Raw genomic sequence first — 65139 nt, 5'->3', positions numbered from 1 at the left:
CGCCCCTGGGTATGTCTGTGGGGGAGAGTTGGGACCCTCCGGTGTAGAAACCATAAACCCTGAGGTGCGGTGGAGCTGGGGTGAGGCAGGAGTGCCGCGGGGCAGAGGCGGGGGGGGTGTGGGGGGGGTTTTGGGGGAGGCTGGGTGTGTGCACCGGGGCGATGCTGCTGTCTTCAGTGGGGCCTGGGCTTCGTGGGTTTGTAATTTGTAGGTCGATGCCGCTGGAGCAGTCTGAGCCCAGTTACAGCTATGGAAATGTGGCACTGGCCAGCCTGCTGTGTCTGCCCCCCCCCCTTTTTTCCCTCCTTCTGCCTTCTAAGATGCCAGTGAGGAGAAGAGTTCAGGGATGCTTGCCTTTCAACAGCTGGGTCGGTGCTGGCTGTGAATTGTCTTGCAGAGGGACAGTTAACCAGTCTGTTGATGTGGGGGTAAGGGCTTGGTACAAGCCAGGTGTGCCATTTCTGCCTCAAAGTGTGCAAGCTCTGCTGTGTACGCTTTCACGTAAAATGGAGCACTCAGTACAACAAAAAGAAAAAGGCAGGGGAAACCAACATCCTGGAATCTAAATGTTGGCTTCAGTAAACTGTAAAGTTAGTTCAGGATGAAGCGTTCCCTTGTCTTGGACCAACTCTAGTGTTTCCATCTTGTGTATGAGACGAGAGCTTGAAACTTTACTAGCTGTGCGAGGGAGGGACAGGGTGTCCCGCTGCAGTGCTCTCGGAGGCGGTGGCTTGGGAGAAGAAGAGCAGCTCTTGGAGATGTTTGTGCTGCTGGTAGAGGTGTGCAGGGATGTAAGCCATCCCAGCGCTGGTGAGGTCTGTCTGTGCGTAGCGTCTGAAACACCCCTGTGCTTCCGTGCAAGGAAACGCCTACAGCTGGAGACTGCTATCTTGAAAATTTTTTTGTTGTTGTTTTTTCCTCTCCCCTTTCTCAGGCACCACGGGCTTGAGAAAAATCCTTTTCAGAGCCCGAGGTGTGGGCCTGGTGCTGTGCAGCTTGCTTGCATGAGAACCGTCGAGCAGAAGCATGTGGCTAGGATACTTTTGGTGGACAACAAGGTCCAAGTGTAGAAACACTGCTCTGAAAATCTAGAGGGAGGTGTCTCGTGAGAGGAGCGGTCTCGGTAGTGTGCTGCTGTATGCTGATGTCAAGATAAGCATATGATGAACAAGCTGTGAAAATGACGACTTACTCAGGTCTTACTAAAGGGCACTGGGGTGTGCAGTCGGCGACCTGTTCTGCAGTGTCATTGCACGAGTGGTGGCAGTCCTGCCGGTGTCCCATTGCAGGACCTCTTTGTGGTTGGTACAGTGGAGTGGTTTTTAACATTCACACTTGTTTCTGGTCCTTTGGCTGGAGCAAGAACTCCTACACCTACAATTGTGCTGCTTTAAAAAAAGAAAAAAAAAAATCCATGGGCCAATTGCTTATGTTGGGCTGCCACATGGGTGAAAAGGAGTGTTACCAGCTGCTCTGCAAGCCAATGTGTGTATTTGGCGTGGCTGGGGAAGTGAATAGCCTCTCTTTGCTCCTGACATCGTTTCATTTAACACCCCTTTCATAGAAAGATCTTGCTTCCAAAATAGCTTCACTCCATGGAGCTCCTCTGGGCCTGAACCCCTCTTGGCCTGGGCTTCTCTGTCCTTGCTGAGGACTCTGGGGACCGTTGGGACGACATCCTTGTCCCTGTGCTGCAGGGCCGGAGTGGCTGGGTGAAGTCCTGCAGTGTTTGCTCAGCTTCTTACCTGCGTGCGACAGAAATAGAGCAAGACGCAAGCTTGGTGCCTGGAGAAAGCTCTCCCCGCGGGCGATCTCTGTCCTGCTGCATGGAAGCTTCTCCCTTAAGAGGATTTAGCAGCTTTAATGATGCGGCTCATCTGGACTCTCTTCATTCCTGTTACTGTCTCTATTTTAGTTCTCGGGGGACAGACAGGTGTAGTGTGAGCTACAACTGTAAGCTGGTGCAGGAGATGCTCTAACAAGGCCTTTCCACGGCTCCACGGAGGTTTCCTGCCCCTGCTACCCAAGCCACTCTCTGCTTCAAACTCCGTGAAGTGCCAGGGGGGAGGGGTGTTAATATGAAATTCCTCATCTGACTGTAGCTGAGGAAAGGTTCTTATCCATCCCCTATATCTCCAGGTCCTTGTGTCACAGCTGTAAGGCAGCAGGGGACCATCCAGGACCGCAGGCATTCATCCAGAAGATGTTTAAATCTGAAAGGTGCAGGTGGGGGTTTTGCAGGCCTCTGGTAACCGCAGGCCCCCCGAGGCTCTTTCCAGCTCAAACCACGGCTGTGGTTCTTGGTTCCCCAGGGGTACTGTTATGGTGGGAAGCACGCAGCAGAGGCAAAGGGTGTTGTCCTAAGGACCTCAGGCACCGATGGCACAGGATCTGTTACAGGAAAGCCTGGGTGATGCTGAGAGGTGGACCACGCTCCACGCTATCCCAAGTGGTAGTTATTGTTCCACTTGTGTGGTGCCTGTGGTGTGGCAGACACTTTGTTCCTGGTCACCTTTCTGTTTCTGCCTGCTGGTGAGTGGGAGGTGCTGGCATGGGTCTAGCAGGGATTGGTCAAAGGTTTCCTCTTTGGAAAAACTTGTCTGCATCAAAGTTGACTTCTTACTGCCAGGAACTCTTGTCTATCACTCTAGAGTGCCTTGATTTCACCTCCCTAAAAAGGGGAGCACCACATCTGTATCCCCTTTATCCTCCTCCTCCCCTGCCTTAATTTGTCTCTGAACATGGATCATGACATCCTGGGATCTGGAGTCGTTACGTCCAGCAAAGGGTGAGCTAGGCCCTCTAGCCTTGCCCCTGCTGTGGTTGTCAGCTCTGTTAGGCTAAGAAATAAACCGTGCTCCTGCACTGACGCTTCTGTTGGAGGAATGTGGGATCAGAGCTTTCCACGGGCAAATGATGAATGATGTGCGCATGAAGCGATGGCTGCACGAGCCACCTTCCCTCTAGGAGCTGTGTAATAAGCTGCAGTTGTTACCTAACCGCCTCTTGTCTCTTCCTAGCTCATCTGTATTCTTCAAGAGAGAATGAAATGGAGGAAAGGCAAAAAATCACAGGCTCTCTCTTGGCATGGTGAAAGGAATAATGAGAGGCACAGCCAGCGCCAGCAGTTCCTTGACAGCTGGTGGCAGAGCCTGTTTGCTGAAAGCTCTCTGGGCTATCAGGGCTCGGAAACACTGAAGCAGTTAATGGCTGACCTGAAGCTAGATGGGGTGATAGTGAAGCACAAAGAACTGCATCCTGGAGATTGCTTAAAACGTTGCTTGCGTGTGCTGACAGATTCAGAGCGGGCTGATTTTCTGGAAGAAAGATGAGGCGTTACTGTGGGCAGCTCTGCAAAAGGGACTGCCTGGTAGATGACAGCAGAAAAAAGGAATAAAACAGTAGCCTGTTGGGATGGGATTGGAGGCCGCCAGCTCAGAAGCATGTGTCCTCTTGGACACAGCAGGGTCAGGGAAGCTATGTAGTTCAGGGCTCATCCAAAGGAAATCCAGGGAAGGAAACTAAGCTGAAGGCAGGCTTTCTCCTGTGGGAAGAGGCACACACACGGGCTGTCCGGCTGACTGCTCTAGTTCTTTTCTCTCCTTGATGGAGCTTCAGAACTGGGACAACACCATTTAAAAGCAAGTCAAATCAAAGTGTGGTGCATGTACTTAATTTCTGAAACTCGCTGCTGAGGTGAGTGGCCTGTCTGTCTTTAAGGAGCTCAAGTGCTGGGAAGGGCCAGGTCTCTTGTGAGCCTTGCACATGGGCAGAAGACTGGTGGCATTTGTTAAGGGTGCTGCTGGGCTGCTGTTTTCATTTCTTTGCAGCACAGCCTTGAGCAAACAGGTGTGTCACAGAAGTGCTTTACCCTTTGCTGCAGAATTGTTACTGGGCTGTAAGGAGATCGCTCGTCTCTTCCAGTATGATGATAATCCCATGGCCACGTGTACTGGAGAAATGCTGATCTGGGACAAGCTGTATACATTAGGATATCCAGCAGCCCGGAGATTTGAAGTTATATAATGGAGAGTTCCCCTTGTAGGCAAAAAATAATCCTGCTTCAGTCAGAGAGAAGTCTCTTGTACCCAAGCAAAGGAAGGGATGAGCTGTCAGAACTGCAGCCACGTACCTTGAGCCGAGCGGACCTTCCCACATCTGGAGTCAGGGACTGCCCTTGGTACTTTCTGCTGCTGCTCCCTGTCCATGCCCATGGAGGCAGTTTGGGAAAGGGGAGAGAAAGGAACTAGCTTACAGGGATCTGCATAGCGGGCCCGAACTTGCTGTAAAGTAGTTTTACCTGTTGGGAATGAAGGAGGCTGTTTCCCAGAGTTGCCCTGGGGAAAAGGGTTACAGTCACTGGATGTGGCAGTGTCCTCCACCAGCACCTTCCTTTGGCCACTGGCTCCGTGATCTGTGAGGTTTCTGTGCTCTGCTCTCACCAGGATGGGGTCGAGGGGCCACACGGGGTCACGATGCCCTCAGCTCCTGCGTTTGGCTTCATGCAGCAAATTGCCTGTCTAGTTTTAAAAGCGACCTGCTCCAGGACCCTGAATTTGCTTGGGCCAGCATACCAGCCTGGCACAGGTTTGTGTGAGCTGCATCGAGGTGTTTTCTAGGTCGGGGGGGCTGTGGGTTCACAATCTGCACTGTGTTGGTGTGGGGCTTCAGGAGCGGCATGCGAGGTGTGAAAGTGGCATCTTGGCACTTGGCTAGGGCTGCCAGGGCTGCTGCCATCATCCCATAATATAAGAACATGCAGATCCTAAACTCCTGGAACCGGGGTGTCTCCTGTGAGAGGTGATTAGCAGTTTGGTTGGGAATCAGTTGTGAAGTGTAAATTAGCTAGAGGAGATCTACTCAGTGCTCTAGTTAGAGCTTTCCGGGGAAGATTCTGTACCTTTCATGGCATTTTAGTTTCTAGGTGCTCTAGTCTTAGAGGCAAAAATGTCTGTGCTGGGAAGGTCTTATTCCCTTCCTACCTGATTTTTTTTTAAATTTCTGCTTGGTTTTGCAGATGGCTTACTCAGCATTACTTGGAATACATGTGGACAGAAATTGAAGAGAGGCTCTGTATTCAGTGGTGTCAGGATCAAGTGGTTTTTTTAAGGCTTTAGTCCCTAAACTAACATATAGCCGCTTTCAAGCGGTGCCTTGCAGACTGCTCTACTCCTCTCCTTTGGGCTTGCAATCAAATCATCTGTAGAGCGCTCTTTGCAGAAAAGAGTGCTGCTGTTCGGGTTGGTGCGGTGACAGGACACCATCTCCAGTACTGCAGTTATTGTTCTGTGTTGGTTCTGGGGCTCATTTCATGCTGGTGGCGTGGCGCAATCCAAGCCCTTTCTTGACCGCTGTGGAGCCAGTCATGTGTCTGCTGTGTGTGTGGACTGGAGCTGCTGGTGATGAGTCAGTCTTGAGTGGCTTTGCTGGAACGTCCTCAACTTCCCAGTGTGCTTTACTATGTAAACTGTCTCCTCTCCCCTTGCTCCCCTTCTTCCGTGTCTTGTGATCATGGAGTGAGGCTCCCTTTTCGTACAGAAGTGTGGATCCAGAATGCTGTGCTGGACTTGGATTGAGGAGACTCTTGACCTGCAGGTTTGCAAGGCTGTTTCCCCCCTGCTGTTCCCTTGAATTTTGCATTGACCAAGCAGAGATGGGAACTATTTTGCAGCATCTATGCTGGGTGCTTGAAGAAACTGCAGCTTGAAGGGCAGGCAGCAGTTCTAATTCTGCTCACCTCCAAAGTCTCTTCTGTGGGGGGAAAAAAAACCCCAAAAAACAACCATACAAAACCCAGCTGTCTGGATGTACTTTCCCAACAGTCTAAGAAGCTGCTGGGCTCTTCTTTACATTCAGCTCCCTTCCTAGTGCAGGTTTGCAGAGACACTGCACATGAAATAACTAAAGAGCCCTCTGAGATGTGCAGTAAATCTGCCTATTCTTGAAGGAAGCTATTTCGATTAGAGAAGGCTTCTGCTCAACAGCTGCTGTGCGGGACAGTGCTAGACCACAGCTGTGCGGAGAAGCCCTGCTGAGCTGTGTGAAACTAGATAAAGGCACAGCCTTTCTCTTTCTGCTCCCAGGGGGTCTGCTGCATCTCCCTGGGGATGCTGCACAGGAGTTGGGGGGAGGCTGCGGGTATCATGGAGGTCCCCAGAGGCTGCTGGTCAGCATCGCAAGCGAGCCCCAGCCCCTCTGTGGGACTTTCTGTGGCTGCCCCCCACCCCTGCACAGGGCTCAGCAGGTCCCTCCCACCGCATCCTCCAAGGGTGATAACACCTTGTCTGAGTGCAGCTAAAACGGGGGTGGTTGTGCCTGTTCCCCAGGGGTGGGAGGCGATGCTCAGAAAGGTACCTTTCCTGCATGACGTGAGGTGACCTGACAGGTCGGAGTTTCCTCTCACCCACGCTCCCGGGGGAGGTGTTGTGACTTGTAGCTTTCTGGAACAAAACTGGGGTGACTAAAATGCTGTTGCTGAAACTGCACGGGAATTTCTTAATGTCAAAAGTGGTATCAAACTGGCTGGTACTTTGGCAGAAGAGGCTATTTCAAGGGAGGGCTATTTCAAGGAACAGCAAGCTGCTTTAATGCCTGAGTCCAAGACCTCAAAGGCCCCTTTAATTTGATGCTGCAGTGCTGCTGGTCGCCTCGGAGCCTGTGTGTTTCTGCAGTCATTCCCAGTCTGTTGTGTTGCAGCTTTGGAGGCTGTTGTGGCAGTAGTTTAGACTTGATCCTCTAGTAAAACAGTAAGTTCCTGCTTTGCATAGCTTCAGGCAGATGGGAAACCTCTTCCTAGCTCAGCTGTCAGCTGCGAGCAAGACCTACCAGAGTGTATACAAGTAGATGGCCATGCACCCGCTGTCGTCCCATGGGAACCTAAACAGTTGCTCCTTGTTTGCCCAGAAGAGAGACAGCCTTCACCACGGGGCGTTTGCTGTCAGGAGGAACAGGCTTTGCTGGGCTGGGATTCAAGCTGCTGCACCAGTGAGGGGTGGACACGTATCCTGGGGGCAGAGAGAGCCTTGTGTCACAGCCCTCACGTGCCTAGGTAGCGTGCATGAGACCCCTTGCTATAATTTGATGCCATTAGCATGTTTGGCTTGATTAAAAATTGTAGAACTGGTGGAAAGTAGAAATGGTCTCTGGGGAGCGGGCTGTGGGGGAAAGAGACCAATGTGGTGGGACAGAGGCAAGTAAGAAAAAGTGTCTGCAGCCCTATGAAGAAGTAATCTTAGCCTCAATCATGATTTCCTAATTAAAGATGAAACAGCCCTGCTTCCCCCCCTGCCTCAAATGGCAACATTTATCTCTGCATTGAGGCTTATCTGATATTTGTAAATCGGTTAGTTAATAAACTGGATAAAAGTTCCTTCTTTTTGAAATAAATACTTCTGAAGTACTCTTTTTTTCCATCTCATTCATCTAGCATTGCTCCATCAAATAGTCTCCTGAAATATTTGTGCTCTAAATTTAGAAAAGGAGACCCTTTCAAGAAAGTAGAAAAGGCCACCCAGCCTCCCTTGGTTCAGGTTCAGCTGAACCCGTTTTCCAGACTGCCGTGCGTAGATGTGCAGACTCCAAGCAGGCCCCTCCTTTTCCCAAAACAGACCCAGCTTTTCGAAGTCTCGCTGTCTATTTTAACTGCCAAATTCCTGAGGAACTTATCCCATATGTCTGTTCCTCTTGGCTTGAAGCAGCCCTGTCCATAACCTACTCATGTGGTGCTTGGAAGGATGGGTTGATTATTTTCCTTTTTTTGGATGGTGTTTGGTGGAGGGCTGATCTTAACTGCAGGCAGCAGGTCTATAATTGAGTCATGTTCTCACATTGCTCCAATTAAGCTTCTCCAATTAAGCCTGCTGGGATTACCTGCCTGGTGATGCGCAGCCAGCAGGGTAGCGAAACCCCTGCATGTATTACCGTCTCCCTTGGCATCCAGGACCATCTTCACAGAAGGGAACCCAAAAGCTTTTGAGCATCTCTTCCAGCTGTCTACATGTTTTCTAGAGCCACCCCCCCCACTTTGTTTTGCACCTTTGTCGGCTGAGATTTCTTATTGTGGCATTTCACTTCCTAAAATGCTTAGGCTGGGAACGAGGCAGCTTTACTGCAGCTTCTGTAACGACTTGTTATCGCTGCCCTTTGCTGCTGTACAGTGCAGCTTTCTTTTCCTCTTTCTTCCTCCTGTAGGAAGAGCTGGGAGTGAAGAGAATGCCCTGCGAAGTTGGAAGGAAGAAGTGCTAGACAACGCTGCCGTGCATCTTGGAGACCGTGTAGCAGCCCCTGCTATGACCGGCTCTTCCAGAGCAAAGCAAGAAATTGCTTCTGAGCTGCATTGAGAGTGATCAGACCAGTGAGGGGTTTGGCTGTTGTGGCCAGGTGCTGCTGGTTACAAATGTGAAACTAATTGTGTTATTCACATTGATATTGGAGGGGGAAAATGTGGTTGCAGGTGAATATTTTTGAGTAGAAGGAAAGGACTCAGAATGTCTGTGGTCTAACCTCTTGTACTTTAGGGCTTTTCTTGCCTTCTTGCCCTCTCTAAATCATCATAATTTTGGAAAAAGGGGCTGCTTGAGACAGAGTCCCTTCCTCTGAAGCTTTTTATAGCTCTGGCTTTCTTTTTTCATTCATGCTGGTGGTGTCAGGTGGTATCCATGGTGTGAAACTCAGGATGTTGTGAAATGTCCATCCTCAGACTGTCTGTGATGGTGTTCGTCTCGCCAGCAGGCAGCCCAGGCTCCGGTGGGGTGTGGGGTCTCGTGTGACCCTGGGATGGTCTGACGGGAAGTAAAGCTTCTCCTAGGGCAGAGGGCAACGAGGGCAGGAGCTGGGTCCAGCAGTAGCCTTCCATGGCTGCAGCACCACTTTTGGGTGAATAGCTCTGTACCATTGAGTCCATTGAGTCTGGAGACCTCTGGCTTTGCCATCCCTGTAGGAAATGGGTTTGTTGAGTTGCTTTCCTGGTCCTCCCTGATACGTGAGTCTGGGAGAGACCGTGAGATGCTTTGTGTGAGGATCTTGCAGGAATCCTGTGCTTCTGACTCTGGGTACTGGTAGCCCTGCAGTGGGGTTCTTTAGATCGTAGAGTGGAGGGGCCATGGTTCTAGCAGGACAGACCTTGTTGAAATGGGATGATATTACAGCTGCTGATCTGTGGTCTTCTGTTCTAGAATCGCATGTAACAGTGCTAACATATTAGCAGGGGAGCAGGAGTGGTTCAGGAGCCACAGGCATACAGACAGCTGGTAAGTGATGAGGGTGCTGCAATTAGCAAATGGTCTATTTGGCAAAAACAAGATTCCTGAGATCACAAATAGTAAGGGAGTGTTTCTGTGAACAGGCCAAAAGATGCATCCCTTTGTGGGCTGAGGCACTCTTCTGTGCCAGTAAGACTTCTGTGACTTCCCCGTCATGCTGGATCTGCAGCAGTCTTCCAGCTCTGCTTGATCTGTGGGGCTAAAGGGTTAAAACCCCCTGCTTCTTGAGATCAGTGCCTTGCTATCAGCAAAGGATCTGATACAAAGCACGTGATGTGATTAAAGTAGATAATAGCCTGTCTCTTCTGTTGTTGTTGTTGAGAAAGCTGACTTAATCCTAAAGCTTCACAATCATTCAGAATAACAAGCCAGAGGTCTCTGTTAGCTTTGTGGTAGGGGATTTTTTTTGTTGTTTTTCTTCCTTTCTGCCCCTTAAGATCATGCAGATGGACCCCGGGGGGGAGGTGTTGGCGAGAATCCTGGTACCAGAAGACAGTTAGACTCTCCAGGGAGCTGGTCAGGCCCAGCGGTGTGGGACTCCAGTGCTCTGGCAAGTGCTCAGCTAGCTTGGCAGGGTGCTGAGATCCTCTGGAGCTCCAGTCCAAGGAGCACGAAGGAGTGCTTGTCGTCCTACCCTCTTTTCGGTAGGCAATCTCTAGGGCTTGGCTTCTAGCAGCTTCTGGCTTCAGCCATGGTGTGAACTACTAAGGCATGCTCTTGCTGGGAACAGCAGTGGATGAGCCCAGTTGGGCTTATCTTCCTTCCCATGCTGGTGCCTGGGATCTGCTCAGCCCCATCCACCTTGTCCACGGAGAGGAGAGGGGTGGTCCCACGGCTCAGCGGCACAGAGGAAAGGGTGTTTGTTTAATCGCTGTTCAAGTTGCTATGCTGGGGGAAACTTCCTGTCTCTGAAATAAAACTGCTCCTTCTGCACCTTTACTACATCCTTGTTAATTCCTGGAAAGAACCAAAGAGAACAGGAAACCTAGTTTCCCAGTTCAGGCAGATGCTGTAATTTCTCAGAAACATGTTTGGCATGGCTGTGCACAATCTAAACACCCACCAGTTATCTGCCCTAGCATCTGAGAAAACAGAAGTAACTTAAACCTGGTTTGTTTTGAAAGGGAACTTGACAGTAGAAAGTTCTCAACCTTGACCTCTTGCATCTTATGAGAGGCGGAAAAGATAAAAATCAGTCCCACCTCAGTCTGGTAATCTCTGGTGCGGTCTCATAAGATGGGAAACAAAGCTTGCATTAAAACCTTCTTCCTGCCTGGACTGCGGTAGCCTGTGGGTGCTTTGGGCAGGGAGGGAAGGCTGCTGGGTCTCGGGAAGGTGTCTCCAAACCAAGTGGTGTTGGGAGGGATATTGTGCAACTCCTCCGAGGCGATTAGTTGACCTCCAAGGCGTTGCTTGCATGAGAGAGGAGGCTCAAGAGCTCATCCTGTGCCTGTACTTGCACTGGGGATTTCCAGACTGATGAGTCTGATGGCAGCGGCAAATGCTTGAGTAGCATCCTCTGCCCGCTGTAGAGCCACCCTGCTGCAGTTGGGGGTGCAGGGGCTCGGGGGCTTTGCTTCTCCATGGGGAGGTGTGGGGCAAGCCAGCGTGGGGGACTGCCTTTGACACACAGGCGCTGCTTGCAGGCGGGGGATCTGGCAGGGCCATCCGTTGCAGAGGTTAGGTTTACAGCATAACAGCTCCAAGTGGAGTAAACAAAGCTGAGCTGCTCTCATTTTTGGAGCCATTAGAGACCCAATGTAGTCAAGTGACAGAGTTGCCCAACCAGTTTTGTGAAAACTAGGCATTTTTACTGCACTGTGTGCTGGTTTTAGTCAGTGTGGAGACCTCTTTCTGGACCTTACCTGCAGTGTTTCCTGCACAAATAACATTTTGTACGTGGTAATCAAAAAGAGAAGAAAGTCCACTAAACTGTACTTCTGGCTTGCTCTTCTGTCTGCTATTTCTGGTAAGTTAGTTTTTTTGGTGGGTGGTTTTTTTTTTTTTTTGTTAAGGAGGAGAGGAGAACCAAATTACTTCTGGGACACATTGTGGCTTTTTGGGTTGGAGGGGTGTTTTTTCCAGTTTTTTTGGCAGTCTTCTGTCTCTGGTCTTGCTGAATGGAAAGGTTTGCTTAAATGGGAGAAATACTGTCCTGCAAATACTGTCATGCTGTGCAAGCACGAGTCTGTAGACTGAAAATAGCAAAGAACTTTCTCAATTTGCCAGTTGTACGGACTGAAGACCTACTTAAATGTTGGCTTTCAAACTGAAGTGTGAAGTCCAGATCTTGTTAAAATCTGCTTTCACCCCTTGCAAATACAGAGAGATGGAAATGAGTGCTTCTAAAACCTGTGCTCCTCTTCGATACCGAACTGTGAGTCGGTTTCTTTTTAACAGTATGATAGTGGTTTATAAATATCTAATCACTTCCCCTTGAGAATCAGAAGTACATTTCTAAAATACACATTTCCTTTTTACAAAATGCACAGGGTGTGCTTGCTGCGGTAAAACGTGCTGAAAAACCTCTGCTGCCCTAGACAGTCCTACGGGTGCTTTCTAATCTAGGATCTTGCTGGATGACACTGTTGCTTATCAGATTATTCACACAGCAGTATAATAACTACAGAGGTCAAACGGAAAAGCCTAATGTTTTATCAGGTGCACCAGGAACAAATCTACCTTTGCAGGGTGAGTTGATGAGTTTCCTCAAAGTCATCTAGTTTCCTGAGAAATCTCCTCTTTCCAGTGGCATTTCTGCAGTACTTGCAGCCAACTGTTGCGTCGTTTTAGTCTGTTGCCTTTAGGGATAGCAAATATTCAGGGATTGCATGCACACTCAAGCCCCTGGCTTGGAAATGTCTTGCAGATGCTCACGTTAGGGTGTCACGGTATGTGTCTGCACTCCTGAGTGGTAGGTCAAGGTTTGTTGACAATGAAGTATCCTGCTGCAGTTTGCAGGCTGGTGTAGCTATGCTGCTGTCTCTCTTGACTTTGGACTTTGCCCTCAAACAATTTCCTCTAGCTCGGAGGCAGTTACATCTACTTAAGAAGCAACTGTTTCTAGAGTAGATGGAATAAGAGATAGTTTGTTCTGCATGCCTTCTTTTCTTCCCTTCTGTTTCCAAAGTTTGTATTATACAGAAATACAGCTTTCTACCTTGCCCTGGCACTTTCCTTCAAAAAGAAACGGTAGCTGAATCAGTGACAGACACACACACACACACACACATATATATATATATATATAAAAAATTAATCTCCACATCCACAAGTGTGGCCTGTTTGAGAGGGTAACCCTACGTAGCAACTTTAATTTTTAGGATCCAGCTTCTCCCTCAAATCTTTCCACTGTAACTTTAGAAGAGATGGCTGTTTGGAAAATCTCCACGACAAACATCATCTTGTTTATGTTTTCGAGGTCATTACACAGCTGGTATTATCTCAGTGGAGCTTAAAGAAAAGTTCAGTGAATTCAGCCCTGGGTCTTTCATTGGCTCTGCAGTTATTTGCTTGCCAGACACAAGCTGTACTTCCCAGGTGTACTGAAAGTCCAAGGCCTTTGAATATTAACATCAACAAGGTGAACTCCCTTGGGTATTCTTTGTATGCAGCCGTGGCTGTAACTCACAGCCTGCCCCCAGGGCAGTGCTGTACCTAGTTAATGGGAGACTTATAACTCTGTCATTGTTGGTTAACTTGGCACTGGTGGGTGAAGCTGTCCTGTCTCATCACTGATGATCCCAGACCTGATTGTCAAGTGCTTGTTCTTCATGTGCCTGGATAGGGAAGCATTCCTGGCAGCTGGGCTTTGTGGTGGAAGGGCTCAAAATCCTGCAAAAGATGAGCCTCTCCCTTGCTGTTAAAAAAAATTGTGGCTTTCTGGGCTCTCCGTTCCCCAGCCGATCCTGCCTGGGGGTGTCTGGTTTGGAGCTGGAGGGGGGAGTGACCATTTAGTGAGTGACTTCTGATCCTCAGCTGGCTTCTGTGGGTCTCTAGCCTGTGGTTCTCATTTCTGGATTGGGGTAAAACTGCAAAAAAATAACTGTACTGGCCTTCAAAATGGCCTTAACCTCATGCAAATTAGTGTGCAGATAAACGTCTTTATGGTACCAGTGGCTTGCTGGTCTCCTTCTAGGGACAGTTAGTTGCTTTGGTCAGAGGGAGCCAGTTCTGTGACCTGTGCCCATCAGCGGGAGCTCCTCCTTCTCCAAGGCTTCTTGGGCCATCTGTCTACAAGTGACCCCGGCTAACCTTGGTCGCTGTTGTGGTGTGAAAAGAAGGCAGGGAGGTGACATCAGATCATGGAGAGCTTTACAGATTTTCAAAGTCCAGCCTGGTAATAGTATCTTGGGGGAAGCAACCTGTTGCACAACGTATGAGCCTCCTGGGGAAGGTGCTGTTGTCGGGAGGCACTTGCAGTGCTTGTGATCAGCTGCGGCTGCTTTGGTGAACGAGCTGGAAGTTCATCCAAAGATCCCACCTGCCGCATCAGATGCAAGGTGTGAAGGATCAGGAGCCTCAGGGTATGCTGCAGAACCTTCGTTCACAGCGCTGAGTGCTGCATCTCTCATGTTGGAAGTATCTCCTTCAGCAGGTAGGAGAGAGAGCAGAAATGAGCCAGCATGCCAGCCGTACAGGGTATTCCAGGTGTTGGTAGGGGCAAGGGGAGTAGCAACTGAAAAACCAGTTCTGGTGCTGGTTTGACCTCATCCTAGCCTGGTGAAAGCTAGTAGCAGCAGATCCTAAAGGGTCTGCTTTTGTTTTACACTCCCTGGTTAGAGCCTGAGGGGTGGTAGGAGGGAGCAACTGGCCAAAGTACATAGTAATCGACCATTTCATCACCTTAAGGAAGAGGGTCTGGGGGAGAGAGAACAGCATCTTCTGGGTGATGTAGGTACATTCGAATGTGAACACTCTTCTGCTTGACTTGCAGTATTGACACTGACCTTCAGAGCTCCTTGCTCTCAGGAGCACGTGTGCTCTCCTTGAGCGTTTATGGGAACTTTACGCTTGCCTGTAAATGTCCTAAGACGGTGATTTCCACAGCTGATCTACTCGTTTGTGATGAGGTTGTTCCTACTTGTCTCCTTCGCTTTCAGCACGCTGGTAAATGAGCCCCTTATTTGCATTGTACAGTAACTTGGCAGCTGAGGTGCTTCAGCTGGCAGAGCTCATCAGGAAGAAACCTGCGCTGCCAGAGCAAGGGCGGTCCTGCGGAGGAAGGCTCTGAGCTCTTAGGGCAGAGCTGCACGGCACAGACACGTACAGCGCCAGCCTGAGCCAAGTCCTGTAAACTTCAGTGAGCACCGAGCCTGCAGCCCTGGCTAGGTGGAGGCAGTACAGGATCTAATTGGAGAGAGCAGAACTGCAATTGGAAATTAACTTGGCCTCTCTGCTCCTTGACTGATGTGGTTATAACATCCGGGCATGAGTGTTCCCCCTCCCTCCTGGCCAGCCGGCGATGGGGCCGGGAGGCAGAGGTGTTCGGCTCTCCCCGTGCCGCCTGTCCTTCGCTGCGGTCACCTTTTGCAGGAGGGGAGCTGGGAGTATCACAGGCTCCTGCAACAAAAACAAGTTTATCTCTGAGACGTGATGGGACTTCTCTGCTGCCGCTAACAAAGCAGGCAGGCCTCTGTCTGCCCCTCCTCAGACACACGTGTCCTGGATTTTGTGCTCCACATACCGGTCTTGCTGTCATCGCTGTTGCTGGGACAGTAACAGGCCTGAGAGCTGGAGGTGGTGGAGGGGGCAGGAAGCCATCCCATGATGTTGGTTTAGCCTACGTGGACTCATCCCGTTCCTCCTCCATGGCGAACCCCAGGGTCTTGGATCAATTGATGCCTTCCTGGAGTTAGTTCCCCCTTCAGGTACTGGGGCTGACGCTAAGAAAGACCCAGGATCAACTACACAGAATCTGGCCAGGCTGTGTTGGCAAACAAGTTTTTATGGCCTCAAAGCACCAAACTGATAGATGTACATAAATAATCCTGCATATCTTTACAGGATAGGAGGTGGGAGGCTGGGAGAAATGCAACTCTGCAGGTTGACACTTCTGTCTCTTATGAAATCATCTGCAGAGCTGGCATCAGTCTGGAGAATGACAGGGGAAATTGGAAGGCATATGGGCAGGATTGTTGAAAAGACTGGGTGCGGCTGCTTGGGGAAGAAAATTCAAATAGTCAAAGCAGGGTGGAGAGGAAGAGGAGGAAACAGACAATTGTGGACAATCGGTGGAATTTAAAAGTTGCAAGCTTCATGTATTAAACCTTTGCATGCCTTGCTGCAGGATGTTCAGGCTCAAAAGTTGACCGACTTCAAAAGGGAGACGGTCAGCTCTGACTATCACAGGCAGCACTGACTGGCAAGAGCTGGTGTTTAAGCCAGCCCTTCACTGCCCAGTGGCCCATCGATGTGCCCGGTTGTGATGACTCCAAGCTTGTCTGCTCCCAAACCTGACCCATCTGAAATTTTGTTGAGCTGCTGCTTCTACTGTATGGCCGTGTTGCTAGTTTTGTGACTGTTGGTGCAATTCCAGAAGGTTGGGTTTTGAGGAGTTTCATTACTGTAGTGAACAAAAGTAAGTTGAATTTCTTAAGAATAGCAGAAGAATTGGAAAAATCTGTCATGTTTCAATATGTGAAGCCCTAAAGTATCTCAAAAGCTCAAAGCAAAGCCCTAAAAACCTTATTCAGTTTTGGCTTGGATCTGTGCTTTGAATGACTTTATGGCTAGGAGCTACGAAAGAGGTGTATCTCCCTGTGGCAAGAGGAGAACGGTGCATAATACTGTAATGCACAGTTGGGTTTTGGGGTGGTTTTTTTTCAATAAACGTTGAAGATGGTATGCCTTTAACAAACAGCTGGTAGTAGAAGAGCCCTGAAAGCAATCTTTACTCTTGTCACCTCTTCTTCCACCCCAGCTCTTCTCAACTTGTTTGCCTACTTAATTATCTTAGATAACTATAGTAAAGATCTTAACAGCTCTGCAAATCTCTGTTTTCCTGACTAATCAAAGCTGTGTGGACAGAGTTGGAAATAAGCAGCTCGCGGCTACTTAGTGCTGGAAAGGAAATCAGCAAGTACTGGGAGTTGTCCCTCCAGCTTGAAAATAAGGAGGATTGTACCTTAAGGTAAGAAGTCCCGTGCCTTGTGCAGGAGGCTATTACCTAGCTTAGTTCTTGGCTGGGTTGAAGAGTAGGAGAACACTTGTAGCCCCCACAGCAGACATTCATCATCGCCTAGGGACCTGGCTGCCTCCATGTTCTGGTTAGTCTGCCAGGCTCCAGTTTGCGATGCTATTAAGAGGAGGTGCGCTCATGGTGAAGCGAGTAAGCAGTCCAGCTGGATGTGAAAACTTATGTCTTAGTTATCCTCTCCAAGTGTAGTCTGAAGTGTTGGTGCCTGCCAGGATTAACGGCCCGAGAGAACGGATCTCCTGCAGAGGAAAGGAGAGGAGCACGCAGGATGAAGGAATTGACGTTTATGCCGTCCCTGCTCAAATACTCGCCCTGTTTCTGAGATGCCATTAAAGGGCACGGTAGTCTCTGGGTTACAGCTGTTCTGTGACTGCAAGCTGCATATGGTTTGTGGTAGAGCTGCTCTAACATGAGCAAGGCTTCTTGAATAAACTTGCTGTCATTAACCAAGGGTAAAAATCTGCCAACAGAGAGCCTTCGCTAACTTTTCATGGGTCAGTAGTGATGCAGCTGTTGGATAGTGTGTCTGTGCTGGGGCAGAACCAGGTCATAGCCGACGGCTGCACCTGGGGGACTGGCAATGGACTGTTACAGGAGCTTTCCCCAGCTGATTTGAAGGACCTCCTTTTGGGTGCTGCTGGCTTCATGGACTCTGAAAAGTCTAAAAAGTGACTGAGCTGATGCTTACCTGGCTGTGCAGCAAGAGCTCCCAAGGTGCAGTGACTGCTGTATAGGTGGGATTTTTAAGACCAGCCTGTAGCACAGCTGGCTGTGGTTGCATTTCTGTGCTGCTTTCCCATCTCAATAGCATCTTGCTGTGTGCTGTGCAGCGAGAGGCTTAGCACAGCCTCTAAGCTATGGCATCCCTTGAAGTTAGAGCACTAGTGTTGTCTTCAGCCACAGGGTTCAGACTTGTGCTCTCTCCTGGTTGTTGGAGGGTGACCATTGCTTGGTGGGAAGACTAGCCAGTTATAACAAGGCCCACATACCAGTTTAGCTCCAGAGTTAACCTAAATATTTAATAGGATTAAGCAAAAGCCTTTGATTGAAACAAAGGAACGTACTGGGCTCCGGTGACCCTTGGTAAACCCAGGCTGGCAGCAGGGAACACTGCTGACCTTGCTATCTGTTGGGGCTGGCCCTTCCCAGACCAGACTGGTGACCCCAGCCTAGCATTGCTCTTCCGCTGGCTGTTGCTTGTTAAAGCAGCATGGTCTGTTTTGAGCAATGAGTGTGCTAGAGCGAATTTTGAGGAACTTAAAAATCCTCTGTTACCTATGCAGGAAAAACATAACTGAGCATGGGGAAGGAAGGAGAAGCAGGAGAGCGGACCTGAGACGTTCTCCCACCAGTCCTCATGTGTTACTCAGCTGTGCTGCTTTCCCAGGAGGAGGCTTACTCCAGTAGCGGGGATGGGTCTGTGGGACTTTTGTCTAACTTCCGAGCTCTTTGCTGCCAGACAAGTGAGAATTGGAGTAGCTTGCAGTAATACAGATCTGTTTACTCCCCAGGTCCTGTAGTGCAAAGACCAGAGGAGGATCCCTTGTTGAGCTGTCTAATTTGCACTGTTGAGAACAACCTTGTCATCTCTTCTCATGCAGGTTTGCATAGGCTTCAGCCGTGATAATTGGGATGGTAAAGTACCTTCTCTCTCTGGTGGAGACCTGCCCTGGAGTTTGTCTCTTGCCCTCTCTGTATTGCTTGCTAGCTACCTCATGTATGTGTGTAGTTGGTGTGGCTGGTACCAACAAACTAAACCCAGCATCTTGTCTTATCAGTGCTCCCATGCTGCCTTGAGCTTGTGAGGTTGGCTTTGGAAACTGGGAATTGTTGAAATCTTGCCTGTCTTGATCTTTGCAGCAGAATTGGCGGTATGTAGCTGTGGAGCAGACTTGCTGGTCCTCATGTGTTGTCAAAGCATCAGGTGCTGAGTTGCACACAGGAAGCTTGATCTAATGTTGCCTTTTAAATTGACCCCTTGGCCTTGCTGTTCAGTGTTCCTTCAGCTGCTTAGGGGTCACAAGGAGATGAGATTTTCTCGGGGAGGGAGCTGGCCTTGTGAGCTCCTTCTTCAGATAAGTGCATCTCTTTTCTCTGCCAGGAGTGGTGGCTAAAGTTCGTGTTTTGGTTGATGCTATTAATGCAAAGTCCATATAAATAGTGATGGAATTAGCAGTGTATTTGTGGTTAAATCCCTCTGTAATTGCTGGTAGCCCTCTGTCACTCTCTAGGAGATCTTGGCAGTAGTGGCTGTTTGTATTTGTAGTGATGGTGGTGTCCTGTTTTGCTGCTCTGAAAAGGCAACTTGGGTAGTCTATGGTGCGCGTGCTTTCTGTGTGTCTGCCCTGAGACCCGCCAGGTGATCCGGCTGCACAGGGTGAGGGTGTTGCTCTGAAACTGCCTGGAGGACCTGTCACTAACATAACTGGTTGTTTGTCTGCTTTCTCCTTAGGTATCCCATAAGTGAAAGAAGATGGGGTCTGGCTGCCTAAAAGTCACCAAGTACTTCCTCTTCCTCTTCAATCTCCTGTTCCTGGTAAGTATTGTGGGCATCTGCAGAGCAGAAAGGAAAGCCTGGACTAAAATTAGCTGGAAAGGTGTTTTTTCTGGATGTTGGCCTAGTGTGTTCGTTAAATAAAATGGCCAGAGTTTTGGAAGGAGGGAGGGAATCCCCGAAGCTGAGGGATGTCAGAGCTGCTGTGCAGCTCCCAGGTATGTTGAGCAGCTCCACTCCCAGTACCCATCTACTGTCTCCAATGCACACAGCTCCCTTCCTGCAGTGGGAAGGGAAAAGGGGAGTTACGAGGTTCTTCTGGAAAGTTGTAACTACTTTCTTGGCCACAGCTGGAGCAGCGGCTGAGCTGCCCCTGAGCAGCAAAACTACAAAACTTCGCTGAGTGATGGCACTGCCCTCCTAAGTAGGCCAGGCAGGCTTCAAAGAACAACTCTAATTTTGTTCAAGTCCCAGCGGCTGGTTTTGATTTTTTAACAAGATGAAGTAGACCGAGTCGCCTTTTTGAAATGGAGTTGGGAGGTAGGGGAGACTGGGGCAGGTTTTCTTGGGGAAATGAGGCAGCCTGCTCGATTGTCAAGTGTGAGGCTCAGCAAAAGATGAGCTCCTTTTCAGATCAGAGCAGGTCTGGGAGCGCCACACGCATCCTTGCACACATCCTTATGTGAAGCTTAGATATCGTGTGTCATGTGGGCCATGATGATACTGTTGGTGCTGCCCTCCTGCAGCGGGACGGTGCGGTGGGGAAGTACACGGTTTCAGCTTTCCACATCTCGGCAAGAAAACAGCCTGTCAGATATCGTTACCCTTTATGCAGTGTGTAAGGGGAAGGAAGGGACAGGCTGGGAGAGCAGGGAGGGAAACAGAGCGCCATAAGGTGAGTGCTGCTTTCTGGTCTCTGTCCCTGCACACAGCTTCACTCTTGCTTCCTGTATGGCTGCACTGTGCTGCTGGCACACGGGCTTGAACTTGAGGCACATCTGGGTCTGGTTTCCCTTGGCTTACTATTCTGGCTCTTTGCATTTTTCTTCCATCCTAAGAGCAGTTAGCTCTTGTCTAAGGGCTGAAAGTCAGGGGTGCTCAAAGCATCCATGGGGTGAACTCTTGGACGGGAGGGAGGGGAGAGGTTTTCTGAGTGCCACTAGATCTTTCAGAGTATGATTTGGTCCACTTTAAGGATAGGAAAAATCCAGATGAGTCCAGGCCTGTCCTCCTACTAGCCCTCTGAAGACATACTAGCATCCGGCCTATCTCCTCTCTTGAAGAGGTGGTACTTTTTAAGCAGCATATAACTTAACCAGTCCACCCTGGGAAGCAGAGGTGCATTTATTAAGGCAGTGTTTGAGTCTTGCTGAAGCCCAGTACCATGGCACTGTCCAGTCTTCCTTTATCCCTGAGCCTGGGTCCAGGTTCATGAGCTAACCTCTGTATAGAGAAATGTCTCTGAGAAAGCCAGCCTAGCGTGGGAGGAAGGGGGAAAGACAACAGCCTGAAGTCTTACAAGTGCCTTACAACACTGCCGCTGGTTTTGCTGGATGCTATCAATGGTCATTGTGGCATCTCTATTCCACATCGCTCTCCTGAACCAGGCATGGTCGCAGGCAGCCTGCAGGGACAGCGGTGCTGTCAGGAGGCAGAGTTGAACTGCTTCGTCAGGCTGACCCATGTCCGGTGCTGAAAAAAAAACATTTTTCCTGTATTTTGCAAGCCTCTAGCAGGATGGCATGTACTGGATCCCTCTGAGGGTCTTGGGGAGTCTTGAGCCCTCTCATCTGGGTTGCAAGTGATGGGAAGCAGCTTTCATTTGTCTTGAGCACACCCTGCTCCAAACCAACTCCTTTCGTGTAGCAGCCAGCACCTCTCTCTCGGGGAAAGCTGAGCTGGTGCACTGAGCTGGGCCTGGAGAGGAAGAGTTTTAAGGGGGAATGTGAAGAGGTCTGTGCTGACCAAAGAGAGGAGCAGCTTTAATGGGCTCTCCGCTAAGCCTGCCATGCAGCACGCTGTCTTCTCCTCAGGCTGTTCTGTGGAAGTGAGGTCTCTGAAGCTGCTGTGTTCTGGTGGGGAGCTTGATGCTTCTCTAGAGTGAAGATTTTGAATGTGCTTCTGGCATGCTTTTTGCACGTGCCAGCTGTTGAGGAAGGTGGTATCCATTACTCTCTCACTGTCACAGGAAGTAATTTACGTGAGAAGCTTTTTCCGTTATGGTTGTTCAAGGTCTAAATGGGGATTCTTGAGCTTATACGATGTGGTTGATCAGCATTAATCTAGCAGAGAAGCTGCTTCTGTTGAGTTGCTGTGAGCTCCCAGCACGGACAGGTTTTGCAGACCTCATGCTGGTTTCTCGGAGATGCTGAGTTTTGTTTGGCAGAGCGCTTGCACAAATGGGAACGTTAATGCTGGCAGTGGAGCTCTGTGTCTGCTCTGGACCCTGAGCTGAGCCTCTGAGACTGCACCCTGTGCAGCCCAGCCCTCGCTGGCTGAAGTGTGTTCTGCAGCCTTGCTGGAGAATGATGAATTAGGTGTTTAGAGACACCAGCAACTCTTTTCGAAGTTAGTCACTGAAATAGCACTTCTCTGCAGCTCGAGGTCTGTGAGGAGGTCCCTTGCTATAGCTGAAGAAGTTCAGGGACTTGGTGGTATTTTGCAGCCTTGGAGCGTTACTTCAGGGAAGGGTTTGACCTGCTTTGATTAAAGGGGTGAAGGTTATTTGGGCTGCTTGCCTAGTTGCCACAAAAGATACCAAAACCATAAGCTTGGAGTATAAGCTTAGTTTCTCTAGTCAAAACTTAACACATCTCTAGCTTCCTGGGTAGCAGACACAGGCCCCAGCAGATGCTTCTCCTTAAAGGAAAAACAGTTCTCTTGGTCAAATTCGGCAGTCTCTGGAAACTATTTGTTTAGAATATATAACTGTCTGTCCTACTTCTAACCCTTCTGTAAATGGAGTTGAAGGCTACTGCCTGAAACAAAGCCTGGAGTTCAAGAGCCCTTCTGTTGGCCTCTGTGCCAGGCTCAACACTACTGTGTGAAGGAAGGTAGTGCTGGGGAGGACAGCCGGGGACCCCCAGCTTTCAGCTCCATCACAGCTTAGTTCTTCACTGGGCTGTGCTGTGGGAAACTGCTGGCCTTGCCTGCAGGGAGCTGCATCCTTCTGGTTTGGATGTGGAAGGGGATCTTGCTGAAATCAGGGGTGAAATCTCCACCGTGGGGTGGAGGGGAGGTGTCTGTCTCTCACTTCAGGAGTTTAAAGCAGTGGAGCAGAGGAATTGAATTCTGTGGAAGGCAGATGTGATTTCTTCCTATGGAGGGTCTGAAGCCAAGCCAGTGGCAGAAGCAGCCTTGCTGTGCAAACTCCTGAAGATGCTGAGCAGAGATAGCATCCTTCCAGGAGGTAAATGCACTGCTGTTAACAGGACAGTGTTTTGTCCTTGTGGTTTCTTTTCTCGCTGCGTTCCCCTTTTAGTGTTTTCCACAGCAGCTCTTGGCAAACACGTGAGTTGTGGACTAGAGCAAAGATAGGAGTGAAAACAGGCCTTGGATAGTCTGGGCACCTCATAACAAATAGCTTCCCAGGAACTCGGCTCAGCAGCCGTTCTGTGTTTTGTCAGCAACAGGAAAACTTAGGTGACATTTCAGGGTCAGTGAGCCAAGAGAGATGTCACACACAGCCCAGTTTGCATCTTAGTTAAGACTATAGTTTAGATGTGAGACTGCCTCAAACTGTAAATTCAGCAGTTCTTGGCACTAGCAAGTTTGAGAGGAATTTTTTAGGCGCCACAGCTGTTGCATGTTCAAGGGGCCTTTCTATTCTGATCAGCAGACTCAGTGCAGCGGTGCAGCATGTTGGGACATAATGCAGGGGGGAATTCTTGTTACTGCTGTCTTGTCTCCTTTTTCTTTTTTCCCGCTGGGAGACAATAGCTACGTGCTTTCTGTAAGCTGAGTCAGTCATCTTCATCTATCCTCATGTATTGGGAACTTGTTTGGTGACTTTCTAACCCTGTCCCAGAGCTACCTACCTGTGCTCTCTGCCAAACCAGGAAAGCTTGCAAGCAGCTTATTTCAGACTGTTGCTTTATCTTTGCTCAGAAAAGCAGCTTTGTAGGAGGAGCTGAAGCATAGTGTACTCTGAAAATGTGGAGCCAATGCCTGTCCATACAACCCTCTCTGCAAGCTTGCTTCAGGTAGTGGTTTGGCATTTTCCTTGCCTCCAAAATGTCAGAACATCTTCTAATGAAGCACAGAATTGCAAATTCTGTTTATTTAGTATTTCACTTCAACCTGTCTTGAAATCCTGCTAGTGTAAGAACTGCTACCTGCAGTTCATGTCCTCTAGAAGCATCCAACTTGCACTCCTTGTCCTTTCCTTGTTTTTTTTCAAAGTCTGTTTTAGATCTTTTGCACAACAAGGGATTTCCAGCCTTTGCCACTTCGAGTTGGGTGAATGGCAGAAGTTTCAGATTTGTATTAAACCTGCAGACTTCCAGGCTTCCCAGCATAGTTACTGGTTTTTTTTAATGGATGTAATGGTGCTCTGACCCTAATTTGTGAGCCGGGGTCATCTACATGCAGACATGTCACAGCGCAGTGTAGAACACGGAGATATCTGGGAGCTAAAACTGTCCTTCAGAATGAAGTGGGAAGGCTGTATGTCTCTTGCCTTCTCAACTAGGTTTCTGGGTTCATCTGAGTCCTCACAGGGACTTACTGCTCTACCAGTCCTTGCCCTAGATGAGACTGTGTGGTGAGAGAGACAGAGACCATGGCTGATGTTTCATAATGTTTGACTCTCTGGAGGTAAGATGCGTTGGCTTGAGGGGCTGGGGTCTTCTGGCATAAAAGGCCCAGCCAAAATGCATAAGCCTTGCTTTGGAAGGGGCAAAGCGCTTCACTTAAGGGAACCTGCACGCAAAGTGAATGCTGCTGGGTTCTTTTGTATTTGCGGGTTGAAGCCATAACGTTATAACAGAGCCTGACAAACCAAAGATTTCTTTCCTGGGAAGGTTCCAGCTGCCAGATACTTAATCCCTTGGCAGCTGGCTCCCAGCCTGGTCTCAGAGGGTCAAGGATTTCTCTGTTCAAAGAATCTTTAAAATCGTATGTTAGGTATACTTGCCCTTCCTCACAGAAGCTGTGCACTTACCTTATGCTTCTGACAACAAGGTTCTAGCAGCAGGGAGTCTCTTCCTCAGACTGTTTTGAACGATCCTCCTGTACAACATCAGATGCTACTAAAATGCTGTGTGAAGGACTGCCAAGCAGGACCTGGGGCTCCTCTGCGGTTGGCTGAGGCTCTCTTCCTGGAGTCATGCTAATCCTGTTTACTTTGGGAGGAGTACCATGGGGGAGATGGGTGGGAACAGCAAAAGAATTGTTTTTTACTCTAGAAGTACAGAGAATTATGACTGCCTCTTCTTATTTGTGTAAACTAGTAAACCAGCTATCTGTGTTTTGTTCTTGCTCTTTCAGATCCTGGGTGCTGTGATACTGGGTTTTGGAATATGGATTCTGGCTGACAAAACCAGTTTCATTGCAGTTCTACGTAAGGCCATGTTTCTTCATCTTTCTCCTTCTGAATTGACTCAGGTCTGGGGCTGTGCTTGACCATGGTGTAGTTTGGGGATGGGAATGCTCTTATGCGCAGCCTGTGACCTGAACAGTGACATGTTGTACAGCAAGGTCCGTCTCTAGCAAGGACAGGGTGAAAGGGAGCAACCTTGGAGACACAGCATTCTTCCTGGTCTTGTGGATTGCAACACCAGAGTCTGACTGAGCGAGACCATCACCTCTTCACCCAGCAGTCCAAGTACTTCATTTTAAACCTAGCAACTAGTATTTCATCCTATTTTCACTGCATGCTGTGTGTTTCTGCAACAGCTTCCTCATTACCATCCTGTCCAAAGACCCCCAATGCCTTCACGTAGTTTTGCTATGTGAGTCTCTTATGTTCTCACTACTTTCTGTAATGATCTATTTCAATTCAACTGTTTTAAATGCCAAAGAAAGAAGGTACCTGGTTTTATTGGTGCTTCATGTACGTTGGAAATATCTAGTATGTGTGTTCCGAAGCAGTAGAGGCTGCAGATCTGAGTGGGGCGGAAGGTGCGAGGCTGTGAAGTCTTCAGTGCTCTGACTTCTAAGCCACTCTGGATTGTACACACTCCATGAGACTTAGCCTGGCTATCAGAGGTGTTTTGTGTCACTGTGTGTGCAAGGGGCTAGCTTCCTTCCCTGTTAAGTCAGCCAAGAGCATCAACTTGAGTCTTAGCAGAGGTCTGCTTTCTGCAGCAACCAAACAGTTGAGCTGGCAGGGCTGTAAGTGCACTCTCACCAAATGAGTAGCTCAGCTCCATCTTTCACTAACTCTTTCTTTTGTGCCTTTTCATAAAGGGGCCTTCAGTTATCTTTTCTGCTTGGCAGGTCTGGTTACACATGGCCCCTACCTCCAGAATTGCTGACTCTGGCGTCAGTGTCAGATGCTGCAGGAGGGAGTGAGCAATAATGGCATTCACAGCCCTGTTCCCAGCTACACTGATCCTGCAAGGGACTTGATCTCCCAAGTCCTGAACACTCTGGCCTGTATTTGGAAGATTCTGGGTGGAGAAAACACCCCCACTGATGCAGTACACGCAGATAACTGCTGCTTGTTGTGCTGTGGCATCTGGCTTGCTACGGCAGTGCTGAGAAGCACAATAAGGGCTGTTGGTTAATAAAGTGGGGGCATGAGCAGAAACACACCTTTAATACAGGCAGCCAAAAAGGAGCCTACCAGGGCCTGGCTATTTGCAGCACACCTGAGGTGTGTTTGGTACCAGTGGGCCAGCAGATGTTCCCCTAGGCTGATGGGTATTACTGCCACTTGGGGAGGTACAAAATCCCTGGGTTTGGCTCTGCTTCTTCCTGTTTTACCCAGAATCTCTGCTAACAGAGCATTTAAGGATCTGGCTTCCTTCCTGGAGATTTCCAGCATCAGCTCTTTCTCACTTCCTCCTTGCTTCCTTTCCCATGCCTTGCCCCTATTTCCCTCTGCTTTAGTAACCCAGGCTTGAGGGAGGGAGCCCGGGAGGGAGCCCGGCACAGCAGGGCACTCCAGCCGCTGCCAAGGAGCCTGTTGTACTTGCTTGGATGCCTGCCCAGCGCAGGGGAAAACACGGAGTGACGGAAACAGAGCAGGAGTTGTCTTGCCAGCAGAACCTTCTCTTGCAAGACAAGACGTATTGCAGATGAGAAGCGTGAGCATGGCTGCTGTTCCCCTGCCACTGTCACTTCTCCAAAGGGCTTTTGAGTTGGAAATACCTTTAGTCTTTCTTCCACAGAGAAGCTGGCTAAGCAACTGCTTTCTGGCACTGGGGAGGTGCTGCAGCCCAGGCACTCGAACACTTATGTGATGGCTGAGCAGATTTTGAGGTAGGGAATAGGTGTAGTCTTGTGAAGGCCACTCCTGTAAGGTTGCTGCTTCTTCAGTAAATGCTTTGCGGTATCAGCACCTAACCTCCACGGTGAGAGTCTCAGAAGTGGTGAGGAAGGAGGAGCAGGATCCTGGATTCTGGGGCTTATGTCCAGACAGGGAGAGTCTGGCCTGGAAGTGAATCAAGGCCGAAGTGTCTGAACTGGCCTGTGTGATGAACGGCTCTGGTTCATTTTCTGGTAGCTGATCTTTTCCCTCTGTTCAACATGTTCTAGGAAAAAAAGTTTGGAAGCTGGTGACTTGCACAAGGTATCAGAAGGGGGAGGAAGTGTGTGTTGAAGCCAGGGAGAGTATGAGTCTGGATTTGGGTACTCTCTCTCAAGCTATTTCAGGAGGAGATTGGAGGAAGTTTGCCTCCTGGGACTTCTGTCCAGGAAGCTAAATGTTGAGCTCTAGGAACATTATTTTCATTAATCACTGGACATCCAGAATTCCCCTATGCTATGCAGCTTGCAGGTTTAAGAATATCTGTTAATGATAAATGAGTTTTTTGGTTACTATTTCTAGACAGGGTATCTCTTCAACTTTTATGCCGTAATGCTTGCTCCTTCCAATCCTTTTCTGCATCAGGTAGTCCGGTGACCAACCCAAATGTAAGAGCTTGTTTCTTCTATTGCTTGCAATATTAAATGTTGAGAGGAGAGGCCTTGACAGCACCAGCGTGTCCGAAATATTACTGACTAAACTGTTGAGTGTTCAAAAGCACAGTCATTCCAGACACAATAGCAGGGGATAGCTAGGAGGATATGTAAGAGTAGCTAATTTGGGCATGATACCTGTTTTGATCCTGGAACAACATGTATTGAGGGGGCTTGTACACAGGTTAAAGTGAAAAAGCAAACCAAAACGGTTTTTAGCGCTTGGAAAAAAGCTTCCCTGAAGATAGTGCAGGGAGTTCAAGCAATTAGGCAGTAGTTGTGGAGTAGAACATACTTTATCTGACTCTCACTCAGAGCGCATTCATGAGGGAGTTAAAAAATCCAGTAAGCAGCTAACTTTCTCCAAACAAGGTCCGTTTGTTTGGAGTGACCTTGTGTCTTCCAGGCTCAGAGATAATGAAGACCTTCAGGCTGGCTTTTGAAGTCTTCCTTCATCAGAAGACACCCAGAAGCAGCCTTCTGTCCCCATGTTCAGCATGCCTCTGTGCAGTCCCTTTATAATAGTCTGCTGTCTTCTACAAGTAGGCATGGAGGCAGTTCTCTGGATGGTGATGGCAGATGTGGTTTTTGTCAGTAGCTGATTTTGTTCCCTCTCCTGGCCCCTACAGAGATGTCATCTCCCACCTTGAAGACTGGTGCATACATCCTCATCGGTGTTGGGGCTCTCACCATGCTGATGGGGTTCCTGGGCTGTCTTGGAGCAGTCAACGAAATCCGATGTCTCTTGGGCCTGGTGAGAGAATTCATGCTTTGTTTTAGATCCACTTTAATGTCTCTCTTGCAAAATTATCTGTTGGATTGTACCTGGAGCTCAGGTCTCCTGGGGACGCTTACTTCTGCTGAGTCAACTTAGATCCAGTTCTCAATTTGCACCCATTAAATTCTCCAGCAGTCAACAGTCTGCAGCAGTGGTTCCTCAGACATTGCTGATGATGAGCTAATAACGCTGCAAAATAAGAGAGGATGTCGCTGACCTTTTCTGCAAACAGTGGGTTGAAGACTGCCAACTGAGGAAAGGTGTCCCAGGTGACCCTGTACCTTACCCCCAGTTGTCATTGTGCTCTCAGTGGTGCCAGGACAAGCATCAAGGGCAGTGAGAGAAGAGTGACGGTGTCCTGCTGTGTTGTGTAGTTCAGCTTCTGTGGAAAGTGCAAGAGTTGAGAGAGACTCGGCTAGGCGTGTCATGTGTGTCAGGACCTCTCTTCAAATGGTTCATCTACAGGAAATTTTCTGTCTGTGATGGATGAGATGAGACTAGCTTCATACACCTCAACCTGCTGCTTGGCTCCTGCTTATGCAGAGCACGTATGTATATGAAACCGAGTATGGCCACACGTTGTGTCCTGGCATTAAGAACATCTTCTAATGTAGTGGTAGTAGCAGCTGCCATTTAAGAGTAACCTCAGATGTCAAACTTTCCTTAAAAGCAGTTTGCTGGTGAATCTTGAATTGAGATCCTCAAACAAATGAAATAGCTTTTTAAAAAAAAAAAAAAGAAAAAGGGTAATTGACTTTAAAAAAAAAAAATTGCATTTGTAAAATTGACTTTTCTTGCTGTGGAGGCTTGCGGTAGGCAGAGTCCAACTGACTGAGGTCAGAATGGGCTGGAAATGGAGCTGGAGGTGGGAGAGGGAGTCCCAGCTGGAATGATACATGCAGAGGGTGCTTGTAAACCTTTTTCCTGATGAATTCTTCCTATTGGCCCGGTGGGAGAAGTGCTAAAGTGCACTGGTCTGATGTAGATGCTTGTACTGAAGTCTTTTACTGGGGAGAGCGCTATTGATAGCAGAGCTTGTCTGCAGTTAAAGGTGTTGGCTCAATGTTGTGACTTCTGTATATGAAATCTTACTAAAACTTGTGCTGTTGTGTACAGACCTTTCTAAAGGCTGATAGTGGTCCTCTATTCTCTTTTGTTTCCAGTACTTCACCTGCCTGATGGTAATCCTTGTTACTCAGGTTGCTGTCGGACTGGTCATCTATTTCCAGAAGGAAACGGTGAGTGTTTCTTACTGTGCATGTTTTCCTTGGTGTTGGTTTGGGGGAGCAGGAGACACCTGGAAATTCTTTCTTCCAAACTGGATTATACCGTTAGCAGGCATAACTGGATTCTCCTCTACTGCAGCTCAGCAGCTTTGCTGTACAGTTTGCTTCATCTGTATCTGCCAGCCTCAGTAGAGCTACTTTCTCAAGGATTATGAAGCTCTGTTTGGTACGCAAGCTTTATTTTTGGGTAGAGGGAACAGTAAAAGGAAATTCCTGAAAGGCTTTTGACCATACCTCCTCTTGATCCTGCTGCAGACAACTGTCTGGGCACGTAGCAGTGGTGATTACTACCACATTGCCATCAATGGTGGAGGTTACCAGCCTGCACAATTGCTTTTCTGACTGCCCTCCCTTCTTGTGTCATCTTCTTCCATCCTTTCAGTCCTTCTGTATCGGTATGTAAAACTCTCCTTGGAAGAGCTCTCCTCTTTCCTCAAGAGCAAACCCAAGTATCTGACAGTTCCTGTACTACAGTTTGAGCTTAAAGCCAAGTGGTTTAACACTTTGGAGTGGGTGTTTTTGTCGGGAATTCAGTTTCACAGCGTATGCTTCTAGAGCACCAAGAGGCTTGGTGGTGTAAAGGGGATGACTTTTGAGCTACTTAAGTGCATGACAACATCCCGTCCTGGCTATGGGTTCGCTGGCCAGGACAGTGCCCGGTCAGGCCTCCAGCTGTTTGACAGCTGAACTGGGAGCCTCATCCACACAGTGGGAACAAGTTATAACTGTGGGGTTCCTGCTGGCCGCTGTCCTGGTGTGCAGGGTTCTGGTACCAGTTGTGGGTGACTGTGTCCTTTGCCACAGAACTGTGCATCTATACCACTGTGTGGCTGTGCTTGCTTTTCTGAAGCCAGCCCTCCTGCTAGGTGGTTACAGAAAGTAGGCGCTTGAGGAAGTTCTGGATGGGGTCTGGTGGTAAAGTTTGGGGGCAGGGGGAAGGTGCCTGCCCCTGGTGTGGCTGAGATGAGCTTTGTACGAGTGGCTGTGGTGACTGGGAGCAGCTGGTGGTTGGCTGGGTTCCTTGCCAAATGTGATGGGAATGTAGCTTGCTCTCTGGGCTGGCTGGAGCTGAAAGAGAAACTGGAACGTTGGCTAGCTGGTGTGTAAAGTTACAGTTTTAAACAAGCTGCCGATTCTCAGCAAACAGCTCTGACTAATGCAGAGGAGGAGGCGTGGGGATGGGCATTCCCCTGCGAGGGGGAAATGTGACTTCTCAGACCATGAAATTCCATACCTCCATTGGTATTTCTCCTCCAGCTGTCACTCTGTTCTAGAAAACTCCAGCTTTTGAGCTGTAGCTCTTCATTTGAACCTTGGTCAGACCAGGGGGAGAACAAAAGTGCTGGGGGTTATTCTGCACAGCCCTTGGCGCTGATGCGTCTGAGATCATCCCTTGTACAGAGCCAGCAGAACAGTAGGGGAATCTGGGCTTTGAACAGATGCTCCCGTTCAGTCCTTGGTGAACAAAACTTACGGAAAAGCTCTTCTGGAGCCCTTCTATTTCAGGGATCCTCTGAAGTACCTGCCTAGAGCACTAAGAAAAACTCTTTCAGGAAGGTCTTGGCTGAAACCTCCCACACACTGGTTTGTGGCTGCGCTTCAGTGATGCTATCTATGCTTGTCGCTCTGCTTCACTTGATGTACGTCATCCAAGGGTAGCTCAGAGCACAGTGGAGCAAACTGAAAACTGCTCAAGATACAGTCCCTAGATGTCTGTTGTGTTCTTTGTGTTTAGTTCTTTCTGACTTCAGGAACTTGGTTAGACATAAAACAAGGAATAACAGGAGCGGAGGAAAGGATCTTGGATCCAGAATGTAGCAAGGTGATACTTGCTCCTCCACTTGTTGTAACGGAAGTATTTATTTTTGCACTGCAGGAGAGTAGACAGGATTATTGTTGCTCTCCTCTCTACCTGCCCTTTTCTTCGTTAGTAGCTACTGTACAGATTCACTTGATGTGTTTTGGTTGGAGTATCTCTTCCTTTTCAGTCTCAAAATCCTTCCTCACCCCTGACATATGAAAGTATGCTGAAACAGAGTTAACGTAACTGTAAAAGGATGAGTCTCTGACAGGAGGGCTGCTGCTTGGTCTCCCACATGGGCATTGCTAGAGGAATGCCCCTTCAGACTGGAATTGCCCGGTACTACTGGGAGGATGTTGGTGCAACATCTATTTCCCTCCATCTGTTGGTGACTGAAACTCTGTGGTGGGGTTTTTTTTAGGGTCAACAAAAAAAAAACCCCGTCAAATGTTGCAAGTGGCTTTCTGCTTTGTGAGCTGAATGTTACTGCTCACCTACATCTAGTGGATCATGAGCCCCTGAATGCCTGAGAGCCTGGACAAGGTCTCTCTTGGCCTCATTCACACACTTCTCTGCAGCTTAGCTCTAAATGCCTTGAGCTAGCGGTTGTCTGTTGGGAATTGCCCTACTTGCTAGCTATTGTTTGCAGCAAACAGGCCTGTGTGATTGCGGGCAGCAACTCGCTTGGGGCTATGGACTGTGGATTAGTTTCAGAATCTGAAGGGACTGGGGGGGGGTGAGGCCCCCTCCTGGGGGCTTTTTGAGCCTATTTTGGGGTAGAGGCTAGATGCTAATAAATACTTGGGGAGGGATCCAGTTTGAGTGTCGGACAGAGGGACAGGACAGATGACTGGTGTCTAACATGATTCATTTCAAGATTGGAATCAATGACCTATGCTCTTGCCTCTGGTGTTCAGCTTTCCCCATCTTCCTCTTCAGTAAGCCTGGGTGAAGGGGAGGCTGACAGCCCTGCTGCTTTCTGGCAGTGGTCCATGGCTTTGAGTGCCCCTGACGCCGGGCTCGCTCAAGCTGGGAAGCAGCAGCAGCCCAGAAAGCAAGAGCAGCTGTTTCTTGGAGCAATCATGCTCCACACAGCACTGGGACCTGACCGGCCTTACATGGATGAAGATGGTGAGGATGTTGAAAGCCTGCCTGAGTGTTCAATATGCCTTTCTAGCTTGTTGCTTTTTTGGTTTTTCCTCTGCCAAGTGCAGAAGGGTGATGAGCTGCAGGTGCCTGTGTTTCCCCTTTGGGCTGCTCTGCTGGTTAAACCCACAAACAAGCTGCTGCTGTGCTGTTTTTTGCGTAATATTCCTGCTTTCTCAATTATTTACTTTCTGAAACACCTAGGAATGCCTGAGTTTTTCTTTAGCTGAAATGCCTCACTTTTTGAAACCAGAGCTGTTTGTCAGACTGCTTGCCTGCTCTTGTGTAAGAGTAGAGGAAGAGCAGAGATGCAGCTTCCCCATGCAGCTGTGATTGGGGACATCGAGTTCAGGCCATTGTCTCTGCTTGTGGTGGGGTCCTGGGATGGAGAACAGAGGCACTGCCTGGGATTCTTGGCAGAAGTGACCCTAAGCTCTGGCCTTGTAGCTAAGGGGCCAGCTGAGCGCAGGGTAGGACAAGAAACCCAGCTCTCCCCACCTCCCTCTGTGCGTGTGGAGCAGCAGTGTGTGAACTCGGAGGTTCAGTAACTGATCAGGCTTATGGCAGCAGCTGAGGCCAATCTCATTAGTGAGAACCAGGTCAGGTTGCCTTGATTTGAAGGGAAGGAAAAAGGGAAGTGAAGTAATTAAAAGGGGAATAGCTAGACATGATGAGAAGAAAGATCATGCAGCTCCCATCTGTCTGGCCTGACATAGCTGATCCCAGTGACCTGACCTGCAGTTTTCTAGGAAGAAGCATTGCTGGTGTAGAGAAGCTTCTCTCTAGCAGCAGGGCACTGCTGCTTCTTGCTGGGTGTCCCTGAGTTTGCCATGGTCATTTGCAGTGTTCAACAGTAGAAAGAAACGGAAAAACTGTGTCCACTGATGTAAAATACGCTGTAGCACCACAGGCAAAAAGGATGGGAGCATCCTAGTGTTCAGGCTGATATAACTCTATCCCATCCTTCGAGCAGTCTGATGAGACTTCTCTCCAAACTCTTGTGATCTGGGTTTGTCCTTAGCAATAACAGCTGTCCTCATGTACAGGCTGGCTGAGAATTGCTTTGGGAGGTGGGAGAATGAAGGTAAAGGAGTCTACTCCTTTGAGTAGAGCTTGCACCTCTCATCAAACTGAAAGGTGGTATAAATATCTCTGGAGAAGGAATAGGGTGAAGGGATGTTTTGATCCACCTGTTCTTTGTGATAAGACTGTTAATGAGCAGTTTAGATAGTTGTAGTACTTCCTGTCTGAATATAGAAGCAGCAGTTGTAGGAGTTTGGGGAAAGGCTGATCAACACCTTGCGAAAAAGGGAAGTTTCCACCAGTTATATGTCAGAAACCCCAGCTGCGTACAGGAGTAGTGACTCATACCTTCCCCGAGCAGTGGAGACGAACTGCAGTGACTGAGATCCTGGACCAGAGTCTCGCTTGCAGTGCAAGGTTAGAAATACGTTACCTGTGAGTACTTACAGCAGCGTTGTCCTTCTGCTGGCACTTATCTGTCACATCTGTCTCACCTGGGGCAGGCAGAAGCTGTTCAGCCTGTGTCTTACCAGGATAACCATCCCCAGCTCTGTTTCCTTATTGCTCACCAGGTTTGTAGCCCTTCTCTGTGCCTGGGCGAGGACTTGCTCTCACTGTTGCATTGTGTAGCAAAGCTGCTGTCTTGCCTTCCCTTCGAGACTGAGCTGTATAGATCACCTTATCTGTGCTTGTTACTTTTTGCACTTACATTTTTTTTTGAGTGACCGAAGCTGCATATAACACTTCTGAAGAGATGTAATTTGTGCTTTGTACAATTGTTTTACTGTTTTCCTGTCTCTCCTGGAAGGATTTTCCTCATGCATACCAAGTCTGTTTCTGTTCCCTGACTCTGGACCACTGGAGCCTATGGGATGTTTTTGTTTGGTTTTGTGGCAAGTTTGTCTGTGGTAGGTCTCCAGTTGTCCTCTGTATGTTACAGCACTTATTTGTCCAGGACTCCACACCTTTGGTTTCTTGTGAGTTAAATTTATTTCCCTTTCTATTTCTGATCTTAAGGGGATGCGTGATTGCTCGGTCTGATGTCTGAACTTCTCTGTGTGTCAAACGTGCTTCCCATCAACACTGTGACAAGAATAATGCTGTACTCAGTAAGCAAAGGAATTTATTCCAAGCCTCAGCTTCTGAGGAGCCCAAGTAGCAGTCTCCCATCTGCTTAATAAGCTTGAGAAGAAACTGGTGGAGGAAATGGGGACCTAGAATGAACTCCTTTTCTCTAGAATAACTTTCCTCTCACACAGCAGCAGGCCATGCAACATTGACATCTAGGGTGGATTTGTTGTGTTTGGTTGTGTCTGGAAAAAAACTTTCTTAGCAAGAAATGCCACCTGGTCATCATAGTGGGACTCTATCTTGGTAAACCTGTTCTGTATTTCATCCTGTTGATCATATTTATTGCCACTTCTCGAAAGCATAGACAAGACTGAAGACAAAGGTATTTGAAGGCCAGTCTGCAGGATTTGTTGTTGCTTGGCTGTTTTTTTTCCTTTAAGCATTGCTTTGTGTGCCAGTTAAATGCTCATTTACTGATTATTTTAGTCATGGTTCTAGCTGTCTTTTTGCTGCAACTTAAAAATCACTGTATTGTGGAAATGTGATAGCCTGAGCACCTAGTACTGTTTCCTTCAGATTATCTGGAGAAGATTTGAGCAAAAGTTACTGCCCATTGCACTTTTTTTTTTTTTTTTTTTTGCAGTGCTTGTAATCTTTATCTGCAGTTTATCTCTGCTCTAGCCTCATTCACTGGAGCTAGAGCAAAGCAAAATGTTTTCACACTCTTGACAGTGATGAGCCCCTGTTTTTCTCCATGGTGGGGAAGGTGGACCCACAGCAGGACTAACGCAGGTGATAGGGAGGGGTGTTACGTACCTTAAGCCCCAAAGAAAAGGCTACAAGGGATTAACTAATCTGACTCTCCTGTGTTTTTTTCCTTCCCAGCTGAAAGAAGAGTTGGCCCGCATAGTTGGAAATTTGATTGAAGATTACGATCCTTCGGATGATAATGAGAAGAATTTACAAGATGCATGGGACTATGTGCAATCCCAGGTGAGTCACGGGGGACAGCATGAGAAGAGGCAGATTATGCTATTTGTCAGTGCAGTAAACGGCCTTTAAAACTAGGCTGAGGACAGGGAAAGGAGTACTGCAAGAGACAATACTGTAGCACATTAATCTGGCTGATCTACAGAGTTGCCTGTGAGGTTTGGTGCCTGCATACTAGAAAAGTGTCTGCTTGCTGTCACTAGGTAAGACCCTGAACCTTTCCTGGGTGCTGGCTGTTAGGACTAGCTGGTTTTGGCTGCCTAGCCTAATGTACCTGGCACCCCAACACTCCTCTTTTGTCTGCAGAATAGTAGCATGTGTGAAAGCCACAGTGTGTGCTGCTTTTGTAGCAGGTAAAGTCCTTAGCTTATTGCCAGGCAAGTCAGCAGCACTGCCTGCCTTACTACTTGGTTCGTGTTGCTTGCTTATTGTGATGGCTCTTCTGCAAGTGTCAGCGTTCTTGGGAGCCATCCAACAGCCCATGGTTTCTGTTTCAGCATCAGGGTCAGCGCTTGAGCAACTAGGTCAGCGTTCAGCCACACTGGAGTCCTGATAGCTGCTTGCTGCCAAGCCACAAGCTTGAGAGCTGGCTGGCTGTTGTGGTTAAATACATGCCCAGCATGGGACTGGTGTGTAGTAAGTACAAGTAAAAGCGTTTTTCTTCTGTTCTTCAGTCTGCAAAGCACTGACCTGCAGTGTTTCTCCTCCTTGGAGGGAGAATGATTTATTTGTATTTTACCACTGTAGTTGCATCTCCTTGCTAGTGGACTCGAGAGAAAGCTGAGTCTGCTGTGGAGAGAGGATCCTGCTTGAGCCCTTTTATGTAGGAACAGAAGAAGAAGGTTCTGTGGAGGTGTAGAAGTTGAGCTTTAGGAGTCTAAATCGTCTCATATGCTAGAGTTAGCATTTGAAAGGAGGTGGGTGTTCCGGAGAACAGTCTTGGAGTTAACTCCCTCCAAACCTCTGTGAAGCAGAGATGGTTCCTTCTGGAGGCTGGATCCTTGATACTTCTTTGGAAACTAAATGCTTGTCCTGGTGTGGGTGTTCAGCTGTATGTACCTCTGCTCTCATGTCTGTTATGTCAGACTGAAACATTATATTTCCTTCCTGAGCAGATTGGGATTTTCCCTAAGCTTCCACCTCGAGTTTGATAGCCTTTCTGCTCTGCACTGCAGTGCAAGCACTGGGATCCGTGCTTAAAATCAGATCTTGGTCTTTCCTGGACTTCCCAATGTGCTTTCCCCTCCAGTAGCTGCAGTTTTATCACGTGGCTGTATAGGAATGTGAATGTTTCTTTGGATGGAAAACTTTCCTCATCCCATCTTCCAGCCAGTCCCAGCTGCAGCCAGGCGGGTGCAAACTCATCGGGACTCGCTGGGGCTCGGCAGCATGTCGACGCCATCGTGCGGTGGCTGCTGGTGTCCCCCAGGGGCCACAGCTAAAGGTCACTGGTACCTTGCAATGGGAAACCAGAAAATTAAAAGTTCTGCTTCATGTCTGATTAAAAAAATATGTTCTACTCAAAGAGAAATAAAGTCTTAGCGTTTAAACCTACGGAAGTGGCCTTGCTAGTGGGAGAATAGGTCATAATCCTTTTGAGATGTCTTTGAATATATCTTGCTTCTTCCCACTTGCTTCTCCCTCACCAAATCCAATATGCTGATGAAGAACTGGAGGAACTGAAAAAAAAAAATCTCTCAAACATGTCACACAGGACAACTGCCCTCCTCCAGCTGACCCACCAGCAACATCTGTTTTACACTTTTACTTCTGTTCAGCATTGTCACCTGGAGAGAAGAGGAGGTTTGCTAGCATTCAGTCTGCAAAAACTAATCAGAATTACACTCTGTAGAATTCTTGTCAAACTGCTTGAAATCTGAGTGTCCAGGCCTCATGCAGCGAGGCTTGTGAAGGATTCATATTCTAGCGTGACTAGTGTGCTAGAACTTCATGGATGGCTTGTGCGTATTATAGTCTGCTATGCTTAGAGTCTGCTAGAAGTGGCCCTTTAACTCTTGTCTTGCTAGCAGAGTGAGTCTTTGGGAGGAAATAATGCCCCTGTCTTCTGGACAGCTCTGTGCATACATTATCATCTGGTAACCAGGATGATGTTCTAATGTCATTAATTCACACAGACTGTGCAGCCTGACTGTTGTTGTCACATGGAGAGCTCCTGCGTGCTTCTGCCTCCACTGCCTGTTTGTTTTCACCTGCGGTATGTAACCAGTGCCAAGTGTAAGACCGTGATGATCTCTCTCTGCTTATTAGATCGCCTGCTGTGGCTGGACTGGACCAAAGGACTGGGAAGATAACGAGATTCTTATCAACCAAAGCATGACTGCGTATCCCTGCTCCTGTGCCAATAGCTCCAAGGGCTTGGAGGCAGATAGCGGCTTCTGTAATCTGGATGTCCCTGTCAATGGCACTGCAACATACACTGACTGGCCTGTTTATGAGCAGGTAAGTGGGGATGTCTGGGCCCTGTGAAGCTTCCACTTGAAGTCGTCTTGTCTTTGGGAATTATTTAGAGCACTTTCTTGACATCAGTATTGGCTCGAAGTACCTGTGGAAATGGGGACAAGAGGAGACAGCAACCCTGCCCTTCTCTGTTAAAGCTACTGTGAAACTTGGTATAGCATGTACCTGGGATAATCTCTGCGTGCACAAGGGGGTGTGTTAGGGATTTTCAGTCTTGGGATACTGAGATTCATGCTGCTTTCCCACGTGACCGTGTTTTCTCCATAGGGATGCATGGATGGTGTAGAGAAGTGGTTGAAGGACAACCTTGGTGTCATTCTTGGGATTTGCACTGGTGTTGCTGTTATAGAGGTAGGTCACACTCCCTGACGTGAACTCCCTGTCTTACCATGCAGACTCTTTTAAAGGTAGAGCTGTGTTTTCAAGTAATAGACACGTGGTTTAACGGCAGTGCAGTTCCAGCTCCTGGTTTTGTCTACCTAGAGCTTTCCTTGGTTGGATTAAAGATTCAACAAAGCCCTGTCTACTTGTGGTTCCTGCTGCTGTGTCTGACGCTTGGCAATTCGCTGTGTGTGTAACCAGGAAGAATGAGACAAGCAATATCCCACTAGTGAGATCCCGCTTGTTGCCTTAAAAAGCCCATAACACAGATTCCAGATGAAAGCACATCTTTTTGCAGCAGAATATTTTTGTCATCCCAGTTGTTGCATTTTCCTTGCATTGGGGACCAATGCTGTTCACTTTTGTGGTGTCATTAGAAGCAGACCACTGTATTCTGCCCCTGTACCCTCTTTTCTCCCCACCTTATCTGTCTGGTTGCTGATTTTGTTCCCATTCTTCCTTACTTATTGCAGCTGCTTGGGATGATACTGTCCATTTCACTCTGCAAGAACATACACAGTGAAGACTACACCAAAGTGCCCAAGTCTTGAGTTGGCTGACTCCAGAGCTATGGCACCACAGAGAAAGGAGCAAACAGAACATTCCTGCCTCGTACCCAGACTGTCCAACCATTGACCATTATTCCTGTGACATCCCATTTCTGATACCACTCCGCTAAAAACTGTTAGAGCTGCAATACAGCCTGATCTTCTGGCAATAGGGCCCTTGGTCCACCTGCATCCTGCCTCTGGATTATTTTTACTTCAAGAAGCAGAATTTAACTGTCTCATATCACATGAGACACCGATTAACCTGAGGGGACAATGCTTTTGCTGCCTGCTCCATGCTAAACAATACTATTCATATCTCTATTCTACAACCCACTGGGCCCAACATACAATAAACTCCTCTCCCCCATTGTTCTCCTCCCACACATCTTTCCCCCTACCCCTCGAAGTCCCATGAGCCAGGATTGCTGTTGAGATTCCAGTGCTTTGGTAGCTTCACCTGCTTCACTGACTTGTGGTGGTAACTAGTCATGCTTTATAGGCCTTCTCCTCCCCTGCAGTTGAGCTGATGTGGCTCCTACTATGCATCTTCCAGCCTAGGCTCTCGTCTAAAATACTGAGTGCTACCCTCATACTTGCTTCTCTTGCTTCTGGAGTCACTTATGCCTTGCCTTCAGTGGAGCTCTTCCCTTCAAGCGTGATGAGAAGCCACCAGGAGGGAGCCAAGCCTGGCAGATTGTGGTGGTGGGTGCTCAAGCTGCTTCTGGGATGGGACCCTTGGGTTCTGAATTTGAGGCTTGAATGTTTCTCCCACTTGCCTCTTGACCTTTTCCTCTCCCCCTAGCACTGCTTTGCTGGCTCCTGTCAGCTTGGAGGCACTTCAGAGGCTGCTGCATAGTGTGGACTCAGCCCCAGGCTGGCTCTGCTGGTTGCATTCTTGGGTTGCCAACTTTTATAGAGGTTACGATTAACTTAATTTTTTCCCCTGTTCTCTTTATGAACATTAAATTTGTTAGCTGTTGTTTTTAGTTACGAATATGGAGGGATCTGACTGGACTGGTGATGCTGTATATTGGCGATATCACTGCTACCGGTGCCCAGTTTAGGTTCTGTAGTTTGGATGCAAGGATACGTTGCTTTTATTTCAGTTGTCCAGTCTTCGGACTCCACTGCGGTCTGGAGCGATGACTGCATCCTGGGCTCTGTCTGGAGTGCAAGCGCTGCAGCAGATGAGTAGCTGGTTGTGCAGTTGTGCAGGCTGGGTGGTTTCTGTACATAGTGGCTGGGCTCTTTGTGCTCTTCAGCCGGTGGCCAGCAGCAAGGAGTGGTATAGAGGAGAAAGTAGGAAATGTATAGAAAAAATTGACCCAACTTCTCAGATAAAGGAGCTGGATACAAATCCTCGGTCTTAGAGGTGGCTTGGGCACAGCAGATCTCCTGCAGTTGCACGCACACCGTGACAGCAGGGTGCTGTGGGAGAAAGAGAAGCGGGTGGTCCTTCCCTGAGACGTGATACAAGGTGCGTGGTGAGAGAGCCTTTGCCTTCCAGAGGTGGTCCCAAGCGTGTCTCTTGTCAGGGCTGGGGTTGGTAGGAATAACCCTAGTAGCAGTTCAAAGGGATGGCTTCACTACCTACCCAGTTTTCCTGCTGGGAAGAAAGGCTCGTGCAGGGGATCAGGGTCCCAGAAGTGGGTCCCTGCTCTGTCCTTATCTCTGGACACAGCAGTGATTGGGGAGAGTAGATAACGACTGGGCAACTGGTTTTTACGGAGGTCTGGTAGGGCTTTGCTGTTTTGAGACACCTGCCCCCTCCGCACAGATCCGTCAGGCTAACCTTTGCTATGGCAGAAGGCACCCTTCGTAGCAGTAAAGCTTGCTAGCTTTTGTAGCACAAAGTCTGTTCTCTAACGTGTTCTTATTTGTAAGATTCCTGTTCAGTTACAGATGCCAATGCCGAGCAGCAAGTGGAAAGGAGCCTGTGCTGGGTTTCCTTTTTGGTTTTTGTCTGTTTTAAGCAACATCTTCCTACTGGAAGAAATGCATGTACAGATATAGAAGTCTAGAGGGTGAATATTTCTGTAATAAAGACTTTGCTAAAAAAATATCTCTGCCTATGACTTGTGCATTGTAGCGGTTTCCCTTTGCTTCCGCTCCGCCCCCTTCTGCTCTATGTGCAAATCACTGACACCTCCTTTGTTCAAGGTAGCAAGGGGCCTGTCAAAAGCCCTTCTGAGGCCCGAGTGTGGGATCCTTGTGGACTGGGAAGATACTGCCCAGTGGAGTGAGGTGACAATTTTCCTAGGCTATATTCTAGAGTAAACTTTGCCTAAAGTAAACGATGAAGTATGTGTGTCCTAGGGTGAGCCAACTGAGTGGTGGTGGTGGTTCCTTTGAATTACCTGCTGTCTCCTAAGCTAAGGGATTTTTGTATTTGAAGATGTCTCTTCAAATCTGTGCATTCTGCATTGTATGCGGTCCTAAGCCTCGAGGACTAACTGCCAAAAGATGAGCTTGCTGCTACGCCCGCAGTGCATCCAGCCCTTGTTAGCTTAGCTTTATTGTTTTTTTCCTCTTCCTACTCACCTTTAGTAGGCTCCTACCTCTGGGTGCTATCTTAAAAAAAGCTTTTCCAGCCCCTGCCCTGTTACTGTGAGGAGGAAGAAAGCTGAGGTGGCTGTTAGGCCAGGCTGGATGAGGCTTTGAGCAACCTGGGCTAGTGGGAGGTGTCCCTGCCCATGGCAGGGGGTTGGAACTCCATGATCTTTAAGGTCCCTTCCAACCCAAACCATTCTATAAATTCTATGTTTTTTGTAAGTTGTGCCACCACATGCTGGGCTTGACTGTTTGAAATGGTCTTGAGAAGTAGAGCAACTGTATGAATCTTCTGGCTTCCCTCAGCGAAGCAGTTGAGAAGTGGAGATGAGCTAGATCTCCAAATTCCTTCAGATCCTGCTCCACGGTGGTGTTGCTGGCCGTGCAAAACGGCAGTCCTCAGGAGGACCGCCGTTAGTGCACTAATGGAGGCTGGAGCTGATGCTTTAGGAAAGAATAATCATGACCTAAGTCCTTACATGTTTGAAGAAACAGGGAAGTTTGCAGAGAAGAAGGTGCTGGAGTGCTTCCAGCAAACACTGGTGGCAACTGGCCTGAGGTCAAGACTTCAGATACCCTGACCAGCTGAGTGCAGAGTGAGAGGGGCTTCAGTGGATCCTGCACTCACAGGTAGGGTCTGTCTGATCTGTGAGTACAACTTGTTCCTTTGGGCTGTGCTTGAGGAGAGCTTGGGTCTTGGTCAGATGGGATCTCCCCTCTTCCTGTCTGGTTTCCCAAAGCACCCTGCTTTCATCGGGTGGCAGTGCTCTCCCGTGGCCTCACGATTTAGAGGGCTACACTTCACGGCAAGGCTGCACAACCTGACCAGATGGCTGCAAGGTGGCGAAGGGCGCTGGCTGGTTTTCCTTCAGCCTGATGTGGAGCTGGGAGGAGAAAGGAGGGAAGGTGAGGACCGCTGCTTGTCCTAAACTTGAGTCCCCAACTGCCCTAGCTCTGTGGAAGCCACTTGCCTTTGGCCACTGGAGGGAGGTGTTCCACCAAGAAACCTCAGCCCTGTGCTATCAACAGCATCGCCTGGTCCCTGGGGGACAAGATGATGACACTGATGGCTTCCTTCTGCTCCTAGTTACTCCTGGCAGCAGGGTAGCTAAAATAACTTGTAATTACAAATATGTTCTCCTTGTAAACGATTTGTGCTGCATGCTTGGCATTTTTAGGGATAATTTTCCCTTCCATTTCTTGGAGTAGCACACAGCTGGATATTTTGTTGCGCGTCTTCCACTGTGGTCTATGGGTTGTGCTTGCTTCTCGTGTTTCTGCCCTAAGTAGCTCTCAGAGTTGAAGGCAGCATGAGGAGCTGCTTCTTTCCTTGTGCCCATCTTTTTCCTGTTTCCCTCCATCCTCAGTTCCTTTGTGTGGTCGGTCTGAGGGGAGGGAGGGAGCATTTGATGCTTATTAAACATCATCTAAAAAAGGATTCCACGAAGAAAGTCCTCAGACCTTCAGAGAGTAAGAAACCTGCTGCTGCTCCTTGGACCAGGCTCCCAGCTCATCTCCAGAGGTAAAGGTTTGCTGTTGGAACCCAAAATCAGAACAGCACTCGGACTTCTTGGGAGCTGCAGCGTTTGTCCGGCAAAACCCCTGGCACCAGCTTCTGCAGTAGCTCAGCACCTGGAAGCACTTTGTGCGTAACCAGTGCGCTGCTGTAGAGCTGTCCCAGGCCAATAATGAATATTGCACGAGAAGAGTTGTGACCTGCTCGTGGCCTTAGGCGAGGCCCCCGGTAATGATCTGGGGACATTCCTCATTCTACGCGCTCACGTGGAACTCGGAGGCTGCTAGAATTCTTCCCGTGACGTGTTTCTTTTTCCTTCTGGAAAGGGAAGAGGAATTGCATTCGTGGGGGTGCGAATGGGTGAGCCTGTGGGTTGCAATGTGTCTTGTTTTCTGCGATGGTTTCTGCATGGTGCATGCTCCGACACAACACGTGGTGCCTGTTCTTTTCTCGGTAACTCTCCCACGTATGGTGGTGGTGGGGCTGGTCTCTGGAGTTGAGCCTGACTTTGGTAGGCTTGGGAGAAGGTCTGGTTTCTGGCTGCTGGAAGACAGATGGCAAGGGCTGGCGTTGGGCTCCGTGCCTCGGTTGGGGAAGGTGAGGAACCAGCAGCCGCGGGGGCTCGTTGCTGAAAAGCCTGAGGACCCAGGGATTCCCACAAATGCATTTTCACAGCCAGTTGCTGCCACTCAGTGCCATAAATGGAGAACATCCCTCAATTATTCATGGGCTGACTCAACCCCATTAGCCTCTGAGGCTCCTGGCTCGAGCCTTGGTCTTTTATTGCAAAGAATAAGCCTCCATCAGCAGCCAGGATTGGCACCTGAAGTCAGGCTGACACAACAAACTTGACAGTGTAAAATCTACTAACATGGAAGCCTTTGAAGGCTTGTAAGCTGGCAAAAGGTCCCTAGCAAAAAAACTACGGTGGAGTCACCGTCCCTGGAGGGGTTCAAGAAACATGTAGATGTGGTGCTTCGGGACATGGGTTAGTGGGTTGGGTGGTGTTGGGTTGACGGTTGGACTTGACGATCCTTGAGGTCTTTTCCAACCTTCATGATTCTAGGATTCTATGCTATTAGCGAACCAAAGCTATTAGTAAAATGTTGCTGGTAAAGCTGCTAAGTGTGCTTTAGCCATTACAAACATTTTCTAGCAGGCATGTGCTGGTAGAGTGCACGCAAGAATCTCTTCTGCCAAAGATGGGAAATTACCTTCTAAGCAGATTGTGTAACCCTAGCCATACGTTCTTACTCCTCATAGGTAGGAATTTTCTGGCTTCTCCCTTCTAAGCTCCTAATAATAGAATTAGCTGGGGGGGGGGGTGTGTGTGGTGTTGGGCTTTTGTGGAGAGGGATTGGGGGAATATTGGATGCTCTGTATCTGGAGAAAAGGTATTCTTAGTTCTCCAGGCAAAAATATTGCCACCATTTAAAATAAGGGTTTAAGGGAAGGATAAGGCTCCAAGTAGTATGTGGATGCTCTAAGAGGTATGGAGTCTGAGAGTCAAAATACCAAGGATGCTATTTGCACATGCTTGGATTAACTTTCTCTCTGGTGTCTTCTTTCCTATACCTCTGTCACTGCTGAACGGCACTGTGAGGCGGCGTGTCTGCCCGCAACAACCCAGAGTTTGGCAGAAAATACTGAAACCTCCTTCTGTAACCGCACCAGGCCCCATCTCTAGGAAACTCGGGAGCATTCCCTTCCCTCCATGGGCTCCAGATGTTGGTAACTCCCATTCCTCCACGGCGTTGGTTTGAGCGCCTGCGGGTTATCATGATGTCGCTCTTTGTTCTCTCTTTGCCAGGGAGGAACTCTTGGTTTACACCGAGGTGAGGCCATCATGCAGCTGCTCCAGACCTGTATCAGGTCTAGACCTCCCCCAGGACCCCAGCCCCTCACCATGTCACCATAGTGGCACGCCTTGGCCATTGTGTGACTCTCGCCGGCGTTACCTGCTGATCAGAACCTAGCGCCTTCTCCATGTTGCCTCTTCTTGCCCAAGTGATTCCCCTGGAGGTTCTCAGTCTGCGGTTCTTTCTGGATCTGGCTGCCCTGCCCCCAGGTAACTAACTCCGAACCAACAGCCGGGGCAGGGCTGGAGGTCAGACGGATGTGCATTGGACTCACTTTTCCTTCTCTCTGCCCTGCTTAGAGTTGCAGACTGGACATGTGGAAGTTCTTCAGAGACAGCAAGGATCCCAGAGCATGCGATCATCTGAATCGCTTACCCAGCCTGCTTCCTGGCAATTTTTCTCCATAGTGCTTCTGGAAACTATTTAGGATTTACTAGGGTGGAAATGTGAGGTCCTGTCAAGACCGTGTTATAGCACAGACATGTGCTGTGGGCACTGAACTTGCAGAATGATGTCAGGAGAGTGTAACGCACGCGGCGATGTCTGCAGACAGCCTGGAACAATAGCCCAGCAGCGAGCAGACCTTTCGTTTTGGCAGAGGTTGTTTCACGATGCTCTTAAGTGTTTGAAAATAACTTGTCCTTTTAATACCATGTTGTAATTCACTCTGGTTAGCACTGGTTGGGAATTCTTTTGGCAAAGCAGTTTTTTCCCTAGAGGGTGTAGGTTACTGTAAAACAAAATGTGTTTTGTTTATGGGATTCTTTTTTTTTTTTTCTTCTTCTTCTGCTTAAACAGGACTGAAAGTAGTTGGATAACTTCTAAGGGAGAGGTTTCTTCTGCTTTCTTATCTCATAGTAAACATTATGTAAAAGACCTGGAATTGGACAAAAGAGAATTATAAATCCATATTCTAAATATGTGACCTAACAACAGGGTGCATTGGTCTTCCGAGGTGGGATAGACTGTGGAGATAGGTACTTTTTTTTTTCCCCCCCACCATGCGAATAGTCAAGAGATTTGGCTGCATCTGAGAGAAAAAAAAAAAAAAAGTCATTTTTTTGCCTTTAAATCTGCTTTTGTTAAGATCTGGGGGTTGAAGAAAAAAAAAAAAAAAAGAAAAAAAGGGCAGGGGGGACCAAACCAAGCAAAAAGAATAAACTAACCAAGATCCTACTGTTGCCCCTAGGCTGTGTGGAATCAGACTCAGGGCTGCCTGCTCCTTCCCCTTCAAGCAAGGGTGTCAGTGACAAATGTGCAAACCAGGTCCACTTTAACACACCTCTTGGAATCACAGAGCCATTTAGGCTGGAAAAGACCTTTCAGATCATCAAGTCCAACCATAAACCTAACACAACACTTCCAAGTCCACCCCTAAACCATGTCCCGAAGCTCCACCTCTACACGTCTTTTAAACGCCTCCCGGGATGGTGACTCCACCACTGCCCAGGGCAGCCTGTTCCGATGCTCGACAGCCCTTGCAGTGAAGAAATTTTTCATGATATCCACTCTAAACCTCCCCTGGCGCAACTTGAGGCTGTTTTCTGTTTTCCTATCTGTTGTTACTTGGGTGCTGGGAGGTTGGGGAGAGACCGGTGGGAACATAGAAGTGCTGTCACTGCTGCTGTGGTGGATGTTCAGAGAGGGATTGGGCAAGGTCATGGAGGAAAAAAGGTCCGTTGAGGGCTGTTAAATAAACAGAGGCAGAAACAACTTCTTCTTGGGAAAGTTATTTTTATATTTGGTGGAAATTTAAATACACAAAAATCATGTGCTGCAGCTGGTTTCGTGGGGGTTTTTTTTGTTTGTTTGTTGTGTTTTGTTTTTTTTTTAATGTCCCTAGAAGTAACTTCTCCAAGCAGTGTGTGAAGTTAGTAAACGGTACAACTGTTGTAAGCTGACAACATGACTGTGCTTCAGTGACCCTGGAAAGCACCATTGTAGCCCCAACCTGCTGATAACAGCATCTCATCAATACAGAGTTGTAGGGTTTGGGGTTTTTGGTGTTTGGGGGGTGTTTTTGTCTTGTTTTTAAGGGGTGCCAGGGACAGTCAGAGGTGGTGTGGGGTTTGCTCTGACAAGAGGGAGCTGGAGCAGAGGGCAGGCTCCTGCCATGAGCAGGGTGGGAAGGCGCTGGGGATCCCTTTCCAGGCATTTGGCCACAACCATTTGCCCTAGCAGGTCTGAATGACTATTTAGAAGGGGGCTCAGCTGTAATTTGAGTTCTTATTGGAAACCTGGTTTATGCCCCAGGGCAGTGGGTAAGTGTCCTGGGTTCAGCTGAGACAGAGTTAACTTTCTTCATAGTAGCTAGCAAGAGGCTGTGTTTTGGATTTGTGCTCAGAAGAAAGATGATCACAGTGATGTTTGCAACTGCTGCCAGGACAGTCAAGGGCTTTCCAGCTTCTCTGCTGTGCCCGTGTCTGCAGGGGCAAGAGAAGCTGGGAGGGAGCACAGCCCCAGTGACCAGCCCAGGATTCAACCTTAGGTTTAGGATTGAGACCCAAAGTGGCCAATGGTCTGTTCCATACCATGCGCGTCATGCCCAGTGTATAGGTGAGGGCCCCCTGGAAGCTCGTCCCTTTTTGTTCCAGATCACTTCTTGCTCCAGGTCGACTCTCTCGGGGTGGTCCCTCCCGCTGGGTTGTCTCCCTCCCTTGGTCAGCTCTCGGTCTGGGATGCTGAGACTGTTCTCTCTGTTCCGTGAGTGCGGTTTTGGGACTCTCCCTGCTCTGGGATTGTTAGCTGGGAACAGGCTGAGCCTTGGTCATCAGGTGGTGAGCACTGTCGCCGTGTGTCACTCATTTGTATATACTATTATTTCCAATATTATTGTAGTTTAGTTCTTAAATTGTTTTTATTTCAACCCAGGAGTCTCTTTCCCCTTTACCCCTTTAATTCTCTCCCCCATCCCTGGGACGGGGTGGGAGTGAGCGAGCGGCTGTGTGGGGTTGGCTCCCAGCCCAGGGTAAACCCACCACAATAAGGCGATGGCGGGACCGCCACCGCGGGGCCATTGCCTGCTGTCAGCCAAGGAGCAGTCATTTGTCGGCAGAGTCAGCGTGGCCGGGAGCCGCTTTCCTCCGCAGGGCAGCGAAGGACAAGCGTGTGCGAGTCATCAACCGGGAACGCAGAAACCGCAGCACCTTTATCCTGAAGTGACTCTGCTGCCTCTCCCATTCATTTCAGGATCGGTTTGAAACCAATTGTTTATAAAACAATGTGCTAGGTTGCCAGAGTTGCCTTTTGAGTGTTTCCAAGTATTGGCAGTCTGTCTATTGTTTTATACAATCTCACCACAGATGTTATGAAAACAGTCTTCTGCCTCCTGTAACACCCTGGGTTCACTGTTCTTTCTCACGCTTGCTGGCTTTTCCCGAAGCCCCCAGCTACTCTTGCTTTGGCGAGTAAAGCACCAACACTTGGTGAGAAAGTTTGGCTGCAGCTTGCTGTGGGTCGCAGGCTCTTGGCTGAGCTGTGAGCAGAAGTGGGAAGGTGTCCTAACAGGGAGCCAAGGCTTCAGACCCCAGGTGTGCCTGGGATTTGGGAACCTTCTCATTTTCTCTTAAATTTCTCTCCGTGTCCTAGTGGTCACCGGTGAGGAGCTTGCACTTTGTTAGAGTAGCGAAGAAGCTGGTTGCACCAGCTTTTCATAGAATCACGGAATCCCAGAATGGTTTGGGTTGGAAAAGACCTTAAAGACCATCAAGTTCCACCCTCTGCCATGGGCAGGGACACCTCCCTCTAGCCCAGGTTGCTCAAAGCCCCGTCCAACCTGGCCTTTTACATGAGAAGATGCAGAGGGCACATCGTTGATCAGACAGCTCCCATAAAGTTGGCTATTTCATGCCTGGCTATCATGGAAGCTAATTATCTCAAGGCTCTCTCTCATCTGAGCGAGGCAACAGCAGGATTCCATTGTCTTCCTGTTAGGCAATAGTCTTGCCTGACATAAAATGAGATGTCTGGTGATTCTCATAATTGCATACAGCTATTTATTTTTTACCACAGCTAGATTATCTCACTCTTTAATAGGGACTCCTGTGCTCCAAGAGCAGAAGTAGAGGAGGAAGCGGTATCTTTGTCTCTACCCTGAAATTGTCTTAGTAGGAAAGGGTAGTCCACTAGCTTCTCTCTTCATGGTGAAATCTCTCAGAGAACTGCTTCCCACTCAACCCTTTACTCTCCTGATCTAGGAGGACCTCTGGCACATGCTTGTGTCAGTGCTCTACCCACCTGTCCTCCTGTGGATGTGTGTGTGTTACGCTAGAACCCAGCGTTAAAACTAGCTAACCGTCGTCTGCAGGGAGAGGACTTTGGCTGAGGAATGTGATTAGCTCATGACACGCAGAGATGTGTCCCATAAGAGCCCAGGAGTGGGCAGTTTGGGAGTATGGCATATTTCAGCATCCTGGAAGGCTTCTTGTGCTCACGGCTGCTGTTGCCAGATGCCATCAGCAAAGGAAAACCTACCTTCCTGGAAAGAAATGATTATGCTTAGGATCCAGGCAAGGACAAAGAAAAGCTTGTTAAAACTCAAGCTCACCTGGTTATAATGGACTAACTGGTGGCAGCAGCAGAGAATGTCTTGATAATCTGGTTAGGGAGTTGGGGGGGGTGGGTATATTTGTGTCGTTGAGCCTGAGCCTGACCAGATAGCGCTGCTGCTGTGAGATGTGCTGCAGGGAGCAGCTCGCCATGCTGTGTCAGCTTAGGGTTACCCCGATTTGGGGCAGGAGGCGTCTGAAGAGCGCTGTGTCCAGTGATGAATGAGAAGTGTGGATGCAAAGTCTAACAGCCAACTTTTCTGTTGTTGTTTTTGTGGAGTTAGTTACGAGTACAGCGAGGGTTGGGACAAGAATAGTATTCATTTCCAGAAGGACCAAGATCTCAGCGGAGTACAGCACTCTCAGCATCTCATCCTAGAATCCCACACAGTTCTCATCTGATGTTTAACCATTAGAGAGCCCTTCCTGCCTGCTCCTCCGTCATTCCCATGAAAAGCTCACCAGAGCAAGGCTTGTTGTGATCTAAGGTTTCATCTCAGACACGAGCTGATCTGATCTTTGTGTGGACATTGCACCAGAACAGCTTAGATGGGGTGCTGCAGAGTCACCAGCTGCTGGTCTTGCTGTCACCATCGTCCTATGGTCAGGACCTAAAACTTTTCCTATGTATGTGAGTCACGCAACGTCCCAAAGCACTGATTCTACTCTTTGGAAATGAAGAGGCATGCTAGGTAATAACTCACCGACGTATTTGGTCTTGCCTCATTCCAATGATACAAAGATATTTGGAGAAGAACCAGTTTTCTGGTTTTTAAAATGTTATTGCACTGTCTTTTAGCAGTTTTTCTCCTTTCAGAAATGTTTTTCCCTGATGTTATCCCATATGAAGTTTCAGAACTAGCAGCTTGAAATGTTCTGATCTCTTAAAAATCCAGGGAGTGGGGCACTTTGGCAGGAATCTAACTCTTCTCATCCCTTGAAGGTCTGACTTCATTAGGCCTTGGAAAGGAGGATGAATTTTGAAGGCCTTTGAGGAAGTTGCTTTGATGTGAAAGGGGCTCAAGTTCCTGTGATCTGTGTGTATGGGGATTTCTTTCTTGGAACCAGTTCCTCAGACCCATGTGGCAGACCGCCTTGTCGTCTTAGTGCAGCAATACTCCTTTCCAAAATGCTTCGAGGGGGGTTGTTTCAGTTTAGGGGAAAGAGGAGGAGGAAGGAGTTTCCCTTTTGCTTGCCAAGGTAAGAGGCAAGCCTCTTCTGAAGCTACCGCCAGCCGCTATTCCCCTCGAGTGCTTCTTGTCGTCACCTGCTATTACCAGAGAGTTTACGTCCTTCCTCAATGGCTCATTTCAAACTCAAGTATCCGTGTTCCTTCTAGAGCCTGCTGCTTACAGGCTCCATCCCAAATGGAAGGGGCGTGGGAGAGACTCTCAGAGCTTCAGAATTTAGCCAGAAGCTCTCAGCATACGACATTAAACACTGCCACCAGCTTCATCCAGGGGATGCAGGGTACATCTCAGCAAGAGGAGATGAGAGGCTGGATGAATTCATAGCATCACAGAATTGGAGAAGGATTTGGGTTGGAAGGGACCCTAAAGATCATCAAGTTCCAAGCCCCTGCCATGGGCAGGGACACCTCACACTAGCCCAGGTTACTCAAAGCCTCATCCAGCCTGGCCTTGAAGACATACAAAGGGACCTACGAAGATGTGGACTTAGGCAATTTTGTTCATCTCACCTATGGATAGGAGCAGTCACTGCAAACAGCCAATGGAAAATTTTATGGGAACAGTTAACTATCTGCTGCTGCTTCTTGTGCGTTCCCACGCAGGTTGGAGCTCCTCAGACTACTTTCAACTGATGCCAGGCTTTTTTTATCATTTACAAGTGCTGCTCCCATCACCCCTTCAGCAGCCTTGTGCCTCGTGCTCTTCTGCTTGGCTGTTTCCCCATGGGAACGCCGCGTTTCCCATGTGTGATCCATCGTGGAGAGTGGCAAACAACTGTTTGGGTCAGATACCTCGTGTAAAGGTGAGGCGGTTCCCAGTCTCTTCTCATCCCAGAAAAACCCAAAGGTTATATCATCTTCCAAAGAGATAAACAGGCTTGCTTTCTGTTGTCATTTCTTCTTTTTGGCAATAATCTGCAATCACTTCTTTCTGTAAAGGAAACCAAGTTTTTTGTTTCTTGTTGAAACGCCCACAATGTTTTAGTGAAAATTAGTAAAATCTGGAATGAGAAGAATGAAGGGAATGTGCTCTGCAGATTTTTTTTCCTATTTTTTAGTAACTGAAAATCTTTAAAAGAAATTTGTCACACATTGCCCTTGGCCTCTAAAAAACCCAATTTCTTGTCTAGCCCCCACGTGTATGTAGAACACCTTACCCTTTCCCCTCTAGTGTTAAGATTTATAGGTTTCCTTCCTGGCTTCTAGCCTTTCCTCCATTGAGGAAAAATAAAACCAGCAGTAAATAGATTCATAGTACTAAGGCTATAAATTTCTAAATTCAGTTGTCAAAACTAATTCATCATTTGAACAGAGGCACGAACTCTGATAAGATACGGACCTGCAGCATGCAGCCCGTTCCACAAATGTTTATTTAGTTACTGCACTTACTCCATTGGGGAAAAAAATTCTACTCAAGCCAAAAATTGGTGGGTCATTTCCCAGCTAACATTTCCACAGTGATATCAGAGGTGTTACCTACCAGCCCCCCCTGTGACAGAGCCGTGGCTGTTTGGGAGCATTGTTCTATTGCTTTTTATTTAGTTCAAGTCTCAGTACTGGGTATATAAATTTGAAGCGTGTTTCTCCTGTCTTTCTGCTCCCTCTTCATTTACAGCACTATAAAAATCCCCAGCCTATATCCCAGGTCCTGGTAAGTATTTAGCTGTCTTTTAAATCTGGCACACAAACATCTGTGATAAATAAAAGAACATATTTATATAAACGATCTCATTCTCCTAACGGGTGCTCCCTAAATTAACTTAAATTACTAATTTAATATAATGTAATGTGTCGGTACATATATTTGTATCCCTGCTTTTCTGTAATATCTTCTCAGGAATTTTAAAGAAATTATAAGTCTCCAAGTTTATCAAATTGAGAGTTATTTTTCCAAAATCTCCCCATTAAACATCTACATGCAAGTTTGATTTTTAGAAGAACTGTATGAGATACCATATGAACGCTTTGTGGCTGACAGTAAGCCTCTTGCTGTATTTAATTTCTTTTTTGCTAATAACATTTAGCTTCCTTACTTCTGGTCTGACCTGACCTGATGCGGTATTCACTCTTCAACAGCCGTTTATCCTGGCATACTTTGGATTTAGCTAAGTGAGGAGGCATTTTCTTTTACGCTCGGGAGTTTCTGTGAAAACTGGAAAACCAAAATAGCCCTGTTGAGATCTGACTTCTGTGGTAGTGGGGAGAGAGGTGGAGGTAGGGGCGAGAAAGGAAGGAGCCATAAAATTCAAAGAACCATTCAAGAACCTTCCTCCGAAAAGCCAAGAGTTCGCCAAAGTAAGTGCCATCTCTCTAACTTGGAGGTGCCTAAATGGATAGCCTAGTCACAGTTGAAAACCTAATCTGAACTGGGAGCTGAGCCCTTCAGCAGCTGCTGAAGAGAGACTCAGATTCTAGACCAGAGGCACTCCCACAGTGACGTCTCTATCTCTCTGTCCATTGCCCATGGAATCTGAACACTGGCAACTCCATCACACTTAGCACACATGGTTACCCTGCCCTTTGATTAATCTCAAACTTAGTGGATTCTATTAAGTTTCAACTCTTGAGTAAGATTTGGAACATCTCTTGGGCTACGCTCATTGCAAACATATGTTGGGGTGTAGACCACATCTGTGGTGGTGAGGGGGAGAAAAAAAATGGTATGTGGAAACTTCTCTCTCCACTCCACCCTCTTTGTCACCCATCCATCTCCATGGTTCAGCATTTGTGAGCTGAAGAATCTGTTCCCCAGGCCCTATTTCTGGCTCGCTCTGGAAGTTATTCTATTTAACGGGCTTTGCCAAAAGTGGTTGATGCTAGAATGAAGGAGAAGTCTAATGGCTTTCAGCTCCAGTATTCCCATTAACCCCCCACTATAGAGCTGACATTAAGTGAAATGACTGCTGAACTGGAACGTTCTCATCCCGTTCAGTAGAACCTGCTCTCACTGAGGTGTCACATCCTTCCCACGGTGGCAGTACATGCCATGAAACTGTTGAAGCTGCAGATCTTCCCTGTTCACAGGATTATCTGGCAAATGTCTTTGCTTTGCTGACTGTACCAGAGATGTGCTGTTTCTAGTTCACTGAAACTAACAGATACCAGGCTACCAGGGATTTGCTCGTTTGTTTGTTTGCTTTATTTTGCACTGTAGTTGGCTTGGATCTAGGAACCTCAGGTAAAATATCCGTCGTGCTGTCTGTAATGCCTGACACCAGGCAGGAAAGGCTATCGAGTATGACGGTGAGAGAGGGATGAACGCTACAGCTCTTGTAGGTCCTACAAGTGTAACTCTGTGTACTACAAATGTAACTGTGGCCAAGGAGAGCAATCCTGCTTCTCTAGGGGAGGGCCTAGATCTATTGTCCTAGCTGCTGGCCCACAAAAGGACAGAAAAGTCAAGATTTCCTTCTGAGATCCTTCACAGACCACAATTCTGATTCCTTGTGGCTGGACGAGAATGCCAGACTTCATTAGAAATTTCATCCTTTTAAAATTCCGTAAGACCCAAGCAAGGATAAAAAAGAGCATCTTACCAAAGAGGGACAACAATCAACATATAGGCTGCTGGCAACAGCGTGCAGAATGAGGTACATCCTGGTGCTGCTCCCTAATATTCTCCATTAACAGCCCACAGGCATCCTGGGGAAGGAAATACAGCAGACCAAAGGCCAGGGAACAGACAAAACAGGAAAGGGACAAGCACTCAAGACCCCTTGCAAATGAATCTGATTTATTAAAGTGCATCCCACCTTCAGTCAGAAGCTTTATCAAGTGCCCTCCTGACCCTTTGTCTTTCTGCCTCTGTGCTTGAAGCCTGTTTGCCCTGTACATCGCCTACCTGTGAGTGTCACCTCAGGGTTTTATCAAAATTGCTTGTTCTGTGACCATATCTTTTTCTCGTGTCCCCTTAAATTGAGCCAGCTGAATTTTGCTTAGTGTCCTGTAACTATTTTTTTTTTCTGCTCTCAGTGAGTTAGGGAACGGAGAAGTTTGCCTTATTTTTGTCATTTCTCTAACTCCTTCCAAGCAGCTGGAATCTATTTTCATAAAAGTTCATTTCAGTAGAGCCTGGAGCCATAATACAGGAGGCAGTGATTTCAGAAGAGCTCATAAATTAAGTAGGGTCAGCTCTGGTCGATGCATGCGCAGACCTCCAAGGACACCCGATGTGCTGATCAGCCCATGCCAAGGATATAACAACTGCCAGACTGGGTCTGCCCAGTAGGCTGCTGCTTTTAGCATGCTGTCTCTAGCCACTGCCAAATGCTTGAAGTTACACGATCCTTGCGGTGGGCAAGTTATTCTTAACTGGTCATAATATCCTTCTAGACCTTTGTGGCCCCAAGCTGTTGGTCAGCTATCTCACGTGTGCAAGGGCGGTTGGGGGGCACTGGACCGTGGCTGCTTACGTGACGCCTGGACCGCTCTGACACTCATACCAAGGGCACCCTTGGAGACTGCTCCACCATCAGCCGCCTTTCAATCTTCACCGCCTGTCCCGAAGGATGAACGGTACCGCAGAAGTATCTCGGCTTCACAAGGGAAGTAGCCAGCTTGAACACACCCTTTGCCATTTTTAGCCTGAAGCTAAATAGTGTGTTTTTAAAAGATATACGGTCTTGTCATAAAGGCTCCAAAAGATGGTGACCTCCACAGATAATGATGGTATCGTTCTAGCTGCCCAGAAATTACATCTTACTTTAAAAAGACAGAATTTGTCTTTTTGAACTTCCAACTTTTGGTTCACATGTGTCTTTGTCAGAAAGACTGAAATGCCTGCCTGCTTGCCTCCTCCTCCTATTAAACGCTTTTCTATGTGTAAATCTCTATGTTCAGCAATTATGTCACCTCTAAAACTTCCCTTCTGTAAGCTGAATTAATGGAATACAATAAGCCTTACATTCAAAGTCTTGTTTTCCAGTTCCTGGGGCCCCTACTACATATAGCCCCACTCAAAGCCTGTGTGCTCTGAAATCCAGCAGTGTGTTTTGACTTCAGATTACAATAAAATCCACTGATTAATGGTAAAATAATCCTTAAGGCTATGTTTGACAGCCTTTTTTTCTTCATCAGCGAACCTGCTAATTTAACCTTTCCCCTCTGAAGTCAAGGAAGGTTCTGAAAATACTGATTTTTTTTTCTAGTAAATGTTAACTGCTGTCCTGCTACCTTGACCTTGACTTGGTGGTTGAAGTCAACTACAAGGCATGGCCTCTGTTTTCTGGAACAACGTCATGTGGAAAGAGCAGGAAGGCCTCCAGGTCAGTAAATTTCAAAAGCTGTCCTGTGACCTTCCCGCTTTAGAGGGATGTACCAAGCTCAGGAGAACCCTCTTCCCTTCTTTTATAGTTTCTGGTGGTGTTGAGTGAGATAGGACTGTTTGTTTTCCTTCTCTTGCTATTCCCGTCCCTTTTCCTCTTGCCATGTGTTACTTCACCAGCCATGGAGTGGGAGTTTGCCCAGAGCTGTTATTCACCAAAAGATTAAATTCTTAGCACTGCTCTGCTTCCCACTTCTCTTTCCTAGTGGTTTTTTTTTTTTTTGTTTTGGGGGGGTTTGTATTTTTTTTAAATAGTTTCAGGATTATCTCAGCACTTCTAAAGCAGAAGCAGCGAGCTAGAGCCAAACACGGTTAGAGCAGGCACTAGGTGGGCTTTTTCCACTGACAAAACTGCTAACGTTTCTCATTTCTGAGCAGAGGTTCTTTTTGTGAATCCCTTAGGGGTTGGTTTTTTTCAATCTAGGGTGAAAAGTCTGCTGTCTGGCCAGACTGCTGAGTGTTTCAGGTTCTATGGTTTTGAACACAAGACACATCAATAACAGCTTCTAGATAACAGCCAAGCAGGTGCTAATCTCCAAGTCTCCCTTGACTTTGAGTTTGTCGGGTTTCTGAATGCAAGTCTCTAAAGGGGCCATGACAAAACACAGTGTTAATGGGTGCTGGCAGGTAGCTTCATCATCTTCTGAGTGTCTCTCCGTGCCATCACCTGAGTGACGTTGCTTGCGTGATGTGACAGCAGTGGCAACTATTCCGGGTCTGGATACCAGCGCTGATGCACACTCCCGAAGCTTTGGCTGAGCAACCGCAAGGACTCAGACAGAGGGTTTTGCTTGTAGCTGACCGGACTTACTCTGTAATGGATGTGCTTGCTTTTTTTTTTTTTTTTCCTGCAGCAAAGAAGATGCTCTTCAGCATATAGCATGTGTGTTTCAGTTCTGCTCTTCCCCAGGCTCAGTTTCCGACTGTATATCCAATATCACTTGTGTTTTGTGCTGTTGGTGTCAGGAGGCTGTCCCTTAGGTTTCCAAAGCAGACTTACCTCATTTCAAGCATGCTACAGGTATGCTACAGGAGCCTTCCTAGTAGCTATTAGGTGCCATGGATGACTGGGATGGAGTGCTAGAGACCGTTACGCAACTTAAATGGTTGGTATAAGAGAAAGTCAAACTTAGTTGAGTCAAACCAAATGGAGAGTGGGAGAAAATTGAATCAGAAGTTCTAAACGTGCGGTGAGAAGGAAACAGCAAACATTTTTTATTTCTCTTTTGCAGAAACAAATATAATTCTGAAATAACCTGTGGTGTGTTCTGTGAGTGGGTGTGGGTGTGAGTGTCTCTGTTTCAGACTCTGTCTCTGTAACATTCTACAGATTTTTTTCTGTGTGCTTGTTTGCTCTCGACATTTCATTCAGTTCTCCTGCTGAGCCAGTAAGTAGTGATCTGCGTCTTGTTTTCCACACCACGATAAAATAGCTTATCCTCTGTCACCGGGCACCGCTCGATGAGGTGTAGCATCCACTGATTTGCAATTTACCACCTCTTGAGGTTAGGAAGAGCTGGAAGAGGAAGAAAGACTGGACTGAGGCTGATGCTGATTAGAGCTACTGGACCTGCTCTGCTTCTTCGCCCTCTCCCACTGCTCTGACACCCTGCGTCTGGCCAAGCTGTGAGGGAGATATGCAGGGCATCCTTAGCTTGCGCTAATAAAACGACACATACCAGAATGCATTTTTGGATGCATTAGAGAGGTTAAATGCTTAATTTGGAATGTTAATCCCCTCCTTTCTACAAAGCCAAGATCGTCTGGTGCTATCAGTTTAGCTGTTCAAGGGGAAGGAAAAGCGTATATGATAGGTGTGGGGAGACTTCTAGAAGACAAGACAGGCTCCTCATGCGTATCGCAACTTCAAAGTCCACTATCTAGCACTGGTAGTACATGATTTCTTCCAAAATAGTTCCCTGCGCTAATGTATTTCGAGAGGTCACCCGTGCCTTTTGTGGGATTGTTTCAATTTATGAGGTTTATGGAAAGGTAGTTAACAGCAGTCCTAACCTGAATGGATTAATGACCTGTAGGGTGCCTTTGCACAGGTCCAAACCGTACAATAGGTGCAGTGTCTCACAGCGCTCTGGACATGTATCACAGGGCTCTGCACCACACAGAGGATGTTTTTACAGTTTTTATTCACAGTCTAATCAACGGCCACTGACAATACTTCAGAGATCTCGCAGTTCCTCTGAGAGGAGCCTTTACCACACTTTCAGCCAGCAATAGGAGTTCCTCCCGTCATCTTCCACGTGCGCTGGGCTGACCTTATTTTACCACAGCCTTTAGGAAAGTGTTTTCCAGCTGCTCCTTTATTATCTGACCAAAGAGACTGAAAACAGAGGCCAGACTAAAAGCCTCTTACGGGCCACTGGAGGAGATAGGGGGAGGACACGTGAGGAGGGATTTTCTGGCTGTGATTCCCTCTCCTGTTTCCAAAGCCCTTGCCCCATTCTGCATTCCACCCAATCCCCCAGCTCCAGATGCTGGCACCACTGGGGCAATCTGGGGGTCCTTTTCCCAGAAGCAAATAGAGCAGCCTGCTGGCTGGGGATGACTGACTTCTCATCGCCCAGAGATTCTCGACTGCAAAGAGTTCCTGCCACGCTGCCTGAATGCACTCTGCTTGCAGGAACAGGTCCTGCCTTCTGAGATGAAGCTAGGAAGGAAGGAAGAGTACACCAACCAAACTGACCCCGCACTTCCCAACATGTAAGTTTCCTAAACTATGGGAAAAACCTCATCCATGCTTCTTGAAGTCTCCACAATCCCTTCTTTGTGTCCTCTTCCAGGGCAGAACAGACAGGAACTAAATGAGACAGCAATCAGCCTGTATACTTAATTAGTGCAATTTCCCTGGAGTGGCCTGTTGCTTTTAGGCATAGATATAATCTGCTGGGTATGACGTCCATATCATAGATATCAGAAATAAAGGGGGGAAAAGGTCTCCTGGTTCTGTACACTGACTCATCCATTCCCCTTTGGTCACTGAGGGATTGTCCTCTACAGTCCAAACAGGACTAGGGAAAAGTCATGCTCTGGTCCCTATCTACAGAACAGTCGCGCCAGGCTTTGTCATCTTCAGGTCTAGTGATCTGGGATCAAAGCAGCTCAGATTCATCTGGCTCCTATAAATTAGCTCCTCTCGGCCGACGCTCAACAGAGTCTAGTTCATTCAGTCAAACTGCCTTTGGACACATGGAGTAGCACCGCAGCTCCTGACTCAGACGTAAGATAGCAAAACATCGATTCTTTCAGGATGAACGTTCTTTCTTGATAGGTATTTGGATGGGAAGACTGAAAGAGTTGTCTAAGCAGCAATTTGGAAGGTAAGTATTAAGGAGTGGTTAATCCTTTATTACAGTGCTAGAGGGCACTGTACTGTTGAAGGTACTGTTGAAGGTACTGTTCATGGATCAAATATAATAGCTAGGAGCTGGACAGTTTAATGGCTTGAGATTCCTTTGCACTTTTTTTGGTAGAGAGATGTTAATCCTGACAGTGCTGTAACTCATCATAACTGCACTCTTCCTGCCTCAGACATGCCGCCTTTCGTTCTTTGTTGTCCCGATCCTGTGGACTCCTTTCTTCTAAAGATGTGCAAGAAAATGTAAACTGCTGCCCTTCTGGCTTGAAAAACAATTCCGCGTGCAGTCTGCACCAGCACAAATGTGTACGTGGTCTGCAGGCAATGTAAAGTCTGTCATGTCTGGAAGGCTACTAGCATCTGCTTGGGTAAAGTACAACATAAAAATGGTCACCTGTCCAGTCAGATAGAAAAGGATGAAATGTACTTTAACTGCTGTCAGCTGAGATCAACAGAACTTAAAACCCTTTTCACAGGATGCCACCAGTTGTCTTCTAGCAGTATCCCAAAGCTGGCGTCCATCTCTGTGACTTTAAACAGTTCTCACCTTGTGCACTTCTCTAGGGAAAATTGCTTGCTTCATCTCCACTGCTGGACTCTTAAATTCGAAATAAGAAATAGTGTCACTATCGGAAAATTCATGCCTTGTCTACAAAGTTCTTACTTTTTTCTTGTTTTGTTCACACTGTTCTTTTTCATAAAATGTTGGTTCATAAACAGAACATTCAGATGTTGGTCTAAAACATTATGATAGTTTCGGTTTTGAATCAGAATTCAATTTCAAATTAAAATATTAATTTTCCCTGTTGAAAATTTGCTTTGATTTTTTTTTATTCTTGCTTCCATTTTTTTCTTACTAGAAAGGGAAAAAAAGATGCCGTAAAATTGCAAAGTAAAATCTTGCTTTTTTAAAATGTTTGTAATTATTAAATTTCCAACAAGTATGTCTTTTCTTCTTAAAGTTTTGGAACCCCGTGTTTTCAGTTAGAAATGTCTCTTAAAATAACTCGAGTAGGTCTCTTTTTGAACTTCAGACGGTGTTTATAGTATAAGTTCTTCCTGTATATACAAAACGTGAGGAACATTGTCATTGCTGTTTCTGACTGGTTCCATTCCCAGAAATATCAGTCCCAGACTGCGATGTCATGACAGCAAGCAAGCCTGGAATGATGAACAGCCTGTGTTTTTACATGGCCCCGGTTGGAAATCCACACGGTTAACAGATCTGTGACTTCTACCGCCCAGAAGATCTGTTTCAATGGGAGAAAATGCCCTGGGAAAGGCTTTCTGGCAGCAGAGAGGCTGTGGGTTTGGGCTTGGGAGGTGTCCCTGCCCATGACAGAGGGGTGGGACTGGATGATCTCCAAGGTCCCGTCCAACCCAAACCATCCTGTGATTCTGTGATCTGGGTGATGACTGTAGTACAATGAAGGGACAGCACGCAACCGATGGTGAGGCGGACCGTGAGGGCACGGGCACGGGCACCAACACGGTAGGTGCTGCTGTAAAAATAACAGCAAATTTTACTGGAGTTTTCTTGTTTCTTCTCCAGATCGTGGGGATTTGCTCTGAAGAAAGCAGACCACGCGGGACACCCGAGCTCTCCCCAGCGGCCTTTCCTCCCCTCCAGAACATGGCGCCCACCTCCACCTTGCACAGCCGCGCCTGCAAATCCCCCCTCGCCTGTTCCCAGTGCAATTGCTATTTTTCCTGCTTTCCCTCCTGTCCCACAGCTCATGTTCTGAGCAGCTGTGAGGTGGGCTGATCCTTCTCGGAAAAAAATTCTAGCTGTTGGCCTGTACTAGGAAGAGAATCAGCTATTGTCCACCCTGCTCTGCACCCCGTGCTTCCTTCTGCTTCCTTCCCTTTCCCTTCTCATCTCAGCTTCCCTTTCTCCTCCCCTGTTGCTACCTTGTAAACTATAAATCTCTCTCATTTTAATGTCTTTACACCCCACCAGCTTGATGGCTTGAAGACGCTCGAGTAGCAAATTATTCCAAGTCCTAAGAATTTTTTTTTTTTCTAGAAATGGCCGGGCATTTTTGACCTATTGGGGTTTTCTGGGGAGATATTTTATGGGTGTGCTGGGTTTTATTAACATTTCAGCTCATATCAGGAGAGTGGGAAAGACTCCAGCACTGTCCGACAGTCACCTGGGTGGTAGAAAAGGAACTTGAAGCTGGATTTCATAGAATCACAAAATCATAGACCCAAAAAGGTTGGAAAAGACCTCAAGGATCATCAAGTCCAACCATCAACCCAACACCACCCAACCCACTAACCCATGTCCCCAAGCACCACATCCACACGTTTCTTGAACCCCTCCAGGGATGGTGACTCCACCACTTCCATTTCAGGAAGTTTCTTCCAGATTGTATGCATCTTCCTCTCCAAAATATGAGAAATTTCAGAGCTGGCCACATACTAGAAGATATTTTCCTTCCTAGCTGTTGCACACCTGTCATTAGTCCATACAGGTTTAATTTTGATTGCTAACCCCTTATCCTATGGTACGCTGAAGTATCTGAGGATTTTTTTCTTTTGTTTTGTGACGCTGCCATGGCTAAAATCTTGATGCATAAAATCTTTCTTGCAGGGGATCCGATCATTCTGTATTGCTGTGGACGGCACGGTCTTGGGTGTTATGAGATCTCGCAAAGCTGCAAAACTACTGGACTAAGATGATGAAGTTTGCTGCTCACAAAAAAGCCTCAGGTAATAGCGACTGCAAATGCTCCTTTGTTAATGGAGACAGATGCTTTTCTGGTGTATCCAGTCCCCTTACAGCACCATTGCGTGCTCCTGGGTGCCGTTTCTGGATGGTGCTTTACCCTTTTTTTTCAAAATGTAGATTAAGCATGGGATGGTGGCCAGCACTGAGGGAAGCAGCATAATGGCTGAAAGCGGGAAATAGCCAATTAACGGATCAAAGTCGGGGAAATTAAGCCTTGAGAGGAAAGGGCACAAACAGGGTTGGGTTGGGAAGAGCAGGGTAATAATAGCCCTCAGGGGAGACCCCAGAGTAGGAAATGGGACGAGAATCAAAGACGCAGAAGGCAAAACGCAACTGCTATCCCTTGCAGGGATTGTCTGAGAACTTACTCTACACTTTGCTTAAATCAACGTGAGGTGAGTTGAACAGCACTGAAATAGGACATTCCAAAGATTAAATAAGAGTGTTCTTCCTGCTTGGGCTTTACTGAGCTTTTTTTTTTTTTAGGAATGAGCCCTTATTGTGCAGACTAAAGTTGCCCAAGAGACACTTCTGTTGTAAAAGGTTTTTCCTGGAAAATGAGACGTTTACAAAACAGGAAAAATACTGAAATGTTTGTTTGGGTTGATTTCCCATTTTAAATGGCAATATGCAAAGCAAAGTAATTTTTCTCGTATGTCACACTGTTTCATCAGGGCACTAACAGAAGACACTTGATCTAGAAATTAAGATAAGTTGCTTCAATCAGTACTAAGTAGCAGGTGCCCTTAGTGATTAAATGTAATAGAGTATTTCCATTATTCTATTAAGCTTTATGTCAGCAGTTGTCATAGTTCCTCTCATATCCTGAAACACTGTGAAAACCTGTTCAGAACAACATTTCAGAATCTTGGATTGAATGCTTTCTGGAAGTGAGGGATGTAAGGATTTTCACTTCAGAGAAAATTTGTAAAATTTGTGTTTGGTCTGTACCAGATCAAAAACCAGGAACTGAACTACTTTCTTTTCCTGTGAAGGATAAATTATTAGGTTTGATAGTACAATGTGTTGCTGACACAGCCTAGGTGCTGTTCTGCTTCTTTATTTACTATATTATTTGTGAGGAGCACAAAAGCCCCTTTCTGCTCAGGAGTGTGCCCTTTCCCTCCCCTTTGGTGCTCCTCACATTTTATTGAGGATGTTGGGAAAAAAAAAAAAAAACACCCAACACCCGAAACCCATTACACAGCAGGTTAATTTATTATAGCAGCAGATACAGAAAGAGAAAAACAATGGAAAAAATACTTGAATGGTGATGAGGTCCGTACCCTGGGCTTTTGAGCTGCAGTTTAAATTTTAAAAATACGCTGTAACGTGAGGTAAATAGGCCAAATGAGTCTACAGAGAGATGCAGTCTGAGATATTCCTAGCAACATACCTTGCAAAGGATGGTGGCCTGACTTCTCGTGGTCAGGGAGGGACTAGCCTATAGCACACACTCCTGCATCCAGTGCTTGTGCGGAACAAAATGAAACTGTAAAAGCTGATAAAACTGTAAACAATACCTGGAGGTGGGTTATTGAGGTGGCAGCACATTCACATCACGTCTGCATTGAGTTTTGACAACATCTTTTCTGGGTGGATATTACATTACAGAACTTGACAACTGTCGAGTGCCAAGCCTGACAATCTTGTAAGTTAATAATGGACTTTTTTTTTTTTCTCAAAGTAACCAGGAGGGAGGCGTAGACAATGACTTATCTACTTAATTGAAATCTGAGGAGTTAAGTTCTGTTTTCATTTCTGTCAGCGCAATCCCAGGGAAGTCAATCATATGGAACCAAGTGTGCAATTTAATCCTAAATTGTTTGTTATATTCAAGATGCCTGTTTCCACACTGGGTGGGATCCTACCAGTCCAAACAGAAATAATTTAATTTCTTTCTCAGTCAAGCTTTCACTGATTTTAACAAAAACACATATTTTTCCTGACAACTGGTGCAAGATAGGTGAGGTAGCAATTGTGTAGGAAACAGGGCTGGGGTATGAACCCCCTGCTGCAGCCTAGCCTCTTGCAGAGTGCGAGAGAAGGGGGGAAGGTTTGTGATAAGCCATGGAACACCTTTTGATTCGCCTGCTACTGAAATAGTAATGCAATTCTGTTAATGGTCACTTCCCGATGAAATCCGGACACCAGTCCTTAGGGAGAGACAGTGCTGAGCATGTTCTCAGTGTTCCCTGGCTTCTGCCTTCCCTCCAGAGGTCTTCCATGTATGAGAGCAGTTCCAGCACATAACTTCATTCTTCCAGACCCCAAAGCTAGACACCAGTTTCCCATGCAGAGCTCAGCTTCCACATGCTTTTCTTCTCATGTGAATGAGAAAGGAAAGATGCCAAATACTTGGGAAAGTGTGTCCCAGAACACAGTCGCACGTAGGAAGTTTCCTTTTGGCCTCACTTGGTAGCGTTTTGTTTCCGTCCAATCTCTGCATGTAGTCTGCAGAGGATGATGTCCCTCAGTATGGAAAGCATAAATGCTCTGTGTCAAACGGGTAATCCCAGTTTATCTTGCACACAGTACTAGAGATGTTTATCCCTCCAGCTATCTCCTAGCATCCCGGTAAGCCTCTCTCCCATTTGTCTCTAATGTACTAATCAGTGTGATCTTTAGAAAATACATTCAATTATCATTATTACCAAAGTGTCTGGAAATGCTGATGAAGGTCATGATGCTGCTATAGCAGGTGGAATCCAAATGTACTTTACCCAGATGTTTTTTAGCTAAATAAGACAAAGGAGAGGCAAAAGGAAAACAGACTAGTGAAGAAACTTGCACCGTATTGTTCAGAACAGGAGCAGAAGCAGGATCCAGAGATTTAAAATCCATTTGATCCCCTGCCAGACTGCAGTTGCTGTAAGTACGCTGTGGCTGTTGTCCTCATGCCTGGATTGCTAGTCCAGGACATCAAATGCCTTTTCTATTCCTTTAGTTCTTTGTTCTTGGTCAGTGCCCCAAAGCTGCCCAGCTCTTCCTAATAGCTACCAAAGCCCAGGTCACATAGTTCGCCTCCCAGGAGCACAGGAGCTGTGTACAGAAATCTCAATCCCTGCTCTGACGGGCATTTCCAGAGCCCAGGTCCTATGCATACCAAGCTTTATATCCGAGTCCTTTGGATTGCCTCCCTGGACTTCTGGGTTAGGATTCAATGCCGTGTGTCTAGGTGCTCTACATACCATCACTGTCCACTGCTCTCGGGAGAAGCTGCTTCTGAAAATGTGTGCAGTCTGTGGCCTTTGGCAGGCCAGATTTCCCTCCTTTCCCTGCAGAACTAGGACTTCTCTTCCTCATCCTGCAAGTACAGTTTTTCTTCCCCTCCAAAATTTAAATTTTATATTCTGACAAAATTTCCCCTCAAGAAAAGACAAAAATATTCCTGGCACAGCATGATTAGTCCCAGGAGCTTTTGCTAAGGTGTACCCTCCAGATATCTTTCTATTCCAGCCACTCTC

General features: G+C 47.5%; 1 protein-coding gene across 1 annotated transcript; it reads left to right on the top strand.

The window, feature by feature from the left end:
• The first annotated feature begins 18913 nt into the window (after positions 1–18913).
• On the top strand, positions 18914–39144 carry CD82 (CD82 molecule). The gene is made up of 8 exons (XM_010084098.1): positions 18914–18994; positions 24440–24512; positions 27706–27830; positions 29018–29092; positions 35067–35174; positions 37440–37631; positions 37917–38000; positions 38504–39144. Exons 1-8 carry the CDS (start codon positions 18932–18934, stop codon positions 38579–38581), a joined length of 798 nt encoding a protein of 265 aa, XP_010082400.1. The 5' UTR covers positions 18914–18931; the 3' UTR covers positions 38582–39144.
• The last annotated feature ends 25995 nt before the right edge of the window (positions 39145–65139 follow it).

The sequence above is a fragment of the Pterocles gutturalis genome, unplaced genomic scaffold, assembly GCF_000699245.1.
Source record: "Pterocles gutturalis isolate BGI_N339 unplaced genomic scaffold, ASM69924v1 scaffold26640, whole genome shotgun sequence".
NCBI classification, from domain to species: Eukaryota; Metazoa; Chordata; class Aves; order Pterocliformes; family Pteroclidae; genus Pterocles; species Pterocles gutturalis.
This window is presented reverse-complemented; position numbering and strand designations above follow the sequence as displayed.

Excerpts from the sequence above, each read along its gene's own strand:
- CD82 (XM_010084098.1), top strand. The coding sequence starts at position 18,932 with ATGGGGTCTGGCTGCCTAAAAGTCACCAAGTACTTCCTCTTCCTCTTC. Across the intron at positions 24,513-27,705 it reads CAGTTTCATTGCAGTTCTAC|AGATGTCATCTCCCACCTTG; the intron begins GTAAGGCCATGT and ends TGGCCCCTACAG. Across the intron at positions 29,093-35,066 it reads TCTATTTCCAGAAGGAAACG|CTGAAAGAAGAGTTGGCCCG; the intron begins GTGAGTGTTTCT and ends TTTCCTTCCCAG.